Below are 72,089 nucleotides of genomic sequence, written 5' to 3' on the forward strand. Positions count from 1 at the left end.
AACAGTGTTCAGTCTGGGACCCAAGTATTTGATCAAGTTTTTCATTTTACAGTTAACATTCAGTTCTTAGGGTGTCTCCATTGTTTTTATCACTATTATCATAAAAAATTTCAAGCATGTATAAAAGTAGAGAGAAAAGTAAATTTCCATATTCTATCATACAAATTTTGCTACCCATGTTTCATCTATTTCTTTTTTTTTCCTTTCTGATATATTTTAAAGAAAATTTTAGCTATTGTGTCATTTTATCCCTACTTCAGTAGTTATCTCTTAAAAATGTGAACATTTTCTTGTCTAACCACAACACAGTCATCACACCTAACATAATTAGCAACAATTCTTTGCTGTCATCTGATCCTTTGTACGTACCCAGTTTTCTCAGAATGCCCCCCAAATGTCTTTTTACTGTCAGTTTGTTTAAATCATGATACAAAAACAACACCCACATTACATTTGGTTGTTATGTCTCATGTGTTTTTAAATTTAGAACAATATTCCCTCACATTTTTTTTTCTTTCTGCTATTAACCTGTTGAAGAATCCAGGCTTTTTTAAAGAGAGATGTGGAATAGTTCAAAGAAGAGCAATTGACAAGGGGTTAGTGGTGAGGAATCTCAAAAAATGACAGAAAGAACCCCCAGTTTTTCAGGGTGGTCAAGGAGTTGATGCTGTCATGGCTCAGAGAAAAGTTTCCACTCCTCTGGGAGCCAAGAGCAGGAGACTGGGTTGAAAGACAAAATGTTTAAAGTTCTAAAACAGATTTAATCTCTCAAAAACAAAAGGTCAAGCTATCAAAGAAATGCAAATCAAAGCCACAATGAAATAGCTCTTCACACCCAGAAAAAGACAATAAACAATGGCTGTTGAGGTTGTAGAGAAATTAAAACCCTCACAAATTGCTGGAAAGAATGCAAAATGGTACATTGAAATTGTGCCTTGGGAAACAGTCTGGCAGTTCCTCAAAAGACTAAACAGAGTTTGCCATGTGACCTAGCAATTCCACTCCTAAAGTATATACCCAAGAGAACAGGAAACACATGTCCACACAAAAACTTGTCCACGAATGTTCATAGCAGATTATTCTCAATAGCTCAAAGGTGGAAAGAACCCAAATGTCCATGATGAATGGCTAAATTAACGTGGTACATCCACACGATGGAATGTTTTTCACCATAAAAACCAGTGAAGCACTTCTACATGCTACAACATGGATGAACCTGAAAACTAGTATGCTAAGTGAAAGAAGCCAGCCTGAAAAAACACACACTGCATGATTTCCATGTATATGAAATGTTCAGAATCAACAAGTCTATAGAGATGGGAAGCAGATTAGTGGTTGCCTAGGTCTAGGGGGTTGGGGAAGATTAGAGGGGGTGATGGCTAAGGCGTGTGGGATTGCTTTGGGGGATGATGAAAATGTTCGGAATTAGAGAGTGGCGATAGCTGCACAGCCCTGTGAATATACTAAAAGCCACTGAATTGTACACTTTAAAGAGTGAATTGTATGGTAGATGAATTATATCTCAACAACGCCGTTAAGACACACACACAAAGGTTCAGGGGTTGGTTATCAGCCGGCTTTGAGCAAGTACAAGGACCCAGCCTGGGAGGGACCCCCCTCCACAGAAGGCAGGCGGCCACCTGCTTCACTGCTGCTGGAAAGTGCGACTCCGCCCACACGGCCATCAAGGCAGCGCTCACGCGGCCTCCCTGCCGGCCCATGCAGTCCTCTGGAGTGGATCTGTCCCGGGTTATGAACTAGGCAACCTCTTGACCCTGGTTTCAGTAATACCATGAACGGAAACCCAAGAGGAACGTAAAGGAGATTCATTTTCACTTTCGCCCACCTGATTTCCCTCCAGGCTGACCGTTTCCTCTCAGGCCTGTGCACGTCCTTGGAAAACAGCAAGACCAGATGCAGGTCCAGGTGCTAAACACTCAGCAGAGGAGAGAGCGGGGAGAGGCTGCAGGTCAGCCTGACGGCCACGGCAGCCTCCTTAACCCCCCGAGAAAGCGGGAAGAACCCAGCCCGGAGGCCGAAAGCAGGCTTCCCAGGCAGCGGGGTGAAGATAAGATTTCGTTTCCACATGGTTTTGGGATGGGGCTCCGTGTGACTGGTGGGACTGTTGAGCAATATCCAGCATGAAGTTATGGCCAAGGAACAGCGGGAGATTGATACAGAAGTCTCCTTGCCTGACTGAAATTTTCTCCAGGCTGTTTAAACTGCTGCTCTTGTCAGATGTGGACATCTGCCCGGCCCACACATCTCCGATTATCCCTCCGGCCACAGGATCCTTTGCCCATTCTGGCAAAGACACGGGCCTCAGGAGAAACATTTGGGCCCACGGAAATTGCAGAGGACGTGGGTCTGCTGACACGCCTCTGGGTCTGCTGTTAATAGGGAAGGCTCCACTGATGGAAGAGCGCCGTGGGTGGGCCAGATTCCCACGAGGCCCTGAGCATTCTCCTGGCCACCCGCAGGCCTTACAGGCCCCTCCCGTCTTGCTCCCATTGTTCCCAATTCCTGGTTCCACTCAGAGGAAAAGAGGCCACAGGCCACGGCCCTTCTTAGCAGCTCCAAGAAAACAGGTCAATTAAACAGACAGGTCAAGACAGACATCAAAAGAAAGAGTGCAACTTACAAAGCACCTGTTTCCAGGGAGAAGAGTCCAGAGAAAACATTAGATGGTTGTCTGGAGCCCTCACCCTAGATGCTAAAGAAGTGCCCTCTTTCACCCTGGGGGACCCGACACTCCATCCCCTCGTTGCTCTCGTTTCCAGCCCTGTGAACCCAGGAACCATCCTCCGTGCCGAGCAGCCAGGAGCTGGTCTCTCTGTACATCTTACTGCCAACATCTGTCCTCTGTCCCCTCCATCTCACCTTCTTCCTTCCCACGCAGCACCCAGACCCTGCAGCCAGGCAGGTGGGAGTTAGAATCCTTGCTGGGTGACCAGTGTACTTCCCATTTATGTCTGCATGTCCTGGGAGTGATAACAGCACTCTCCTCCTGCAGCTGTGGTGAGCGTTGATGAGAAAATGTGTGCACCCAGCCCAGAGCAAGTGCAGGAGATTTTTTTTTAATTTTCTTTTTTCTCTTCTCCTTCCCTCTTTTCATTCTTTCCACAATCTTTCCTTCCTTCTCCTGAAGTTAAGTCTTCCAGGCTCAAACCTCCATCTCAGCTTCAGTGGTAAGCTGGGTGTGTCCCATTCCCAGCTGGTTGGCAGGCTGCTGTGCAACACACTTCTGAACCCCGGTGAGGGATCTGATCCTCACTCAGTTCCCAGCTCTGCCCAGCTCTGGAGCACACTGCACTGCTCTCTCAGGCCAGCCGCCACACAGGAAAGGGGTCCTGGCAGGATTTAGCCCGTCATCACTGGCAGCCCCACAGTGTGACCCGCAGTAACTTCTGCATTAGATGACACTCACTGTGTCAGGTAACGAAACAAGGGTCTCCCTTAGCTGCTGCCTTTCCAGAGCTTGAGCACCATCTTCCAGAGCAGGCAGGTTCCTGTGAGGGATGCAGCTCTAGTTTGCTTCCTTTTCGACACATTTGGGCCTTCAGCTTATTCGGGAAACAGTACTGTGCACCTGTGAGGTGTCCTGTGACTGCTCTATGGACCCATTTTTGTCCCTGTGAAGCACCTGAGTAAGCAGGAAGGGGTTGGGGGAAGGGAGGGTCCTTTGGTCAATTCTAGAACTCCATAAAGGATCCAATCCCTCCCTTTGGAGCCCACACATCACAGTGTACCAGCCAGGCCTTGTAACTACCTCCTGAGTAAGAAGCAGCATCCTGGGGAGAAGGTGGTCATCCCTTCCCAGGTGCCTAGAGAAAGCCTTGGCTCTGGAAGGAAGTACTCACCAGGTAGGTTTCATGCATCAAGGCTGCTGCCGTCACCATGAGGGCTCCTGACTCCATGGCACTCTCTGGCCAGCTGGTGGGAGGCAGCGTGCCCTGCCTTCGCCCCACTCCTGCAGTGAGTGATGGAGGTCACCAGGATCAGTCAGGGTTCTCCAGAGTACCAGAACCAATAGGATGGATGGATGGATGGATGGATGGATGGAGGGATGGATGGAGAGAGAGACAGATAGATGATAGAGTAGGGGCGGAAAAAGAATTCTTTTCCTTCTATCCTTCAAAATTCTCAGCTGGGGTCCCTGTAACAAAACAGATTAACAAGAGAAAGACAGATGTTTATTAACATGTATATCTCATGTATACATGAGAGACACCCAGAAACTCTCAAAGAAGTATCTTAGAATTCAGGCTTAAATACCATCTTCAGCTAAATCAAAGAAACAAGGGTGTGGGGAGGCCAATTATGGGGGAGATCAAGAAAAGTGTGATAAAGAAAAGAAAAGTTTGTTATACAGATTTGAATCGATGTCTTCTCCATTGATGTCTCTGATAATTCAGTCATCCTTCTCTTTCAGGTACAGAGAAGGAAACACCCTCGTAAACTGAGATGTTTTCAAAATAAATGCAAATTTCCCTTACCGAAGAGTAACTTCTAGTCTGTTTTTTATAGCTTCTCCTGTGTTTACTATTCCTCAAAATAATCTCTATGCCAAGAGCATGTTTTGGGGTGGCCTAGTATGGTCTCCTATAGAAGGTAGATAGAAAGACATTTATTTATAAGGAATTAGCTCCTGAGATTATGGAGGCTGACAAGTCCCAAGATCTGCAGGATGAATCAGCAGTCTGGAGACTCAGGAGAGGAGATGGTGTAATTCCAGTCCAAAGACTGGCAGCCTCAAGACCCAGGAAGAGCCAATGTTTCAGTTCAAGTCTAAAGGCAGGAAAAAAAAATTAATATCCCAGTCTGAAGGCAGTCAGACAGGAAAGAATTTTCTCTTGCCTGGAGGAGGGTCAGCTATTCAGGCCTTCAACTGATTGGATAGGGTCCACCCACATTAGGGAGGGCAATCTGCTTTACTCATTTACTGATTTAAATGTTAAGCTCAGCCAAAATGCCTTCACAGAAACACCAAGAAGAATGTTTGGCCAGTATCTAGGTACCCTGTGGCCCAGTCAAGGTGACACATAAAATTAACCATCACACACCATTTTCCTGAGCTTCTAGAGCAGCTTTCCTCAAAATAAGTGCTGCATGGAGTCCAGTCTTAAGAAATACTCCGCCAAAAGAGAGAGAGAGGGAGAGGGAGAGAAAGAGAGAGAGAAACACCATATGGTCAAATACGTTTAGAAAATATAATACAATACATTTCTTCCTTCCCTTGCCCCACTTTCTCTTGGGGAGTCTTACAGTGTAGTAGCAGATAAAGAAAACTGAGAGGTCCTGTAATTAAGACAACTGTTTAAATGTGTTTGACCCAGTAGCTCCCAGAACAATGGAACACAGGTTTTTTGTTGTTGTTGTTTTTTAAGATTTTTTGATGTGGACCATTTTTAAAGTCTTTACTGAGTTGTTACAACATTGCTTCTATTTTATGTTTTGTTTTTTTGGCCCTGAGGCATGTGGGATCTTGGCTCCCTGACCAGGGATCAAACTCTCACCCCTTGCATTGGAAGGCGAAGTCTTAACCACTGGACCACCAGGGAAGTCCCTGGGACACAGTGTAAGAAATGTTGCTTCAAGAATGGTTTTGAGACCTGGCTGGACATCCACATCACATGGGGAGCTTTGAAAATGCCAGTTCCCATTCTCTGACTGGAGGGGGACCTGGCAGTCCTCATTCCTAAACACTCCCTGGACTCTTCTGGGTCCTGCCTGTGGATTGGGCCGGGGTGGGGGAGCAGGAGCTGCTCCATTTGGCAGTCATCCCATTCACTTAGATGTGTCCAGGGAAGGGGAGCCACTGCCAGTTAGACAGAACTCCCTCTCTTCGGCCTGACTCCCTACTTTGGGGAGGGCAGCCTGAGGACTAATCCTTCCTGGAATCACCCCTATTTTCCTCCTAAAGCAATGTGAGAAGGCTCTACCTGTTTTAAGCCCCAGGGAGGCAGCAGGATTAAGGAGAATAATAAATTAAGGGGCTGGGTGCACATCAAAGGTGTTGTACACAGCAGTGGGTCTAAGGCCTGGCCTGGCCCTCTGGGTCCTGCCCAGCCCCCAAAGCCTCTTTCTGTCTTGGGCACAAAGTTGCATTTAGCTGTCTCACATGCTAAATTGTTTCACTTCTCTGTGACTGCCATCACTGTTCCCTCTATTTTCTTACTTAAAGCCCACCCTTCTTTACTTGGATAACTCTTTCTCCAAAGTGTAGCCCAGGTACTGTCTTCTAGAAGTTTTCTCACATACCAGGTTGGGCCCAGTGCTCCTATATGCTGCACAAGATCCCATTTTAGCATTTAGCGCGTATGTGCTAAAATGATGTGTTTATTAGTCCACGCCTTCCCAGACCCTAACCCTACTCACTCTACTTTAAAATTGAGGGGGTGTGTGTGTGAAAAATCCGAGGTTCCATTTCATGAACATTTTGGTTAAAAACTGGTGTTCTTAATCTAAACTATCTCTAATTCCCTAATTCCTAAGTAGCACTTGCTGAGTACCTACAAATTCATGATTTCCAAACAAACAACTCACTCTTCTCTCCTCCTCTTTGTGAAGGGTTAGAACACTTCCACTAGGCCTTCAACTCTTTAAAGTCAGACGATATGCTTTAAACGTCTTTGAATCCCCAGAGCCTATATATTATAGGCTTTCAATAAATGGTGGAAGTTAACTGAACGGTTGATAACCTCTTAGGAAACAGATTTCATTTATGTGATTCATTATCTTCATGATTTCATACCCAGAAACCTAAGCCAATGATTTTTCTTCTTTGCCAGACTTCTATATTAAGGACTCAGAGATTTCTAACTCTTCACCCTGGGGAAGAGAGGACAGCCAGCTGTCAGGAAATCATGAATTTGTAAGAACTCAGCAAGTTCCTGGAAGGAATTAGGGACAGGTGGGGCATTTGGGAGTAAGAAATGACACTAGTTTGTAGCCAAAATCTTCGTGAAATGAGACCTCATATTTTGCCAAAATAAGTAAATGAATGAAAAAAATTTTAATTTAAAAAAGAAGATAAAAGATAAATAGACATCTGGAAACATTTGGTGTGCCCAAAATTATAATTCTTGAAGGCTTACCACCAATGTTTCAAATCTAGGGCTCAGAATCCTGATTTTGAGAATTCCGGTTATAGAGTTATGGCAACAATTCTCAGAACTAAATTTGGTATCAATCGGCTCCACCTCTTTCTACCTCCAACAGGACGTGGTGAAATTCTGCTTAATTTGTATTCATAGCCAAGATGCCTTTTAGAATATTTTTGCTGGGAGAGAGGGAGGTGGAGAGGAGATGCTGGATGCTTCTAATATCACCTAATGATGGTCAGAAACTCTTTGGGTATGAAAACATTGGGGGATTGTATTAGAATGTTTTTGGCTCTTACACAACAAGGAAAATTTCTTATTTTACATAACAAAAAGCCCTGCAACAGGATGGCCTCCAAGTTAGTGACATCATCAAGAACCCAGCTTCTCTCCACGTTTCTGCTTTACCATCCTTAGTGCAAATCCACTGGCTTATCCTTAGGTTATCAACTTGTGGTTATAAAATGGCAGCCACTGCTATAAGTATCACTTAAAAACACAAAAATGTCACATAAAAGAAATATCCCTGTCTCTCTTTTAAGGAGCTAATCTTCTCAAATCCCTTCAGCAGACTCCTCTCATTTCTTATTGGTTGGAATTGTATCACATGTTCAGGCTTAAACTATCCCTAGTAAGAGGAACAGGGTCATTTGAAGTGGCTTAACTTCATCAAGACCCAGCCTCTGGAAGCGGGGGGTGGTCCCAGCCCCTCTGGAAGCACAAGTGCCTCACTAAGGAGGGGACACCGAATGGAACTGGGGTTCATTTAGGAGGGAGGGTGGGTACCATGCCCATGGGGGTACCTAACAGTGCCCACTGCAGACATCTAGCCTGAGAAAGTGCAGCAGGTTTAAAGACCCTGGTAGGATGGAAGGTGATGGGCAAGTCAATAAACTCAGGGCAGGATGTTTTTTCAGGGATGCTGCCACCTGGTCCTCATTCTCCACACAGATATGGGGAGCTCTGTTCTAGGAGACTGGGGGGAAAACAGACAAAGGCAAACCTAGTGGATGCCCTTTCAGTACATGCTTGCATATGTAACATAATGTTATATTTTTATCTGTATAAATATCTTAAAGTATGGACCTAAAAGATGTATGTATTTTATCTGTGTAAGTATCTTAAAAGTATGGAGTTAAAAAGATGGAGGGGGTAGAATTCTCAAGTCAAGCAATCGGGTGTTCTCTAGCTGTGCTGTATACTTTCCTGTGTTCCCGGGGAATGGCCTTCTACAAACTCTGACTCATTAGATGACTATGTTTCAGATGACTGTACCAATTCTTAGTTGAGAACATATGGTCCCCGTACCGATGAGGAAGCCAAGAGTTTTCAGGTGAAGTTTCCACATCATCATAAACTATCTCCAGGTGAAAAGATATGTCTGCCTTTCTGGGTCCCACCTAGTCCTGCTGCCGCCGATGGCTGGAGGACTGTTATTTCATGAAGTCTAGACTTGTTATCCCAGCCCAGGCACACACCTGCTCACCTGTGACTCAACCACCAGAGAGCCGCCTGACAGCCACTTGGCCTCCCACTCCAGCCTGCTCTTTGAGAGTCACTTACGGCCCCCTTTTGCCCGTTCTTGTCCCTTCTATCACCCTGAAGTTGGACTTATCGACTTTATGTTACAATTTTTAGAGTGGGTTTCTATAATATTTAGGTACAGGTAATTTTCCAGAAACGCAAGTTATTAAGACAGATGAGTGATCTCGCCAGCCCAATTGCCAGCCCTTTCATGAGTAAAGGCAACATTTTCTCAACCAAGGGTCTATTGGCTGGGCTTAAGAGGGCAGCAAGCCAACTCTACCTTGAAAGGGTCAAAAATGAAACATCTTAGCTGCATGTTGCTAAGGGGGACATTATTGTTCATTGGAGCCCTCCTGACGTCATTTGTTAAATAAATGAATGGGTCCACCAGTAGCAGGTGGCCTGTCTGTCTACTGGTAGCATGTGGCCTGCTGGGTTAAAGCTCTGCTTATAGCCGGCTACCCTTCCTTCAAGGCACTAATAGGGCCTCTCCTTCTACAGAAAGGTCCTATTCTTCCAGGAAGGCAGTACCATTTAGAAGTTAAGGGCTCTATGCTAGAGTTCCTGCATTCAAATCCTGGTTCTGCCACTTACCTGCTGTGGAATCTTAGGGAAGTTATTTCACGTCTCTGTGAACGTGTCCTCATCTGCAGGATGGTACAATAAGGGTGTCTACTTCATATGCGTGTTGTGACTGTGACATGTAAAGTAACTGGTATATAGCAATTGTTCAATAAATGTCAGCTATTATTATTTTTAAAATATTTATGCCCTTTAACCCAGAAATTCTGCTTCTAGGAATTCATTCTAAGAAAGTAAATCATGGACTTATACCAAAAAACTACCTTTCAGCATTTTCTTATAGTAGCAAAATCTAGGTATGGCCTAAGTATCCAAGGACAGGGAATTGGTTGACTAAATTATAATATGCCTATAAAATGAAACATTATTCAATAATTAAATACCAATGTATCTCTGGATATGACATGGAATGATGTTCATGAAATACGATTAATATGTGATAAAAACAAAAATATAAAATAATATGCATAGTAGACACATAGTAGGTACAGTGTATTAAAGTGTTTATAAAAACAATGAGCATATTATGTATGCCAGGAAAAGGGTATACCAAGATGTTAATAGTAGGATTTAGTAGTTATGTTAATAGTAGATTTAGTAGTTTAGTAGGATTTAATAGTTAGGATTTTAATCTATTTTTTCTTACCTACACTTTCAGTTTTTCTATAATTACAAGTAATCCATATAAAATTCAAAGAATTCCAAACCGTCTTGTATTATTCCTGTCCTGAGCTTGGCTGACTGACCTGAACCCGGGTCCCTGCTCAGCAAAGTAGAGTGAGGCTGTAAGAGTAGGTCCCTGGTCAAGGGCAGCTCACCCTTGGGCAGGTCCAGTGACCCACGAGGTGTGAGGCCCTGCCCAACAGGGGCACAGTGAACATCAGGCAGAGCAGCCCTCGTGGGATCTGGACAAGAGAGTGGGGAATGGGATGGGCAGCCTGGCAGGTGAGGAGAACAAACCAGGGCCTCCGAGATGGGCCAGAGGCTCTGTAGGAGAGGGAAACCATGGGAGAAAAGGAAAGGAGGGGGTTCCCAGTGCTGCCCTTGGCTCCTGATGGCTTACTGGTTCTTGGACCTATTTTAGTCCACAGGTGTCCTTAAAATCAACCCCAATTTCTGAGAGTATGTTTTTTTAATTATTAATTTTATTTATTTATTTTTTGGCTGCGTTGGGTCTTCGTTGCTGCGCGCAGGCTTTCTCTAGTAGCGGTGAGCAGGGGCTACTCCTAGTTGCAGTGTGCGGGCTTCTCATAGCGGTGGCTTCTCTTGTTGTGGAGCGCGGGCTTCAGTAGTTGTGGCTCGTGGGCTCCAGAGCACAGGCTCAGTAGTTGTGGTGCACAGGCTTTGTTGCTCCACAGCATGTGGGATCCTCCCGGACCAGGGCTCGAACCCGTGTCCCCTGCATTGGCAGGCGGATTCTTAACCGCTGCGCCACCAGGGAAGTCCCCTGAGAGTATTTTTGAGTGAGTCTCTGTGTCTCACGGCAAAACTACCTGAACGGCCAGTGCTCCCAGCACTGTCTTCCCAAACGGATCATGCGTTTCTTTAGAGTAAGCAGCTTGTTCTCCACACCCTGCTCATGTAGCTCAAGACTGGGCAGAGTTTAGTTTTTCATTTAATGCTTCATTTTTTCATTTCTACACTCAACAAATATGTAATGTGTATTTAAGATGTGCTAGGTATGCTTCTGAGCACTGAGGATATAACAATAAACAAAATAGACCAAAAGGGGCTTCCCTGGTGGCACAGTGGTTAGGAATCCGCCTGCCAATGCAGGGGACACAGGTTCGTGACCCGGTCCGGGAGGATCCCACATGCCGCGGAGCGGCTAGGCCCGTGAGCCACAACTACTGAGCCTGCACATCTGGAGCCTGTGCTCCGCAAAGGGAGAGGCCGTGACAGTGAGAGGCCCGCGCACCGCGATGAAGAGTGGCCCCCGCTCGCCGCAACTGGAGAAAGCCCTTGCACAGAAATGAAGAACCAACACAGCCAAAAATAAATAAATAAATAAATAAATTTATTAAAAAAAAAAAAAATAGACCAAAAAATCCCTGCCCCATGGATTGGCAAAATATAATAAATAAAATATATAGTATGTTAGGTCATGACAAGTGCTAATAAGAAAGATAAAAGAAGAGAGGGAGCACCAGGGTGGAGGGATGGTAGGCAGAAGGAGTTGCAATTGTAAATAACACAGTCAGAGAAGAAAGAAACATGGGAACAGAGTCCTAAAGGAAATGAGGAGGCATGTCATGTAATTATTTGGGGGAAAAGCATTCCAGGCAGAGAGAACAGCAAGTGTAAATGCCCTGAGGCAGAGAGAGCCTGGTGTGTTTGAGAAAGAGCAATGACACCAATGTGGCTGGAGCAGAGCGAGCAATGGGGACAGCAAGGCTGTCCATGGGAAACGGGCCCATGCCTAAAACAGGATGAGATCAGAGGGCAAGGGAGGTGCAAGAAATGCAGAGGTTGTTTCTGGAAGGGACGTGTTGAGGTGAAGCCTTGACCTCCAACCTAAGACCTGAAAGTGAAGTCTGAGCCCTTGCTTTGGGTCCTGTCTTTAGGAAGGAGAGGAGGTCAGCGAGGGAAGGGAGAGGCCAGATCTCATGGCCGGATCACGGAGGGCATGGAAGGACTGTGGCTTCTACTCTTAGTAACGTGGGGAGACACGGGAAGCTTTTGAGCAGAGTAGATGCATATGTGACTGGGGTTGTAACAGATGATCCAGGCTGCTGCGTGGAAAATGGCCTGCAGGGAGGCCAGGAAGCGGGCTTTTGTGGCAACACCAGGGGAGAGATGATGGGAGTGCAGATGAGGGTGGTAGTAACAGCCATGGTGAGAAAAAGCAAGACCACATTCCAGATGTGATTTGAAGTTGGAACACTGCAGCAGACATGATATCCTAGAGAGATACGGCCCAAACCAAAGGCTCTGGCTCCAGTTCCAGGTTTAGGTTGGAGGTCAACATGTCCCTCCCAGGAACAACCACTAACTGTTCTTGCACAACATGACTCATTTCGGTTTTAGACAATAGGGCGTTTTCACGGGTCTCTGCCTGGATGAATCTTCTTTCTTAAACGACTCCCAACTTTCCTCCCTTCTGACTGTTCACCACCAAATGTCTGAAATAATTGAAAGAACCACATTGTCGTTTTTGAGATCTTATCAAGTCTTTGGCAAGTTCAGATGAAATAGCAAACTTCTCCTTTAAAATTAATCTACACTTTTTCTTTGAAGATGAAAAACAGATTTCCCGTAGCCTGGGAAGCGAGCAGGACAGGGAGACAGTAAGGAATGCTCAAGGCCAGTGTTCCTGGAGTAAAGTTGCTCTTGGGTTGAAAGTTGAGAAGAACCTCGGGGGAGTGATTAAGATACCTTCTGTGTCATGAATCACTGCGAAAAACATCAAACAGCGCCCTGTGGCCTCCAAGACTTAACATGCTTCCAAATATAGCTAATAAGTTACTGGGAAGAATCTTAGCCCCTTGATAAACATCTCACTGAGGCTGAACACCATAACTGCTGTGAAATTAATAACCAGCTCTCCTCCCTCACCTTCACCCCCCACCAACTGAACACTGTTCATCAAAGAGAGACCAGACAGTTTTGAAACATATATTGACCCAGTCTTTCTAGCTATGACCAAAGCATTCTAAGGATGAATTAATAACAGGGAGAAAATTATGCTCAAAATCATGCCAGCAATAGGGCTGTTGAGTTTCTGAGTCAACCAGAACTAGAGCTAATGTCTGCCCATGTGTGTGGTTTAATTGCTCAAGGTCATTTTCAAGGACCTGTACCAGAGGCTGACGAGCTTTGTTGGAATTACTGGAATTTTTTCAGGCTCTGTCGTGTCAGCCTACTTCATGTAGGAGTCAGATGAAATGCCAGTGGTCCGACAGCCTAAACTCCAAGTAACATATTTTCTACCCTGCCTGTGTTCACTAGTTTTCCCTAAAGTGCGTTGACTTTGGGGTCAAATGATCTGGTTTTGAAATTTAACTTTACCATTTCTAGCGGTATGGCCTTTAACAAGAGGGTTAATTAACATCATTCAACACATATTTATTGAACACCTACTGTGTTCCAGGTACTGTAAACACTGATGAGTATACAGTTCTTTGAGCCTTGGTTTTCTCATATGTGGATGCCACTAACATCCCCTCCTTTGAGAATAAGCTTAGTAGAGAGCAGGGTTAGTGAGAGGATTAAGTGAGATGTTTGCTAAGCAAACAGCACAGAGTAGGTACACAGTGAATCATATTCATTATTGTAATTTTAAGAAAGCATTCAGGTTTTACAAGGGAGTAAGGAACATTTTCTCAACTGGCAGATAAGAAAACCTGGTCCTCTTTGAGAAGGTAATCAGAAGTCTGCTCCAGAACTTCACACTCTTTTGAAATAGTCTTTCACTGGTCCGTGCCTATGTTTCCATGATGATTAATTTTATGTCAGCTTGATTGGGCCACGTGGTGCCCAGATATTTGGTCAGACATGGTTTTCGGTGTTTCTGTGAGGGTATAAACCAAGTAAAGCAGATTGCCCTCTTTCGTGCTTGTGGGCCCATCCTATCAGTTGAAGCTCTGAATAGAACAAGAAGGCCGATCCTCCTCTGAGTAGGAGAGAAACCTTTCCTGCCTGAATGCTTTCAGAATAGGACACCAGTTTTTCTCCTGCCTTCAGACTTGAACTGAAACATCGGCTCTTGCGGGGTCTTGAGCCTGCCAGCCTTTGGACACAAGCTACACCATCAACTCTCCTGGTTCTCAGGCTTTTGGACTTGGACTGAAGCTAAACCCCCAGCTCTCCCGGGGTTCCAGCTTGCAATCGAGGGACTTGCCAGCCTCATAGTTGCAAGGCTGTAAGAGCTTATTAATTCACGTATGGCGTGGTATAGAACACGGAAACAATAAGTAGTTACTACCCCCATTAACTAAATTTGCCTTTAAATTTTTTTCCAGTTTACCATTTTCAAGATAGCCTTAGATTTAAAAAAATTCATCTCTTGGGCTTCCCTGGTGGCGCAGTAGTTGAGAATCCACCTGCCAATGCAGGGGACACGGGTTCGAGCCCTGGTCCGGGAAGATCCCACATGCCACGGAGCAACTAAGCCCGTGCGTCTACAACTACTGAGCCTGCGCTCTAGAGCCCACGAGCCACAACTACTGAAGCCCGCGCGCCTAGAATCCATGCTCCCACAACAAGAGAAGCCACCACAATGAGAAGCCTGCACACTGCAACAAAGAGTAGCCTCTGCTCGCTGCAACTAGAGAAAGTCCGCGCGCAGCAGCAAAGACCCAACACAGCCAAAAATAAATAAAATAAATTTACTTTAAAAAAACTCTTTGTTTCCAGAAAGTGGATAAAAATATCTTACTATTCTAGATTAAATAAATCTCTCCACAGCTAAGCATGTATCAGGGAACTGCATTCCCTTTGTTTCAGCCTCTTTAAACATACCCACCTTTAACAAATGTGTGGATTAAGCATTGCACATGGTATAATGTTTCAGGATATTTTAGCTATGAATTGCCCAACACTTTATCAGGAAAGTAAATAGCACTGGGATTAAAAAACTTTAAGCAATCTGGGTAAGCAGAACTTTCATTGTACAGGATCGTTTTGCTCACACAGCATTGCTTACACATCATGTACGATTCTGGGGTCCGCACATCGAGCCCTGGCTTCAGTTTCCTGGTGTCAAGGACACAGTCCCCCTTGCATGGCCCAGGTTCATCACCAGTGGGAAGAACACTGTCTTGTTTTTCTTCTCTTCAATAACACCTAAACCCACATCCCATGGGACCTGTAGAAGCTGTGTCTCAGCTCAAAGCAAAGGACAGTGATGTCTCCCACACACCTGCTGAAAACCCATCTGGATCAAGGTGAGGGCAAGCCCTCCTCAACCTTCCCAAGGACTCCCTCCACCTCCCCTCCAACCCCGTCGTCAGTCCCTGATCCCAGTCTGACTTCAGGGGGTCCCAACCTGGGCCAGTCCTGGCAGAAGGGTTGCTTTTCCCTGGGAGAGCATCGAGAAGGCTAGCTGAGGCCCAGATGGCCCTGACCCAAGGGAACACACAGTACCCAGAGTCATCTTTCGATGACCTTTGCTCAGGGAGGAGGCGGGATGTGAAAAGTCCCCCAGTCCTTCCTCTTTGGCTCTATGATGTGTTATCTTATTATTTCCAGATATTTTTCCTAATAATAGTTGCTTGATCTAATGTAAGAGTGAGTCTGTGTTCCCTGAACACACGGTAGACAAGGGGAGATAATCTAGAAAAGAGTTAAGAAAACAGAATAGAGATTAACCAAGATGGCGGAGTAGAAGGATGTGCTCTCACTCCCTCTTGCGAGAGCACCAGAATCACAACTGGCTGCTAGACAATCACTGACAGGAAGACCCTGGACTTCACCTAGGAGGATACCCCACGTCCAAGGACAGAGGAGAAGCCACAGTGAGGCGGTAGGAGGGGCGCAATCAGAGTAAAATCAAATCCCATAACTGCTGGGTGGGTGACTCACAGACTGGCGAACACTTATATCACAGAAGTCCACCCACTGGAGTGAAGCTTCTGAGCCCCACGTCAGGCTTCCCAACCTGGGGGTCCGGCAACGGGAGGAGGAATTCCTAGAGAATCAGACTTTGAAGCCTAGTGGGAATTGATTGCAGGACTTTGACAGGACTGGGGGAAACAGAGACCCCACTCTTGGAGGGCACACACAAAGTAGTGTGCGCATCGGGACCCAGGGGAAGGAGCAGTGACCCTGGGGGAGACTGAACCAGACCTACCTGGTGTTGGGGGGTCTCCTGCAGAGGCGGGGGGTGGCTCTGTTTCACCGTGGGGATAAGGGCACTGGCAGCGGAGGTTCTGGGAAGTGCTTCTTGGCGCGAGCCCTCCCAGAGTCTGCCATTAACCCCATCAAAGAGCCCAGGTAGGCTCCAGTGTTGGGTTGCCTCAGGCAAAACAACCAACAGGGAGGGGACCCAGCCCCACCCATCAACAGTCAAGTGGATTAAAGTGTTACGGAGCTCTGTCCGCCACAGCAACAGTCAGCTCTACCCACCACCAGAGCCTCCCATCAAGCCTCTTAGATAGCCTCAACCACCAGAGGACAGACAGCAGAATCAAGAAAAACTACAATCCTGCAACCTGTGGACCAAAACCCACAGTTACAGAAAGACAGACAAGATGAAAAGGCAGAGGGCTATATATCAGATGAAGGAACAAGAAAAAACCCCAGAAAAACAACTAAATGAAGTGGAGATAGGCAACCTTCCAGAAAAAGAATTCAGAATAATGATAGTGAAGATGATCCAGGACCTCGGAATAAGAATGGAGGCAAAGATTGAGAAGATGCAAGAAATGATTAACAAAGACCTAGAAGAACTAAAGAACAAACAAACAGAGATGACCAATACAATAACTGAAATGAAAACTACACTAGAAGGAATCAATAGCAGAATAACTGAGGCAGAAGAACGGATAAGTGACCTGGAAGACAGAATGGTGGAATTCACTGCTGCGGAACATAATAAAGAAAAAAGAATGAAAAGAAATGAAGACAGCCTAAGAGACCTCTGGGACAACATTAAACGCAACAACATTCGCATTATAGGGGTCCCAGAAGGAGAAGAGAGAGAGAAAGGACCAGAGAAAATATTTGAAGAGATTATAATCGAAAACTTCCCTAACATGGGAAAGGAAATAGCCACCCAAGTCCAGGAAGCGCAGAGAGTCCCATACAGGATAAACCCAAGGAGAAACACGCCGAGACACATAGTAATCAAAGTGGCAAAAATTAAAGACAAAGAAAAATTATTGAAAGCAGCAAGGGAAAAACGACAAATAACATACAAGGGAACTCCCATAAGGTTAACAGCTGATTTCTCAGCAGAAACTCTGCAAGCCAGAAGGGAGTGGCATGATATACTTAAAGTGATGAAAGGGAAGAACCTACAACCAAGATTACTCTACCCGGCAAGGATCTCATTTAGATTTGATGGAGAAATCAAAAGCTTTACAGACAAGCAAAAGCTAAGAGAATTCAGCACCACCAAACCAGCTCTACAACAAATGCTAAAGGAACTTCTCTAAGTGGGAAACACAAGAGAAGAAAAGGACCTACAAAAACAAACCCAAAACAATTAAGAAAATGGTCATAGGAACATACATATCGATAATTACCTTAAATGTGAATGGATTAAATGCCCCAACCAAAAGACATAGACTGGCTGAATGGATACAAAAACAAGACCCATATATATGCTGTCTACAAGAGACCCACTTTAGACCTAGGGACACATACAGACTGAAAGTGAGGGGATGGAAAAAGATATTCCATGCAAATGGAAATCAAAAGAAAGCTGGAGTAGCTATACTCATATCAGATAAAATAGACTTTAAAATAAAGAATGTTACAAGAGACAAGGAAGGACACTACATAATGATCAGGGGATCAATCCAAGAAGAAGATATAACAATTATAAATATATATGCACCCAACATAGGAGCACCTCAATACATAAGGCAACTGCTAACAGCTATAAAAGAGGAAATTGACAGTAACACAATCATAGTGGGGGACTTTAACACCTCACTTACACCAATGGACAGATCATCCAAAATGAAAATAAATAAGGAAACAGAAGCTTTAAATGACACAATAGACCAGATAGATTTAATTGATATATATAGGACATTCCATCCAAAAACAGCAGATTACACGTTCTTCTCAAGTGCGCACGGAACATTCTCCAGGATAGATCACATCTTGGGTCACAAATCAAGCCTCAGTAAATTTAAGAAAATTGAAATCATATCAAGCATCTTTTCTGACCACAACGCTATGAGATTAGAAATGAATTACAGGGAAAAAAACGTAAAAAAGACAAACACATGGAGGCTAAACAATACGTTACTAAATAACCAAGAGATCACTGAAGAAATCAAAGAAGAAATAAAAAAATACCTAGAGACAAATGACAATGAAAACACGACAACCCAAAACCTATGGGATGCAGCGAAAGCAGTTCTAAGAGGGAAGTTTATAGCTATACAAGCCTACCTCAAGAAACAAGAAAAATCTCAAGTAAACAATCTAACCTTACACCTAAAGAAACTAGAGAAAGAAGAACAAACAAAACCCAAAGTTAGCAGAAGGAAAGAAATCATAAAGATGAGAGCAGAAATAAATGAAATAGAAACAAAGAAAACAATAGCAAAGATCAATAAAACTAAAAGTTGGTTCTTTGAGAAGATAAACAAAATTGATAAGCCATTAGCCAGACTCATCAAGAAAAAGAGGGAGAGGACTCAAATCAATAAAATCAGAAATGAAAAAGGAGAAGTTACAACAGACACCGCAGAAATACAAAGCATCCTAAGAGACTACTACAAGCAACTTTATGCCAATAAAATGGACAACCTGGAAGAAATGGACAAATTTTTAGAAAGGTATAAACTTCCAAGACTGAACCAGGAAGAAACAGAAAATATGAACAGACCAATCACAAGTAATGAAATTGAAACTGTGATTAAAAATCTTCCAACAAACAAAAGTCCAGGACCAGATGGCTTCACAGGTGAATTCTATCAAACATTTAGAGAAGAGCTAACACCTATCCTTCTCAAACTCTTCCAAAAAATTGCAGAGGAAGGAACACTCCCAAACTCATTCTCTGAGGCCACCATCACCCTGATACCAAAACCAGACAAAGACACTACAAAAAAAGAAAATTACAGACCAATATCACTGATGAATATAGATGCAAAAATCCTCAACAAAATACTGGCAAACAGAATCCAACAACACATTAAAAGGATCATACACCACGATCAAGTGGGATTTATCCCAGGGATGCAAGGATTCTTCAATATACGCAAATCAATCAATGTGATACACCATATTAACAAATTGAAGAATAAAAACCATATGATCATCTCAATAGATGCAGAAAAAGCTTTTCACAAAATTCAACACCCATTTATGATAAAAACTCTCCAGAAAGTGGGCATAGAGGGAACCTACCTCAACATAATAAAGGCCATATATGACAAACCCACAGCAAACATCATTCTCAATGGTGAAAAACTGAAAGCATTTCCTCTAAGATCAGGAACGAGACAAGGATGTCCACTCTCACCACTATTATTCAACATAGTTCTGGAAGTCCTAGCCATGGCAATCAGAGAAGAAAAAGAAATAAAAGGAATACAAATTGGAAAAGAAGAAGTAAAACGGTCACTGTTTGCGGATGACATGATACTATACATAGAGAATCCTAAAACTGCCACCAGAAAACTGCTAGAGCTAATTAATGAATATGGTAAAGTTGCAGGATACAAAATTAATGCACAGAAATCTCTTGCATTCCTATACACTAATGATGAAAAATCTGAAAGAGAAATTATGGAAACACTCCCATTTACCATTGCAACAAAAAGAATAAAATACCTAGGAATAAACCTACCTAGGGAGACAAAAGACCTGTATGCAGAAAACTATAAGACACTGATGAAAGAAATTAAAGATGATACCAACAGATGGAGAGATATACCATGTTCTTGGATTGGAAGAATCAACATTGTGAAAATGAGTATACTACCCAAAGCAATCTACAGATTCAATGCAATCCCTATCAAATTACCAATGGCATTTTTTACGGAGATAGAACAAATCATCTTAAAATTTGTATGGAGACACAAAAGACCCCGAATAGCCAAAGCAGTCTTGAGGCAAAAAAATGGAGCTGGAGGAATCAGACTCCCTGACTTCAGACTATACTACAAAGCTACAGTAATCAAGACAATATGGTACTGGCACAAAAACAGAAACATAGATCAATGGAACAAGATAGAAAGCCCAGAGATTAACCCACGCACCTATGGTCAACTAATCTATGACAAAGGAGGCAAAGATATACAATGGAGAAAAGACAGTCTCTTCAATAAGTGGTGCTGGGAAAACTGGACAGCTACATGTAAAAGAATGAAATTAGAATACTCCCTAACACCATACACAAAAATAAACTCAAAATGGATTAGGGACCTAAATATAAGACTGGACACTATAAAACTCTTAGAGGAAAACATAGGAAGAACACTCTTTGACATAAATCACAGCAAGATCTTTTTTGATCCACCTCCTAGAGTAATGGAAATAAAAACAAAAATAAACAAATGGGACCTAATGAAACTTCAAAGCTTTTGCACAGCAAAGGACACCATAAACAAGACGAAAAGACAACCCTCAGAATGGGAGAAAATATTTGCAAACGAATCAACGGACAAAGGATTAATCTCCAAAATATATAAACAGCTCATTCAGCTCAATATTAAAGAAACAAACACCCCAATCCAAAAATGGGCAGAAGACCTAAATAGACATTTCTCCAAAGAAGACATACAGACGGCCACGAAGCACATGAAAAGATGCTCAACATCACTAATTATTAGAGAAATGCGAATCAAAACTACAATGAGGTATCACCTCACTCCTGTTAGAATGGGCATCATCAGAAAATCTACAAACAACAAATGCTGGAGAGGGTGTAGAGAAAAGGGAACCCTTTTGCACTGTTGGTGGGAATGTAAATTGATACAGCCACTATGGAGAACAATATGGAGGTTCCTTAAAAAACTAAAAATACAATTACCATATGACCCAGCAATCCCACTACTGGGCATATATCCAGAGAAAACCGTAATTCAAAAAGACACATGCACCCGAATGTTCATTGCAGCACTATTTACAATAGCCAGGTCATGGAAGCAACCTAAATGCCCATCAACAGACGAATGGATAAAGAAGTTGTGGTACATATATACAATGGAATATTACTCAGCCATAAAAAGGAACGAAATTGAGTCATTTGTTGAGAAGTGGATGGATCTAGAGACTGTCATACAGAGTGAAGTAAGTCAGAAAGAGATAAACAAATATCGTATATTAATGCATGTATGTGGAACCTAGAAAAATGGTACAGATGAGCCGGTTTGCAGGGCAGAAGTTGAGACATAGATGTAGAGAATGGACATATGGACACCAAGGGGGGAAAACTGCGGTGGGGTGGGGATGGTGGTGTGCTGAATTGGGCGATTGGGATTGACATGTATACACTGATGTGTATAAAATTGATGCCTAATAAGAACCTGCAGTATAAACAAACAAACAAACAAAACAACTAATACTAAACTTTCATTGGGTTATTTGTATGGAAATATGTTAATATAAATGTTTCAGACATTACATGAAATTTCTAAAAATCTTATATTTGTATTTGTATGGAAATATGTATGGAAATATGTTAATATAAATGTTTCAGACATTATATGAAATTTCTAAAAATCTTATATTTGTATTTGTATGGAAATATGTATGGAAATATGTTAATATAAATGTTTCAGACATTATATGAAATTTCTAAAAATCTTATATTTGTATTTGTATGGAAATATGTATGGAAATATGTTAATATAAATGTTTCAGACATTACATGAAATTTCTAAAAATCTTATATGTTCTGGTATAATGTTATAAGTAATAATCCTAGTTATTACTTTAAAGTGTATATCTCAGAAATAACTAATGTTCTTGTCAACTGCATTATTATGAACTTTCATCAAATCTTTAACAGTGGTCATTTTTAAGTCTTTTGTCATTTACAGACAGTTCTGGGTGTACTCTGATGCTTTTGCAAAAATGTTCCCATAAAAGGGTTTCATCTTCAAGAAATTCATGGAAAAGACTCTGACAAGTACAGGTTTCTGGTAACTGACTACTGCTGAACTGAATGAATAAGCATTTTCAGAACTCTAATGAAAAACTGATGAACTCATAAAAGTGCTAACAAAAGATCAAGATGAAAAAAAAAATTAATTACATGGGACTGAGTGAACTGATGAGGATGAGTATAATTTTTGTGACTTTCTGTCTGAATTAAAAAAAAAAAATCCCACAAGGACTCAGAGGCAAAGAATATACAAATCAATTTTCACTGCAAAGTAAAGGAGCTGTTACAGTGGAGGATTACTGGACTGAATGTCAATATTATGACATAGTATGAGTGTGTTTCATGTTTGGTAATTGCAATCATTGTTGCTTTTGTTGTGGTCATCCATGTACAATGCTTGGTGTCAGTCTATTTATCTCTTGTAAAAATAAAATGCAGTGTGTGTGTGTGAAAAAAAAAAAAAAAAAGAAAACAGAATATTTGGAATTAAATACATTTTTTGCCTGGATGATTCTCACAGTTGATAATCCACCATGATGGCATACATATTGGAGAGGAACAAATAAAACTATCCTTATTTTCAGACGACATATGCCTATGCAGAAAATCCCAAAGAATCTTTTTTAAAAGCCCAAAACCAAAATGAAGCAAGCAAACAAACAAAACCCATCTAGCACTAATAGCTTAGCTAGGTTGCAGGATACAAGGTCAACATTCAAAAATCAATAGTATTTCTATATACTGTCAATGACCATGTGGAAGCCAAAATTAAAAACATAATACCGTTTATACTATCCCTCTAAATAAAATATATAGGCATAATTATAACAAAAGATGTACAGCACTTGTTTGCTGAAGACTACAAAACGCTGATGAAAGAAATTAAGGAAGATGTAAATAAATGGAAAAACATACCGTGTTCACAGCTTTGAAGACCCAACCCAGTAAAGATGTCAATTCTCTCCAAATTGATCTATAGGTTTAACACAATTTTTGTCAAAACCCCAGCAAAATTTGTGTAGGTTTTAACAAGATTATTATAAATATATGTGGAAAGGCAAAGGAATTAGAATAGCTGAAACAATTTTAGAAAAGAAGAATAAAGAGGAAGGAATCACTCTACCCAATTTTAAGATTTACTATATAACTACAGTAATCAAGACAATGTGTATTATGGAGGAATAAATACCCAGACCAATAAAACAAAATAGATAAGCCAGAGATAAATCCACACCAGTACAGCCAACTGATTTTTTTTTCCAATGGATATTTTTATTATTTATTTAATAGATCACCAACTTCATCTCCCTCCCTACCAACAACTGGCATTTCATTTTGTTTCCATGCTGAGTGGTGAAACAATGACAAAGCTAATCAGAATAAGCTACTTCATAAAGAGAACTAAGCTAACACAGCTCACTTTCTTTTAACAGGCATAATATAAATATATGCACTCTAGAATGTACAATGGTTTAGTCTCTAAGAAATTCAAATGGGAACTTGAAGAATGTAGGCAAATCCAGGGTGCAGTAAAGGTGAGCTGAGATGCCGTACAACTGTTTAAGGGTTCCTGGCACTATATCTCTTGGCCACTAGCCAAATCTTGACATGGGGGAAGATATTAGCTAATGCCAAGTGGAGATGCAGGAAGCGCTAAGTTGACTTAGGGGCTATGCACAGGAACCAAAAGGCAGGAAAGTATTAAACATTGCTGAGAGCATCCACCACCCCAGGAAGGACTTTACCTTCCAGGAGCTCTAAACTGGCACCACCCCCAGTGCTCACATGGCTGACTTTATCCTCCGTGTTCCATTTGGCACAGCAAGTAGCAGTGTCTCCCCCACCTATGATGGTGATGCAGACCCTGGAAGTGGCTTTCACCACCTCACCCATGAGGGCTTGGGTTCCTCGGGCAAAAGCTTCCCATTCAAATACGCCCACAGGTCCATTCCACATGATCTGCTTAGCCCGACCAACAGCCTCAGCATACTTTTTGCTGCTTTCAGGACCGCAGTCCAAGCCCATCCAGCCAGCAGGTATGCCAGAGGGCACAGTGGCTTGGCCAGTCTTGGCATTCTCATCAAACTTATCAGCAGTGACAAAGTCAACAGGCAAGGTAATCTTCACACCATTCTTCTCAGCTTTGGATATCAGGTCTTTGATGATCTTGGATCCCTCTTCGTCAAACAAAGAAGTGTCAATCTCCATGTTGTTGAGCACAGTAAGGAAGGTAAAGGCCATTCCACCACCAATAATCATCTCACTGACTTTGTCCAGCATATTATTGATCAGCTGGATCTTGTCTGCAACTTTAGCTCCACCCAACTTTAGATGGCCAGGAAGGGTCGCTCTGGGCTCTCCAAGGCCTTGGCAAAGTAGTTCAGCTCCTTCTTCATCAAAAACCCTCCAGCCTTCTCTGGCAGATTTACTCCCACCATGGAGCTGTGGGCTCGGTGAGCAGTGCCAAAAGCATCATTGACATAGACATCCCCTAGCTTGGAAAGCGAAGCTTGGAAGGCTTCTATTTTGGCTGGCTCAGCTTTAACCTTGTTCCCAGAAGCGTCTTTTCCCTTCCCTTCTTCCTCCACATGAAAGCGAAGGTTCTCCAGCAGGATGACAGACCCAGCAGCTGTGTCAGCACAAGCTTTCTCCACTTCTGGGCCCACGCAGTCCTTCAAGAACAAAACATCCTTGCCTAGCAGAGATTTGAGTTCTACAGCAACTGGTTGCCAGGAGTACTTGTCAGGCATGGGGACACCATCAGGCAGGCCCAGGTCAGCCAACTGATTTTTGACAAAGGAGCAAAAGATACTCAATGGAGAAAGGATAGTTTTTTTAAAACAGAAAATGCTGGAACAATTCAATATTTATAGGCAAAAAAAAAAAAGAACTTCGAACCAAACCTCACACCTTATACAAAATTAACTGGAAAATGATCATAGATTTAAATGTAAAATTATAAAACTTTTAGAAGAAAACATAGAAAACCTTCAAACCTAGGGAAAAATGAAGAGTTCTTAAATGTGACACTACAAGCACAGTCCATAAAAGAAAAAATTAAGTTGTACTTCATCAAAATTAAAATCTTTTTTTCTGCGAAAGACCCTGTAAAGAAGATGAAAAGACATGCTATAGACAAGTAGAAAATATTTGCAAACCGCACATGTGGCAAAGGGCTCATGTCTAGAACACCAAAAACTTTCAAAACTCAACACTAGCCAGGGGTTGGGGGGCGGGGGGTGGTGACTATAAAGGTGTAGCACCAGGGATATCTTTGTGGTGACAGAACTGTTCTGTGTCTTGACTGTGATGGTTGTTATGTGAATTTACACATGTGAAACGATTTTGTAGACTCATATGTAAAACAAAGGAAATCTGAACAAGATCTGTGCCTTTTACTAATGTCAGTTTCCTGGCTGTGATATTGTCCTGTAGTTATGTAAGTATTACCACTGGGGGAAATTGGGTGACGGTACACACAACCTCACTGTACTATTTTTTGCAGCTTTCTTCAAGTCTATAATTATTTTCAAATAAAAAGTCTTTAAAAATGGTTGACTGGATGGTCCTTACTGGTTGATAATCCTCAGGATAACTGTGACTTTCCTCTCCCACTGTAGACAGCAGATCTTCACAGGGACGGACTGAGGCTTCTATCTCTTTGTGACTTCCAGTATGCTGACCACAGATGCGTTCAATATGTTTCTAAGTGACGGCTGTCCTTGACCTCCTTTGGTTCCCTCCTCCTACTGGGATGTCTGCCCCCGTGCCTTTACTTACAACTGCCTGAGGTTTCCATCAGCCAGGCCCTGATGAGACCCACTTGTTCCAGATTCTTCATATCCCGCCAGTGACAACAGGCTAGTCTGAATGAATATTCCATTCTGTACTATTCTACACCTTCCAAGGGAGGGAAGTTCTTTGAGGTGGGACCTCCTTCTGTCATGTGCACCCCTATATCTCCATCCCCTAGAATAGTGCCCAGAATAGTAGGGACTCAGAAAATATTTATGGACTGAGGGACTGACTATCCATTAAACAAATACAAAAATGAAAAGAGCAGAAACAATCTTGCATGCCAAATTAAGGAGCAGGTCTACAGGTCTCTCCCCAGGAAGGAGGCAGCAACCTCCTTTACAGGCATGTGTCTTATTCAAGGCCACCTAACACACATTCAAGGGCCACCTTGTCTGCAGCAATTGCTCCCTCAGGATTCCTACAAATACTGCAAAGAAGGGGCACTGTGCAGTGCCCTCTGTTGAATTCTGTTCAAAAGCATTTACGGAGCCATACTGCCTGCAACGGGGATTCAGAGGTGAGCAAAGCCTGCTTCCTGCCCTGAAGAAGTTCCTGGTACAGTTGGGGGAGACAGACAGGCAAACAGATCATTCCAATAGGTGAGCCCAGGGTGCTAGGACACTGAGCAGAGTGGAATCCCAATCTAGCCCAGGGGTGACAGGGAAGGTTCCCCAAGGCAGAAGACAGATGGGGACATGGGCAGATAATCACTCCTGAGAGCATAGTCTCTGTCAGGCAGTGGGCTAAACACCTCGGTGAGCCCTCTACTACACCAAAAGGAAAGTTTATTCTTTCTACTCACCTGAATCTGGAGAACAAGTAGCATTAGGCAGCTAAGAGGAAGGGAAAGGGTGCTCCCAGGCCAAGACAGCATCATGAGGAAAGGCAGGGAGGTGTGCTCCACCGGATGTGCAGGGGCCCGCCAGCACAAATCACTTGTACCACTGGGTGACAACTTGACTGTGGTTAAGGAGGGAAAGGAACCAGAAGTAGTTGACAGGAGCCAGACCCTGGAAAGCTTCATTTGCTGCTCCCACGAATGCCAATGGCCTTCAGACTGGGCTCTGTGGAAGCCTGGCAATCGCGGGGCTAGGCCACGGTTGCTGCAAATGTTTGGTTCAAATTTCATTCAAAATGTTTTTAGGAGAATGTTGTAGCAGATGCTGTTGGTGCCCTGCCCATATCTCCTGCTCCTTAACATTTCAGGGCACACCTGCACACTCTAAAGGGCCAGCTCTTGCATTTCTTTGATTGAGAGTTTTCTCTGACCACCAGGGTCCACTGTGCCTGGCCGCATGGCTGGTTGCCCACACCCCACAGCCCTCAAACAATGCCGTTGGTTATAAATTACCAGCCTCATTTCCCCACAGGAGAAATAATACTGGGCCACGTGTCCAATGCTGGCTCTCAGAGTTCCCCGGCGGCATTACGCTCTGTTTGTTCATGGTGGAATTTACTCGATGATCTTCCCTTTATTGGCTGCCTTCCCTCCCCATTCTCATGCCCCCAGCCCCCTGCAGGAGTTTCCTGGGAGCTCATCCCAGATAAATAGCTTCATTTAAATCCTTGTGTCAAGGTCTGTCTCTAGGGTAGCACAAATTAAGACACACTCCCACACACACAGAGAATGTCTCTGGTAGGATTCAAAGAAACTGGTAACAGTGAAGAAAAATACTGGGGAGAACGATACTGGTTGAGGATGAGGTGGAGGGAGATGTATTTGTCACTAAATATCCTTCTTTTACCTTTTGGCTTTTGGATTCTGTCCATGGATTTTTCTATTTTTTTTTAAAAAGCTACCCAAAATATGTACTTTAAATCATTAAAAAATCAACTGTAATTTTATATCAACATAGTCACATGTGCTTTATATCAAATGCTAACATATTAGAGACCACAAATGCACTAATTCATGTTGCCAGGCAAATGCTCTTGATACAGTGAGAATTGATCTTTTCTTCTGATTTGGTTCATGATTTTGAATATTTAATAAAGGTGTCACGATTAGAAAGACTGTAGCTCTGTATGGGTGATTTCTTAAAATCCAGGTCTGTGTATGCCCTCTTGCATCAATTTGTACAGATACAGGACCATGGTAAACTGAATAGCCAAATGCCGGCTGACAAAACCTAGGTGATCACATTCACTCCCCACTGCATAATGGTTAGCTGTGCAGTCAGGATAATACTGCATGAGCACCTATCTTAAACTTGAGCTACTTCTGATGTGAATTTTACATTTAACATAAACAATGAAAGCAGTTAGATATTGTTAATGATTCAATATTAGACTCAACATTTTCTCCTACACTGCATTCAAGATCTTGGATTTGTTTAATTAAGAGCATCCCGAGATGGCAAGGCAAGATGTGTAAAAATAAAACGTAAAGATGTTTCTAGTTTTATTACTTATATCTTGAGCCAAACTTTCTCAACACTGGGCAACAGAAACAAATACAGGAATAAATTGGAGGCAGAGGCTGATCTAAAACTGCAAGTGTACCATAATCAAAAAGTCTACAAATAATAAATGTTGGAGAGGGTGTGGAGAGAAAGGAACCCTCCTACACTGTTGGTGGGAATGTAAAGTGGTGCAGCCACTATGGAGATCAGTATGGAGGTTCCTTAAAAAACTAGAAGTAGAGTTGCCATATGATCCAGCAATCCTACTCCTGGGCATATATCCAGAAAAGATGAAAACTCTAACTTGAAAAGATACATGCACCCCAATGTTCATTGCAGCACTATTTATAATAGCCAAGACATGGAAGCAACCTAAATGTCCATTGACAGATGAATGGATAAAGATGTGGTACATATATACAATGGAATATTAGTCAGCCATAAAAAAGAATGAAATAATGCCACTTGCAGCAACATGGATGGACCTGGAGATTATCATACTAAATGAAGTAAGTCAGACAGAGAAAGACAAAGTATATGATATCACTTACAGATGGAATCTAAAAGAATGATACAAATGAACTTATTTACAAAACAGAAATAGACTCACAGACACAGAAAACAAACTTATGGTTACCAAAGGGGAAAAGGGCGGGGGAGGGATAAATTAGGAGTTTGGGATTAACAGATACACACTACTACAGATAAAACAAGGACCTACTGTATAGCATAGGGAACTATATTCAATACCTTGTAATAACCTATAATGGAAAAGAATCTGAAAAAGACCATATATATATATATATATGAATCACTTTGCTGTACACCTGAAACTAAACTAACATTGTAAATCATCTATACTAAAATAATTAACGAATTAAAAAATAAAAACTGCAAGTGCATCCATGACCATAAGTGTCAAATGTTTATGCTTTTGAAAATAGCCTCATCATTCAGAGCGGCTGGCTTTAGAGCAAGCAAATGTTATAAACATATGCCTGTAAAGTACATGTCTACCAATAAAATAACTTCCCATCTTTCTTCTACTGGTGTTCAATGCAATATTTTACTTGAAAAACAAGTTACATTTCCAGATGCTTGGACCTCTGTTGTGGATAACAGCGACCAGTGGAGGCTCCTGGCTAGACCAGGGCTGTGGTCAGATGCGTGTGTTTCAGGCTGGCCGCCCCAAAGGCCGGATGGATTGGGGGTTTCAGGGAGTGAGCCTGCGGTCCTCTGCATCCTGGAAAACCACCTGGGAGGTAGCAGAAAGTCAGGCTGGAGACTGATTTGGCATTGAAAGCTTGACAGAGGGTGGTGATGTCTCGGGTGTGGGTGCGACAGTCCAGGGAAAACACATTGAATAAGAAGAGAAATAGTCAAGTGTAAGGCCTGAGAAGCAATGCCATGGCGCCATCGACCCGTCTCCCCACAGGCATAAGCACTGACTTCACAGCCAGACCAAAATCACCTCCAGGAGTAGGATTTTGGATTCAACCTCCTTGAATAAGGAGGCCCTAAAATAAAACTGCATATATAGCTGCTGTGCTATAAATGCTTCTTGGTTGATTTATTCCAAAAGACAAAGGATTGTATTACAACAAGAGTCCCATTCAAACAAATTAATCAAAATTTCCATATCATATCCAAACTTGCTTAAATGTCTCTACCTAGACAAAGATAGCAATTGACACTTTAAAGAAAAATTATTATGATTTTTTTTTAAATTGGGAAGGGTCTACATACACCAGCTACTTTTAAATGGGATCTTTTCTCATCAATGAATGAAAGAGAGAAAAAAGAGAGGGAGGGAGGGAGGGAGGGAGGAAGGAAGGAAGGAAGGGAGGGAGGGAGGGAGGGAGGGCATAGTTCGCATTTAACCAGGCCCCTCAGAAGCCACATCACGTAGAGGAACATAATGACTACTCCCCCGAACATCTTGGTTTCTTTCCCCACAGCTAATAATTCATAACTGGACTCTGAATAATTCCTTTCTTCTCTCTCCCCGCCTGCTCCACTCCTGTCCCCAACCCCTTCCTGGTTTCCAAAGCAAAGCCTGGGCCTCCCTGTGTGGCGCTCACCAGCCAGCTTAAGAGAGTCCCCCAGCTCATCTTCTGGGACCCAGCCCCGTGCAGCTACGCCCTGAAGGGTCACAGTGGTGGGCCTGGGGGAGGACCCCAGCCTCCTTTCATATTGAGTGTGCGCTTGCCTTCCTGGTTTCTTTTCCTGGATGTGGACAGAACCACAAAATCAGAGAAATGTCCTCTGCGGAGACATGATTCCTGTCCTTTCCCTCCTAGGGGGACATCCCTGCCACCCTCACTGTCACTGTCATCCCTGTTGGCTGGACTCTGACCCATGTGGCTAGGCTGGGGACACAGAGGTCCCTCAGGTCCTCTCTCTGTCCCCATTGCTATCTGTGCAAACACTGGTTGAGATGGATGTCACAGGAAGCTTGGACCAGGAAAGAAGTCACAGAAGGGCAACGCTGTAGGGGAGGGAGAGAGGGAGGAGGGTGCTGCCTTGGGGTGAGTGGGGCCCTCCGGAGCCATCCCAAGCGCAGGCCTCGGGTCCACAGCTCCACAATCGGGGAGTTAAGGAACCTAAGCTTCAGGGGCCCTCGCTTGCATTTCCAAAACCCTGTGCTTAATTTCATATTTGTAATCTCATATTTTTCCTTATAGAAGGCATTCCCACATTATGAAGACTTCAAGGACCCCCAAACCAGAGCCAGCCCTTGCCACCAGCTGATTTTGAACCACTTTTCTCCTGCTGCCACCTGCCAGGATTGCTCTCCACACCTGGCCACTGCTAGTTTCCCAGATCACTACTTCCCCCACTCACTGGGTTCTAGGCACTGGTCTCCTGATTCCTTGAACACACCAGGCGGTGGCCAAGGCATCAGGGCCTTTGCACTGGCTGTTCCCCCTTCGTGGAATGTTTCCCAGCTCCCCTCCCAGGTGCTCACCTCCTTGGTGTTGACTCAGGTGGTACATTCTCTGTGGACCTCCCTGTGGAACCTGCTGTTCCCTTCCCCCTGCACTCACCTTTACCCTCTTTACCCTGCCAATTTTCCACGTCATTTGTCATCTGTTTACACACTTCAGAATCTAGTTATTTACTTTTTCTGTCCCCCCTGCCCTCCCCACACTAGAATGGAAGCTCCACGAAGGAAGGGAAATTCAATATTGGTTTTGTTCATTGGTGAGTTCCTAGCACCTAGTACATAGTACATAGTAGTCACTTGGTTAATATTTGTCTTATAAATGCATTATGTTGCAGAGCCTGAGGCAAGGACCCTGCCTGCTGTAGTTGGGGGCTGGCTCTGGCCAAATGAGAGAAGGTTGCTTCTCAGAGGTGACTTGGCTTTATGGGCTGGGCCAGGGCCCGGGCCCACAAGCTGAGGCCACGGGCACCAGTACATCCTGAGCCTGCCTGTCTGCTGCAGGAGGCATCGTCTGGCCCTGGACAGTGCTGCCACCTAAGAATGAGTGTTCCCCAGAAACGGTGAGGCTAGGATGGGGAGGGGCTGGAGCGTGTGTGTCTCATCGGGGCTGGGAACCGGGGAACTTTCAGGAGCGTGTCCACTCCTACAAAAGTACAGCCAGTTACCAATAGAGCAAAGTGCAAAGATGTTTATTCAGAGCTGGCGCTAATTTCCTGCCTTCGCACATCTGGCAGACACCCACTGGCCTGACTGCGGGGGGTGCAGTGGTGAAGCACCCAGGAATGAAGGCCTTGTGTCATTTTCACCCCCCGCCCGGAGGACACATCACTGAGTGGTATTTGATCCTGGCGCCGGAAAAAGGGCGTGTGTCTATGAGGTACAGGGAGTGGGTGACACCAAGATGTCCACGGAGCCCGTGATCCCCAGTCAGCTAGTCAGGACCCCCTCCCCCTGCAGACAATGCTGATGACACGATCCGGGCTTTATATAGCAGCTTAGGGTTGCCAAAGCTTTTGTCATAGCCTCTTTCACTTCGTGGTCATCTAAACCTGGAAGACAGACAGACCAGGAAACCATCCTGTTTTCCACAGGAAGAACGTGAGGCTGAGTAGTTACGGGGTGCGGGGGTCACAGAGCCAGCACACGTCGAGACCGGACAGGCTGTGCCCTGTCCTGTGTGCTCAGCGACAGGGGCCTCTGACACTCCGGGTTTAACACTGGTGGCAACTATTTCCCAAAACCTCCAAGCCACCTGAGTGCAGAGACTTATCCCTGGGGCTGCATGAGGGGTGAGTCACTCCACAGGCAGAAGAGCGACACTGGCCTCTCAGCACCCACAGCACACCTGCCAGCTATTCTCTAATCCCTAATGGGCCACGGTGATTACCAAAAAAGAACAAAAACAAAACCACTGTTCCTTTTTGAAAAATGGTCATCAACTGAGAGTCAGTAAAAATTGAAGAGGCAATCATGGGGTGAGGGGGGGTGGTAATTTCATGATCAGGAGAAGCATGGCTGTGATGGCAGGAGCATTTGCAGCTGTCTTCTCTTCCGCACTTGCCAGGGGTCAGACCTGGTGCTACGTGCTTGACACATGTATCTCATTTACGCCTCCCAACTGCTCCGTGACTGGGTAATATTGTTATTACCATTTAACAGATAGGGAAACTGAGGCCTAGAGATGCATTCCGTGCTTAAAGCCTTACAAGTGTTAAGTGGTGGAGCCCAGACTCAAAGTCTGAGTCTGTGGCAAAGCCTGTGTTCTTAAAGTCTACATCGTATGCAGTGTATGGCCCCTCCGTGCAAATGTCTTCTAGCAGCTGCGTGGGCTCCCACACTTCTGAAGTCACCCACAGATGAGAGTAGTCTCAGACTGCATCCTGTCTCTTCTCTCAATTCATTCTGTCTGTCTGTCTCTGCCTCTCTGTCTCACTCTGTCTGTCTCTTTCTCCTCCCCTCCCCTCTCCCCACTCTTCCTCCTCTTATCTCAGGGCCTTCTTCTCCTACCTTCTCTTTCTTGGGCTGACTGGGAAAAATCAAAATTCTCTCTCCTGATCATGCAGAATAATCCATTCATTCAACAGATGGTCTGGGGTGACTGTTTTGTTCCAGGCCCTGTTCTAGACACTGGGCACATGGCAGTGAACAAAACTGATGTGAATCCCTGACTTAATGACGTGATCGTGCTTGTGGAGAGATGGACAGAAAACACATGTGAGGGCAAGTCAGGCAGGTGCTGCTGAGGGGGAAATAAGGCAAGGGGAGGTGGAAGGTCGGGATGGGGCCATGTTTTGAGATGTGGGGACGAGGGGAGGCCTCCCTGAAGACAAGGCATCTGGGCCAAGGCCAGAGTCCAGTGAGGGGGGAGTCATGTGACTGACAAACATCCCCAGTGACGGGAATGAGCTTGGCATTGTCACCAGATTTAGCAAAAAAAGAAAAGAGAAAGAAAGCAAAAGTTGGACACTCTGTTAAATTTAAATTTCAGATAAACAAGAAGTAATTTAACTTGGGACATACTTATACTAAAAAATCATTTGTTTTTTATCTGAGACTGAAATGTAACTGGGAAACCTGTATTTTATCTGGCAACCCTAGCCTTGGATGTTTAAGGAGCAGCAAGAGACCAGTGTGGCCAGAGAGAAGGCAGCAAGGCGAGGACAGAGGAAGGTGACGGAGGGGGAAACTGGCAGAGGGGAGGGGGGTTGATATTTCATGCCCAGAGAAGCCATCTAGATATGCTTCCAGATTTTCAGTGCAATTTTCTCCCGGCTGTTCAAGAGAAAAACGTGTGCTAAGAGCTGTGAAAGAGGATATGGGAGAGAACGCATCGCAGGGGCAATTAATCTAGCCTGGGTCATAAAGACGTTTATGTCTGCAGCACCTGTTCTCCAAAGAAGGTGAAACCCCGGGAAACCCCCAGCATCAACGTGATGTTGGTCTTTTACCCAGCACAGAAGCTGGATCCCGAGCAGACTAACTGAAGGGGACGGCATGGGGTGTGAACCGGGAGCCCAGAGACGAAGTCGTAGAAGGCCTGGGGCCTCCCCACCTCCCCTCATGATGGGCTACGGTGGGGAGGTGGAGTTGCAGGTCGGCCAGGCCTCCTGGGCCCCTGGTGGCTTGGGCAGCCGGGAGTCGAGCACTTGCCATTGGCAGGAGCAGCTGATTTGGGTATCTGAGCTGGGAGGAAACCTTTGGGACTGATCTGAGCCGTAAGTATTAAGGCTGAAAAGCAGAAAACACCCTTTGAGGTTAAAATGTAGATAACCCAAGGGGCCTCATCCTGGCTGACTCTAGGATGTACAGAGCAGCCAGATGGATCAGAGTAGACATTTCAGGGAAATTCCACTATAAACCCAAATACCTACTTCACAGATCACCTTGAGAATTGAATGAGGTGATGGATGTAAAACACTGGGCTTGGTACCTATCACATTAAATATTCGATGTCCCTTCTCCTGTCTAACAAAAGGAGTTACCTCCCTTCCCAAGTCCTGGGACCTGCGTGGACCTGGAGGGCCTCACAAAAATAAAAAACAATGAAACTAATGTTGGATCCCGGGCAGCCTTGAAGCTCAGCACCACATCTGGATCACTTCCCTTTCCTGTAAATAATCCTCATGTGACCCCATGAGATTAGAGCATGGCATATAGCAGCTGCCTAATACATTTTGCTCAGTGAATAGCATGGAAATAAATGGCCTCCTTCTTAAGGTTCTCCTGTAGTTGGATTTCTCACATTCAAACCATCAGAAGAGGAAGTAGAGCCGCCTGAGTGGGGCTATTAGAGAATTAAGAGCAAGCTGTCCCTGCCCTTCCCAGTTCAGGGACATTGCTTCATCGCCCTAGTGAAATGCAGGCCAGGGAAGCCACGGCGGCGGCACCGCAGTTGCCTTATAAGGACATTCACCAAGCCTGCCAGGTGTGTCATCCCGAAGTCCAAGAGGAGGCCGATGACAGCCCCAGTGAGCCAAGGCCTGGGTGAGTGAAGCAGCCTCAGAAAGCCACATGGGTGGCAAGTGAGAGTTTTCTCACTTCCCTCCCCCCTTACATGTTTCCATATGTTTTAAATTATTATCTCATTTACCTTGGCAATTGAGAAAAGGATTTCTGAGTTAAAAAAAAAAAAAAAAAAAAAAAGGTTCGGACTTCCCTGGTGGCACAGTAGTTAAGAATCCGCCTGCCAATGCAGGGGACATGAGTTCAAGCCCTGGTCTGGGAAGACCCCACATGCCACGGAGCAACTAAGCCCGTGCGCCACAGCTACAGAGCCTGCGCTCTAGAGGCCGCGAGCCACAACTACTGAGCCAGCAAACCACAACTACTAAGGCCTGCGTGCCTAGAGCCCGTGCTCCGCAACAAGAGAAGCCACGGCAATGAGAAGGCCACGCACCGCAACGAAGAGTAGCCCCCGCTCGCCGCAACTAGAGAAAACCCGCGCGCAGCAACGAAGACCCAACACAGCCATAAATAAATAAAATAAAATAAATTAATTAAAAAAAAAAAAAAAGGTTCTCATAAGCTATCACTTCAGTAGTGAAGGAAAGTCTCTCTCTACTTTTTTGGGAGGCGTGGGGAACAGGGGTGTGGCAACGAAATAAAGAAAATGAAGGTCTGTGGAGAGATTCCCCTTGAGAATTAACACACAGCAGCGCCTCCAAGACAAGACAATATCCACAGTGATAGAGAGCCTCACCACAAGGGCGGCCACAGGCAGACCCAGGCTCCTCCTGTTGTCTCCCAGCAAAGACCAGCCAGCGATGGGTGGCCTCAGAGAAAAGTGGGCCTTTTGAAATATACTAAGGGGAACGAAGGAGCAGTAGTCCTGACCAGAGGTGGCATACAGTCGTAGTTAAGAGACTGGATTTTGAAATCATACAGATCTTGACTTTGCCACTTTAGCTGGGTGAACTTGAGCAAGTTAATTAATCTTTCTAAGTCTTACTTGCCCCTTGTGAAGTATCTGTTCATTTAACAAACATCTACAAAGCATTCCAATGCTTTACATTAACTCACCGAATTTTCATAAACAGCCTGTGAAGTAGACCCTATTATTATCCCCATTTTCCAGATGAGGAAAGTAACCTGCCCAAGGTCACACAGCCAGTCATTGGCAGAACAAGAATTTGACCCCAGATAGTTGGGCTCCTGGGCCTGTGCCTTAAAGCCCTAAGCTCTGCTGCTGAGAGTTTACTCAGCACCTGGGGTCGGGGAGCGGGGAGTTCTGGAGGATTCAGTGGACCTGGTAATGTAAGAGCTCTCACCACAGTGCCCTGCGCATGGTAAATGCCCAGTGAATGTGACCTATTATTACCCCCGCTGTTAATCTCCCTGTTAAGTAGTGGGAGATTACCCAGAGCAGACTCTGAGAGGAAGATTCTAAGGGCAGGTGGTTTAGTAAGACCGGCCCTGGAAGAAACCGATAGGAGAGTGAGGGAAGCAGGCCATGGAAAGGGAAGGACCCAAGGTTGTGAGATTTCAGGCGGAGTCTCACAAGGGAAAGACTTGTGAGTTTGTCCCCATCGAGGCAAGGAGCTGGACTTCATGCTCACAAACTCTGTCAGCCCCTGGCTAAGGGGGTCCCTGAGGAAATGGAAACTCCCAGGCACCTCTGGGCTCTGCACCTCTGGGCAAAGCAGTGTAGTTAGCAGGTGGCAGTCTTCCAAAGAGAGTGGCTTGCGTGGGACCATTAGAAGAAAAGCAGCCCCCCACTCACCACTGCAGTTGGTCCCTAGGTTGGAACTGATATTCATCATCTCCTTCCTCCACCATTCTTTCTAAATTCCCCCCACTCTCCACCAGCACTTCTACTGGTCTAGGTGGCTTGTTTGCTGAAATAGACAGACTTTTATCCCTGAAGAGTCTGAACCCTTGCTCTTATCAGTTTGTAGTTGCAATAATTGCCCATCTACAGCTAAAACTGGGCACCAAGATATGGTCCCAAAAAAATCCTCTAATTTCCAGACCTATTCCTTCCTGTCCCCATGATGCAGCAGCAACCCTACCTCCTCATGAAGATCAGTGTCATCTGCTCTGCCATGATGGGTATATACGTTGTTCTCATTTCTGTAACCATGGTGATTCCATTTCACGGGCCCATTGTGCTGGCACTGGGAAGGCTGAGAGCAGGTCACGTCATCCTGTCCAGCTGATTGTTGAGTCCCTGATTCTGTAGTAGATTCTCTCTGGTGGGCATTCATAGATGATGTAACAATCCCTACACTTTGGGCCCCCTCTGTATGCTCTTCTCCCATATCATCACCTCATCCCCAATCTTCCAATCTTGCTCCATCCAAACCCCTGACCCACCAGCCGAACCACCTGCCACAGCTCAGGACTCACAGCATAGTCTTAGCTAAAGCCATTTCTCTCTCTTCACAAACTGGAAGACTAGTACAGTGCCTGCAGCTCTGCCCATGGGGAGGATTTTCTCCTGCCCTCCTATTCTTTTCAGAGTTCCCTGAGTGGAGCTGTAATGCAGAACAGTCTGTTTTCAGCTCACACCAACAGACCCAGTCAACCCCTCCATGAGTTAGGCCTGGATTTTCTTTTCTTCCTTTGCCAACTGGTCATAGGAAACCCCTGGCCATCGGCATGAGCTTAGAGAGAGGCATCAATGCGACATAAGCAGGTGATATGTGAGACTGTTCAACTTGGTCAGTTAGTGTGCTCATGCCCTCTGGACCTGCCCAGGCCCACTCCTAGCTGCACCATGATCACTTTAAGATGAATTATGCTGGGCTTCTCCAGCCTTATGACTCGGTGGGAATGACAGCCTTCAGTCCATGATAGGTAGCTCTGGATGCACATGTATTTGACGACTTCTGGCAAGATGCTCAGTCTCTTCCCAGGTTCAGTAGCCTGCCAAGAGCTTCCATTCAAAAAGTGCATAATTTCTTGCAACAGATAGCATGTCCTTGCTCCAGAGCCTAGAGATCTGCACTGCAACTCCCCCAATGCAACTCGTCAGAGACACCACGTGGTGCTCTCATTTATCACAAGATTCCTCCAGCACTATGGGATTTTCCAGTTCACATGGCCCAAGTGGCAGGACAGCTTATACTACAGCCTGGACCTGCTGCAGAGCCCCCTCTTGTTCTGAGACCCAATCAAAATTGCCAGCAACATGAGTCCTCTGATAAATGGGATGGAGCAGTTGTCCCAAGTGCAATACATATTGCCTTCAGCACCTGAAAGACTTCCGAAGAGCTGTGCTTCTTTCATGGTTGTAAGGGGTGCAGATGCATTCACTGGTCCTTTACCTTGGAGAGAATGTTCAGCATAGTCCAGAACACTGGAGCCTAAAAACTTTACCAGTATGGCTGGCCCCTGGAATCTCTGTAGGGTTTATTTCCAACATTCTAGAACACATGTATCCTCCCAGGGCATCCAGAGATGCCACTTTCAGTTTACCAGGTCCAATCAACATAAAGACATCAACATGGTGGACCAAAGGGCAAAGCACTTACAGTTTCCTAAGAAGGAAAAAGGATGACGTTCCAGGAGCCATTGTTACATGAGCATGTCATCAATGCCAAGGGAAAGTGTAAACTTGTATTAGTTAACCTTTTGTGATTAGGTAGAAAAGAAATTAGTGATCAATAGGAACCGGCAAGGGTTCTCTAAGACAAAGTCAGGCCAAGAGCACATGGGGAAGAGCAAAATAAAAACCAGAAATCAGTTCACTTTGTCTTGGTAATGAGTAAATAAAATAAAATGATGATTGAGAGTATAGGTAGAAGAGAGAAAACGAATGGATAAAATGTTTATTATTTGCTGATTTCATATACCCACACAATTCTTAACCACTGATAGTTGGAAATTAAATGTAATTTGTTCCCCTTTACTGGTGCAGGAATGGACTGTGAAAATGTTATCCTGTGTTTCTTAGGAGTTAGTGAAAGCTGGGGTCAAAAACACAGGACAAATTCCACATGATGCAAGGCTCTGCCACCAGGGGCTAATCCACCAAGCCAAGATGCCTCATGATGAAAAATTATCCCATATGGCAACGTGTTCCCCAAATGCCAGCAGAGATAAATCTCTCATATTGCTCTTTCAATCAACAAGAAGAAAAACTTTCCCCCTAACTGGCATTACCTATGGTTTTTGCTGTTTCAAGAATAATATACCACACTGCTCACTGTAAAATCTTCAAAATATGAAATAGAGAGTGGAAGTCACTAAAAAGTCTAACTTGATCCAGTGATAATTACTGTTAATGGCTTAATACTACTCTTTTACTATTTTCTTGCTGAATGAAAGAATGAAAGGATGGGTGGATGGGTAGATGGATAAAATGCTTTATAACCTGCCTCTTTCACTTGATATATTGCGCGCATTTTTCCTTGTAGAAACACATATCTAGGGATTTGCTTCTCTTCTAACAAGTGCATAATATTCCATTATATGGCTGTACCATGATTTATTTAACCATATCATTATGATAAAAGCTTGACTTATTTGCATTTTTAACTATTCTATTATTAATGTTGCAATTACTATTCTTTCACATAAACTTGGTACCCTTATCTGATTATTCCTAGAGGACAGAGTCCTGGGATTGTTGGGTCAAAGATCATGTAAATTCTAAATTTTGAATTATTATTGCTTAATTGCCCTTAGGAAGGGTTCTACAAATTTACACTCCTGCCAACAGTGCAAGTCGCTGTTTTCCCCACCTCCTGCAAACAGTAGCTTTCATTTTGTACATGGAGATTACGCCTCTGCCACATGTTTCATGGCCATTGGTATTGTTTCTTTTGTAAATTCTTTTGTAAATTGTCTATCATCTTTGGTCAACTTTTCTCTTAGGGAATTTGTCTTTTTATTATTGATTCATAAGTGCAAAATACTCATTAGGAACATAATCCTTTGTAATATGGGGAGATATTTTTAGAAAGCTATTTTAATGAAATAAATATTCCTGGCTAATGGGGAAAGACATAATATTGTGATTTAATAATTGGCCATTCATATACCGAGATCCTCCTCTGCCCTATGCATAGAAGATATGCACTGCACAGAAGGTACATAGAAGATGCAGACAGATGCATCTTCCCCGAACTCGGGTTGTTGATTTTTTAAAGTAAGAGATAAACCAAGTGATAAATAAATAAATAGATGCCACATAGTATGAAATGTCATAAGAGAGTTACAGGCAAGGTTCACTGAGGGCCCAACAGGCTCTGGTCTGGAAGAGCAGTAAAGGCTCCAGCTTTCTTCCCTGGTTATCCTGGTTATCTTCTGTCATTGTCTTAGGCTATTTGTATTTTTCTTTCCTTTTTTTTTTTTTTTTCTTGGTTTCAGCAAAGCATTTTTTTAATTGAAGTATATTTGATTTACAATGTTGTGTTAGTTTCAGGTATACAGCAAAGTGATTCAGTTATACATATATATATGTGTGTGTGTGTGTGTGTGTGTGTGTGTGTGTGTGTATTCTTTTTCATATTCTTTTCCCCTATAGGTTATTTTCTTATTGATTTGTAAGCAGGTTACTCTGATGTACTATCTTTAGAAACAGCATCTTGGACTCTGCTGGGATGTTCTGAATTCAGAAACATTGTAGAGTGCGGGTGTTGGGAGAGATGGTAATTTCCATTTAACAACTTCACCTCGTCCATCTCCTATTCCTGTCAGAGAACGCACGGGCCTGGAGGGAGGTTCCCGTGAGAGCCAAGCCTCAGATCACTGGAGTGATACACCAAGCCCAACTCGGGAATGGCGCTTTACACTGAATGAGTTTAGGCTGAATCCCCAAAGCAACTGGCAGGCTTCGAGGAGCTTTAAGGAGGGGAGTTACACCTCCTATTTGTGCTGTGGAAGCACCTTAGCTGCTGTGTGTAGGGTGGGTTCAAGGGGAGCAAACTGGAAGGCAGGGGGACCCCTGAGAGAGCTGCTATAGGACGGAGATGCAGGGCCTGAACTGAGGTTCACGCATGGAGTGGAAAGACATGGAGGGAACTGGCGACTCTTTGCACATGGAGGATGGTGAGGGTGAGCGATGGTGCCATTCACTGAGTTAGAAGGCGGATGGGGAGAAGCAAGTTTGGGAGGAGTTTAGTTGAGAAGAGGCACCTGCGGGACTCTGAATGACGACACCCAGGAGGCAGCTGCGTTTGCGAGTCCAGAGTCTACGGCCAGCTCCCAGCTGGAACTCTAAGGCTGGGATTAACAGATACACACTACCGTATACAAAATAGATAACTAACAAGGACCTACTGTATAGCACAGGGAGCTCTACTCAATATTTTATAATAACCTATAAGGGAAAAGAATCTGAAAAAGAATATATAATACATATATACATACTGTGCTATACACCTGAAACACAACATTATAAATCAACTATACGTCAATCAAAATATAAAATTTTAAAATTAAAAAGTAAAGTTGTGAGCCATCAGCCCGCTGCTAAACACTGAAATCTTGGAAAGGTATTATCCCTTGCAGTAGTAGAATGAGCAGCAGAGCTTGAACAGAACCGTAGGGAAGAAAACCAACAGAGGAAGAGACACAGTGGGAGACAAGAATCCTGGGATAGGTGCCGCCTCTCCACAGGCTCTGAGATGCCAGAGTATGAGTCAACACAAACCTAAGATTCGTTCTTCAGCCCAAGCTCAACATTTTAAAATATGTTCTCCAGGGCTTCCATTCCCCGGTGTCATGGCCCCAACCCAGTCAAACTGTGTTTCTCACAACTAGTTCTTTACGGTTGAAGTAACCAGCCTCAGGGTGTGTGGTGTCTCTGTCACCAGGTTCATTCACTGACTTTTGCACAATCCCAACTAGCCCTCTATTTCTGGGGCTCTGCCTGCTCACCATACATCCTCTTCAGCCCATGCATAGCCCTGTGGAGAAATATTTCAACATAAGGAAGCATGTTATGTGGAGGAAGAAAAAACACACCCTCTAAGTGTTGATGCTTTTGTGAAATGAGGCACGTCCACCAGCTGCACAGGGCTCCCGGCCGGGGGCGGGGGGGCGGTGGCAGGCAGGGCTGACTGGGAGCCAGATGGTAATGACTTGTCCGCCAGGCAAGTGTTTCTGGCCCTTGCCTAACAGAGAAGTAATTTTTAGCAGTGGCTAAGGAGGATTTGCTCTTCCTTTAAGATGATCCATTTTTCCACTAGGCAAGACTTGTTCAGCTGCCTCCCAGAGCCCTTACTTATACCCTGGTCTGAATCACACTTTGGAAAGTTAATTATTCACCATCTTGTATCATCAGTTGTGTCCCCAAACGTAAGTTCCCTGAGGAGGCCAGAGGCCATGATATTACTTCTCGTGGAGTCCCCAGGTGCCCAGGGCTGGCCGGCATCTGCGGGAGGCCTCCATGAAGGGCAGTGAATCAGGGAATGGGAACACTGGGGCCCATAGGCCTGCTCCTCATAAGCAGGGAAACTGAAACCCACAGAGGTTCAGCAGTGTGCCCACATAGCCAGCGGAGCAGAACCAGGACTACTGAGCAAGGAAGTGAGGTGAAGCAGGGCAGTGACTGCTCAAGAGCACGGCCCTGGCCAGGCCTCCTGCACTTATTAGCCATGTGAGCGGGAGCGAGTTACCCGCCTCTGTCTCCTCTTCTATAAAACAGAGACAGCAGGAGAGCTCAGGGCTGGTATGAAGACTGAGTGGGCAGATCCAGGGAAAGCAAAGAAAACCATCTCAGTTCAGTGAAGTATTTGGGACTTCTAAGTATTTAGTACAAGTTTGCTGAATAACGACATTTTCAATCTAACTCTACCCACAGTGCAGTTGGGAGCTGGGCTTCTTTTTCCCCAAGCACAGGGCTGTTCCCTCTGGAGACAGAGGCCCACGAGGCTCTGGACACTGTACAGGCTGCACTGAAACTAAAGCATCTATTGTCAGGGCAGTGACCTACAGCCAGGTCCCACAGCTGGGAGTGGAAGTGTGAAGTCACGCAACCAGAGGCAGAATGGAGACGGCGTCTGCACTGCACCGTGAAGGAAGCAGCATGAGGTCCACAAGAACCACGCTGGGCGCCGGGTGGTGGGAGAGGAGAGACAGATTGCCTCACTCCCCAGAGCCCCTCCTACTCCTTGGACCCATGCTGTGTTCTCTTGTAATAGGGAAGAACAGATCTGACTCCATATTGATCTGTTTCTTTTACTTTAACCTCTGTATTCTATTGCTTTTGCTACAAGTAGAGCATGTTGCCTGTAGCCTGAAATATACAGGATGGCCCATTCTCAAGGCTCTGACCTTTAAAGGTGTAACACTTTTCCATTCATATAGAGATGAAAAGTTGCAGAACAGAGAATAACATTTGTCTTGCTGGAGGTTTACAGGAATATTGTGACATGACCTACATGGGCAGCTGCAAGAACAAAGGATTTCCACACCAAGAAGTCTGCAGCAACCAACCACACCCCCTCCCCTTTTAGTATAAAAGAAGCCTGAATTCTAACTTGGGTAAGATGGTTCTTTGGGACATGAGTCCACCATCTTCTCGGTCTGCTGGCTTTCCGAATAAAGTCACTACTCCTTGTCCCAACAACTTGATTTACTGGCCTGTCTTGCAACAAACAGTATAAGCTTAGACTCAGTAACACTCCCAGTTACACCTCTCTGCTGAGTGTTAACCGCCATGATCTGTTTATGCCAACCCTGTGTGCTCTTGTCCTCACGTCCCAGCCCATCATGACGGGCTCCTCCTATGTCCAGATCTTCAGCCACTGGCACATCCTTTTCCCCTTCAATCATCATTGCTGCCGTCATCATATAGGCTTTGTACCTATCTGTTTGGTTGTTTATTTGTTGGTTGGTTTTAGAGTATGATTCGTTAGCACAGAGTTCAAAAACTAGCAAACTAGACCATATATCTGCTAAGGCATGTATATTTAGGTGACAGTACTACAAAGAGCACCCATACTACCCAAGGCACTGTTCCAAGCACTACACATATATTAACTCATATTTAATCTTTTAAACAACCTCATCAGCTTGCATTCTCTCATGATCCTTACGTCACAGACGAAGACAGTGGGCACAGAGAGATAAAGTATTCTGCCCAAGGATACGCAGCGAGTGAGTAGAGGAACCAAGAAGTGAATGAACACCTTCTGCCTCCAGAATCCATGTTCTTACCACTGCACTATGCTGCCTTGTAAAACAAACAAACAAACAAACAAACACACAAAAAACATGGGAATGATTGTTCCAGAAGTCAGCATAGTAATTACCTTCAGGGGGAGGCAAGGGATAGAAATCAGAAAGGGATGAAGGGGAGATGGCAGTGGTCCCCTCATGTCCTAGGTGGTGGTTACATAGGATTCACTTTGTAATTGCTTGTTGAGCTTCAGGTGTCTCTCACACAACATATACTACTGAGGGCTGGAGGGAGGAGCGCACTAAGCCTTGAAGTTGTGGTTTCTGCTTAACGTGGGTGGAAAGCGAGAGGTTACACCTCAGGGTTTGACTTCTCAGCCTGTTCCGCCCCACAGTGCAGTGGGGTCCCCGGCTTCATGTTGTCGGCTCTGTGGCACCACAGTGCCTCCTGGGCACCGAAGAAGCCGGAGTGCCTGAGGGGCTCACATCATTGGAATAACCGCTATCCTGGGCTCCCTCATCCCTGGGGCCTGGACCTGAGGGACCTCCAAACTTCCTGGGAAGTCTTCCAGAATAATCCACCAGGAAGGCCAGAGCAAGGCACAGCCCAAGGCAGAAAGGGCCAGAGCCATGGTGGGTCCGGAGGGAAAGGGCAGGGCCCTCAGTTCTCCACGCGCTCATCCTGCCTGACTGTGACCTCCCAGGCCTTGACCCTCTTCTCCACACCATCTGAGACCCCCCATGGGCACAGCACCCCTCAGACCTCTGCTTCCATCACTCTTCTCACTTACTCTTCACTGGCTGGTGACAAAGAGCCATTGTCCACTGCTGCCCAGAACGAGGCTCCAGCTCTTTCATGGGATTTTCAAGTAGTGAGGCACAGGATTCAGGAGTCCCACCCTAATCCGGTCTGAAGTACGTGGGACCCTGCCAAGTTACAGTGTTCTTCTCATGGCCCCTCGATCCTCGCAGGGGGGCGCCCACGGTGTCATTCCTCCTGGGAGTAATGACCTGTGGCTTTGGAGAGAGTCTGTGTCTGCAATTCTTCTGCATTCTGGCACTGGTATGCTGATGATGACACCAGAATTCCCCTTCTACTCCCTAATCATCCTTCAAAGTCCACCTTGCTTCCTGGCTCCCCCTCATGGGGTTCATCCCTGAGAAATCGGCAAGGTCAGCAGAGCCCCCTCCCCTCACCCCGCACTCTGCTCACTCCCCCTGGGTCAGTACACTCACTCCCAGCTCAGCGGCTCTCACACAGCCCTGTCTCCTGACTGCTTAACACTCTTTCCTCTGCTAATACTCAGTAAAGGCTTTATGGCTGGTTTGCAATATGGCAGACACAATGTCAATCTCTTCTATGAATTCTCTCACCTAATCCCCATTTAAACACAGCTCCTGGCACATGGGAGGGGGTCCATAAATATTTCTTGACTGGATGCATCCTCACAAAAATCTTTTGTGGGAGGTACTATTAATCTCTCCATTTCATAGATGAGAAAATTAAGGCTTAGAGATGGTAAATAACCAGTCCAAGGTCACAATGACTAGTGTCAGAGCTGGGATTCCAAGGGCTTGTTTATTCCTAGGCCTTATATACTCAGCCCGTTGATCTTCTGCAGTTTATTCTTTCATTTAACAAATATTTCAGTTTTTACTATGCACCAGCAACCATTCCAGGTTCAGGGATGCAGCAGATAAAACAGAGAAAATTTCTGCCTTACAGAGTTTACATTCAAATGAGGGATACAGACATTAAATATGATAAATAAGTAACATTTACAGTATGATTAATAGTGGTAAGAGCTGGTGAAATAAATAAAGAAGGGAAGGAAAGAGTGGGGTGTCATTTTAGATGGAGTGAGCAGGAAGTCTTCACAGAGAAGGGGTAGTTGAGTAAAGACCTGAAGGAGGTGAGGGAGATAGCTCCTCAGAAATCCAAGGGAAGAGTACCAGGTGCAAAGGCCCTGAGGCAAGGAGGATTCCTGGTGAGTCCCAGAAACAGCAAGGAGCTCAGTGTGGTTAAAGCAGAGTCACTGAGGGAGAGGGCAGTGGAGCTCAGAGTAGCAGGGCCAGGTCGCATAGGACCTTAGGCCATTGTACAGAGTGGAGTGAGTGCCATGGAATTCACTGGAAGACTGTGAGGGGAGGCATGCCATGTTCTGATGTGCTTTTAACGAGGTTATTCTGCCTGTTGATTGAGACTTGAGAAAAAGCAAGGCAAATGTATCAGCAAAAAAACTAGCTAGAAGGCTGCAGTGATAATCCAGACAGGATATTATAGTGGTTGGATTAGGAGGTGGCAGTAGCGGTGGTAGGAGACGGTTGATTCGGGATACATTTTGTAGATGGTGCCAACAGGATTCCAGACCCCTGTACCCACTTGCCTGCTGGACACCTGAAAGTTCCCTAGCACCTCAGACTCATCAGGTCTGAAATTGAACACATTATCTTCCCCCAAGATATCTTCATTCCTCCTACACTTCCATCTCTGATAATATCACTCCAACTGGACAGTGGTCCAGCCAGAAACCTGGGCATCACCTTTGATTCCTCCCTCTGCCCACCTCTCACATGCAATCGGTCACCCTGTCCCATCCAGTCTGCTCTCTCCTCCTTCATCCCCACGTCCTCTGCCTCATTCAGTGCCGCGTCCCTCTGGCCTGGACTCTCTCAAGTTTCCCTCCTCCGGCCTGGGTTCAGCAAACTCTACACGGCACCAGATGGACCATTATGGAAGCAGACCATATCTGTTTAAAACTTTTCTAAGACTCTCTGTTGCCTGTTGAATAAAGTCCAAATTCTCTGGCTCAAAGCTGTCTAAAAGAAATGTATTGCGAGCTACACGTGTAGTTTGGCTTTCTCTAATAGCTGCATTTTTAAAAGTAAAAAAGAAAACAGATGAAATTAATTGTAAATATGTGATTAACCCAATATATCCAAATATTATCATTTTAATATGTAATCAACACAAATATATTAATTATATATATTCATATACCTATTAATTATATATAATATATATATGTACTAAGTCTTTGAAATCCAGTGTATAATTTACACTTACAGCTGTATAATTTACACTTACAGCACATCCCAATTTGGACCAGACACATTTCAAGCACTCTGTAGCAACCTGTGAGTACCAAACTGGACAGTGCAGCTCCAGCCAAAGCCCTCTCTCATGGTCTTTTCTACCACTTCTCCTGTCTCATCCCTGTTCTCATTCCACCTTCCCCTGCCACTTGTTCCTTGTGGTCTAGCAGATCTTACCAACCTAGAGTACCCCAAACACACGTGCTGTTTCCTGACTCCTTGCCCTTGCACATAAATACAGTGGTGCACAGCAGCAGGCCTGTACCTGTTCTCAAGAGCCAATTTTGCACACTCTTCCCCACGTGCCATTCAGTGATGCCATATTGGTAGCGTGACATTGGCCATCGTGGGAGTATTTATGCCACAGAGACTGGCAAACACTGTAAATCGGGCTTTGGGGGAGGATGGAGTCCACCTGCTAAACATATCACTGCCTGTCACTGCACATAATACTCACCCCTCCATGATCTTCTTCTCCCACCCCTAGTTCATCTGATAAACATTTCATCCAGTTAGCTGTCTGTGTAGGTTTGCCCTCCTACTTGTCTTCAAGTTTGAAAAAAGAGCCTAGTTTTCTGTATGCAATTAGTACATGAGGTCCTCCTCTGTTTTTTCCCTGAATACCCTATCATAATTATCACTGTATATAAGAGACCATAAAAAGAAGAAGTTTAAAGTATAAGTTTAAAAATGAAACCCATCTGGGTATGAATCCTGCCTCCTCCTCTTACTGGTGATGTAGCCTCAGTCAAGGTACTTATTTATAACGAACACTGGTTTCCATACCTGAAAAGAGGTTTAAAAACACATCATCACCAGATTATCGTGATGATTAAATTATACAAATTGCTTAGTCCATTAGCTGGCACATACCAGACACTCAAAAATAGTTAGATATTATTAAGTCTTTCAGTATTTATCATTCGTATAAAGTAGTTGCTCAAAACACTTTTGTTAAAATAAATGTTGAATGAAATTTCAGAAATTCCTCAAGTCCAATTCAGAGAGTGTATGAGTCAGAATTCCAGCTGGAGACAGACGGCACATACACTCAAAGGGCTGACTAAGGGAGGGTTTGTTAAAGGACTCTTTACAAAGGTCTGAGCAGGGTTGAGGGAAGTCCAGTGTTGGCAACAGTCTGTTACCACCTATAGGCATGAAGGTGTGATGGGGGAGCATGTCCCTGAACCCGGTGAGAACTGTAGCTGGAGGAAAGGCCACCCAACGGGAGCTATAGCCTCAATGAAGGAACCTAGCAGGTGTCAAACCATCAGGACAGGGGTTGAAGAGATACTCCACCTCGATTTTCTCCAGCTTATTTGGAGGACGCCCTGCCAGTGCTTCCCACTGGCTGAACCCAAGTCAAGCCCAGGGCAAGCAGTACTCACAGCTCCTGAAGGTCAGCCTCTTGGGCAATGAGCTGATGGGGAAGATGGAAGATGGGCTGGAGGCCCAAAGGGAAACTCGAGAGCAGAGTCTTCAAGTGGGACTGAACCTCCTCCAGCCTGCGGGTGTCAAGTCTTGCTTACATACGAGAGACAATAATCATTGAGACCGGGCCTTGAAGGATAGAATCAGATAACAAGCATTCATAGGGGCCAATTTTGGTTACTTTATCTACAAGTTTGTTCTCTTAAATGTAAGAAAGCTGATTTCATTCTGTAATCCTCTACTTGGTTGGCACCTAAAAATTCTTAGAGTCAGGAAGTCCATTCCTATGTCTTACTTAAAATATTCCCACCACGACAGAAATATATTGTATTTTAAACAGTTCTCTGTAGAGAGGGGAAAGAACTGGTATGTAGATGGATAAATAGATAGCCTTAATTAAATCACCACTATAGTGTTTTTACCTTTACAATTGATCATCATAGTTCTTTTCATTTTTCTCCTATGGTCCTCCTTTCTGACTTTCTAGTGGGTCTGTAGAAATGACCTGTTGAGTATCCTGCTGATGTCAGAAGAACTGTTAAAATGCCAGTTGTGATTATCTTTGCTGTTGTTGTAGGCCTGGATGATTTTCCTGGAAAGGCCTGGAGGGAGGCTGCAATCATCTCCTGGCTTTATTGTGGGGCCTCTTCAGCTTCTCCACAAGTCCCTTATTCTGGAGAAAATGGTTATGGCCAGACCAATTCTACTTCCCTATCTGTCCTAAAATTTGGTGTTCTGAGTCTTCCCTTCCCAGCTAATACTTTCTAAAAGTACTGGCTGACATGATAAGAAATGACATTGAGTTATTTGTAGTGAGGTGGATGGACCTAGAGTCTGTCATACAGAGTGAACTAAGTCAGAAAGAGAAAAACAAATACCGTATGCTAACACATATATGGAATCAAAAAAAAAAAAAAAAAGGTTCTGAAGAACCTAGGGGCAGGACAGGAATAAAGATGCAGATGTAGAGAATGGACTTGAGGACACAGGGAGGGGGAAGGGTAAGCTGGGACGAAGTGAGAGAGTGGCATGGACATATATACACTACCAAATGTAAAATAGCTAGCTAGTGGGAAGCAGCTGCATAGCACAGGGCAATCAGCTGGGTGCTTTGTGACCACCTAGAGGGGTGGGATAGGGAGGGTGGGAGGGAGACACAAGAGGGAGGGGATATGGGGATATATGTGTATGTATAGCTGATTCACTTTGTTATACAGCAGCAACTAACACACCATTGTAAAGCAATTATACTCCAATAAAGATGTTAAAAAATAAAATAAAAGTACTGGCTGAAGCCCATTCCACAGGAAAGAGGTCCCAGGAAGGGGTAAGCAGTGAGGGATCGACTCAACCAACATTCTGATTCCTCCAGTAGAACGTAAGCCCCGTGAAGACAGGGGCCACGTCTACCTGCTCACCGGTGTCCCCAGTGCCTAGCCTGCTGCCTGGCACATAGCAAGTGCCTAATGTTTTTATAGAATGAATAAATGAATGAATGCACACTATGTGCCAAACACTCTCATGTACAAAATGCTGGAGATACTATTTTTCACATGTGAAAACTGAGAGGCCAATGTTATTTATGTCAGCAGTGGGCAAGGCCTCAACCCCAGACCTTCTGGCTTTTGTAGTCAAACGCACCCCACTGCTTCCCATCCAAGATGCCTCCCTTCAAACAAGCCACTTTGCTTTACCTTTGCTATTCCCTAGCCCAAGCTCAGCTTTTCAGTAATAAGCCTGGACCACAGGGGCTGCTATGATCAAGAGCTCCTCTCCCCACAGCTAAGTAACCCATATGTGTTACTGTCTCTTTAATGTTTGCCTTGACCCAGGATCTTCCCCTTCTGATCTTAGGATCTGCAGCCACTTTGGGGGAGATTCTGAGTATATCCCAGAGGTTTCCCTCTTTTTTTCTTTTTTTTTTTTTCTTTTAAAGAGACAGCCTTTATTTTAAGGATTTTTACACTGAAGACTTCAAAAAGTGGTAGGTTTTTGGAAATTATTGACCTGTATTTAAAAGGAACTGTTGACAAAGATTCGCCAGAAATAATCTGAACAAGCAGGAAAATAGTTAATACTGCTGAAACCTACTAAAATAATTCCAGGATATATGGTTTATCTGACATAACGTTACCTCTAAATACTGTCACTGATATGAAACTGACTGCTTCTTACTTTTCTAAACACACAGTGGTATAATTAACAATATTCAATCATTTCTGTTCTTTCCCGAATATATAAAAATTAAAATACCAATTAAAAAACTAATATATTCTTTTCTTTAAATGTTTCTTATAGATACAATTTCAATATTTTCATTCGATAGTGGTGTGGTTTAAGAGATTTTTCATTCACAAGTCAAACAACAATCCACCCAAAGGGAACTGATAGTCTGTAGGCTCATAGTACAAATAAAGAGTTCGGGAATGCAGCAACTGACATTTCTAAAATATAAAACAGATAAAATTCTTAGAAGATACGTGCAATAAGCTCTACTAAGCAGCTGGCCACAGAACTAGAACATTTGATAATTTTCCCGGTGATTTCAATGGGACTCCAGATGTTTCCAAATTCAACTTGAACTCTTATCTTAGGCTTTGTATTTTGCTTTTCCAGTTTCGCTAATGACACAAACATGATTCAAATCCCGGAAGTATTTATTATAGTCAAGGGCATATCCTACAACAAACTTGTCTGGAATTTCAAATCCAACAAAGTCTGGTCTATATCCAACACTTTGAGGGGTCATTTTCACCAGCAAGCTTGCAACCTTGACCATCTTTGGATTATGCTGCTTGACCAAGGAAAGCAAGGTTTGCATTGTTTTGTCAGTGTCAATTGTATCTTCAACAATCAAGACATTCTTTCCAGTTAAAGTTGAGAGATCATCTCCACCAATTATTTTTTTTTTTTTTTTTTTTTTTATTCACACACACACACACTGTATTTTATTTTTACAAGACATAAATAGACTGACACCAAGCATTGTACATGGATGACCACAACAAAAGCAACAATGGTTGCAATTACCAAACATGAAACACACTCATACTATGTCATAATATTGACATTCAGTCCAGTAATCCTCCACTGTAACAGCTCCTTTACTTTGCAGTGAAAATTGATTTGTATATTCTTTGCCTCTGAGTCCTTGTGGGATTTTTTTTTTTTTAAATTCAGACAGAAAGTCACAAAAATTATACTCATCCTCATCAGTTCACTCAGTCCCATGTAATTAATTTTTTTTTTCATCTTGATCTTTTGTTAGCACTTTTATGAGTTCATCAGTTTTTCATTAGAGTTCTGAAAATGCTTATTCATTCAGTTCAGCAGTACAGTCAGTTACCAGAAACCTGTACTTGTCAGAGTCTTTTCCATGAATTTCTTGAAGATGAAACCCTTTTATAGGAACATATTTGCAAAATCATCAGAGTACACCCAGAACTGTCTGTAAATGACAAAAGACTTAAAAATGACCACGGTTAAAGATTTGATGAAAGTTCATAATAATGCAGTTGACAAGAAAATTAGTTATTTCTGAGATATACATTTTAAAGTAATAACTAGGATTATTACTTAAAACATTATACCAGAACATATAAGATTTTTAGAAATTTCATGTAATGTCTGAAACATTTATATTAACATATTTCCATACATATTTCCATACAAATACAAATATAAGATTTTTAGAAATTTCATGTAATGTCTGAAACATTTATATTAACATATTTCCATACATATTTCCATACAAATACAAATATAAGATTTTTAGAAATTTCATGTAACGTCTGAAACATTTATATTAACATATTTCCATACAAATAACCCAATGAAAGTTTAGTATTAGTTGTTTTGTTTGTTTTTTTATACTGCAGGTTCTTATTAGGCATCAGTTTTATACACATCAGTGTATACATGTCAATCCCAATTGCCCAATTCAGCACACCACCATCCCCACCTCACCGCAGTTTTCCCCCCTTGGTGTCCATATGACCATTCTCTACATTTGTGTCTCAACTTCTGCCCTGCAAACTGGCTCATCTGTACCATTTTTCTAGGTTCCGCATACATGCATTAATATACGATATTTGTTTTTCTCTTTCTGACTTACTTCACTCTGTATGACAGTCTCTAGATCCATCCATGTCTCAACAAATGACTCAATTTCGTTCCTTTTTATGGCTGAGTAATATTCCATTGTATATATGTACCACATCTTCTTTATCCATTCGTCTGTTGATGGGCATTTAGGTTGCTTCCATGACCTGGCTATTGTAAATAGTGCTGCAATGAACATTCAGGGTGCATGTGTCTTTTTGAATTACGGTTTTCTCTGGGTATATGCCCAGTAGTGGGATTGCTGGGTCATATGGTAATTCTATTTTTAGTTTTTTAAGGAACCTCCATATTGTTCTCCATAGTGGCTGTATCAATTTACATTCCCACCAACAGTGCAAGAGGGTTCCCTTTTCTCCACACCCTCTCCAGCATTTGTTGTTTGTAGATTTTCTGATGATGCCCATTCTAACAGGAGTGAGGTGATACCTCATTGTAGTTTTGATTTGCATTTCTCTAATAATTAGTGATGTTGAGCATCTTTTCATGTGCTTCGTGGCCGTCTGTATGTCTTCTTTGGAGAAATGTCTATTTAGGTCTTCTGCCCATTTTTGGATTGGGGTGTTTGTTTCTTTGATATTGAGCTGAATGAGCTGTTTATATATTTTGGAGATTAATCCTTTGTCCGTTGATTCATTTGCAAATATTTTCTCCCATTCTGAGGGTTGTCTTTTCGTCTTGTTTATGGTTTCCTTTGCTGTGCAAAAGCTTTGAAGTTTCATTAGGTCCCATTTGTTTATTTTTGTTTTTATTTCCATTACTCTAGGAGGTGGATCAAAAAAGATCTTGCTGTGATTTATGTCAAAGAGTGTTCTTCCTATGTTTTCCTCTAAGAGTTTTATAGTGTCCAGTCTTATATTTAGGTCTCTAATCCATTTTGAGTTTATTTTTGTGTATGGTGTTAGGGAGTATTCTAATTTCATTCTTTTACATGTAGCTGTCCAGTTTTCCCAGCACCACTTATTGAAGAGACTGTCTTTTCTCCATTGTATATCTTTGCCTCCTTTGTCATAGATTAGTTGACCATAGGTGCGTGGGTTAATCTCTGGGCTTTCTATCTTGTTCCATTGATCTATGTTTCTGTTTTTGTGCCAGTACCATACTGTCTTGATTACTGTAGCTTTGTAGTATAGTCTGAAGTCAGGGAGTCTGATTCCTCCAGCTCCATTTTTTTCCCTCAAGACTGCTTTGGCTATTCGGGGTCTTTTGTGTCTCCATACAAATTTTAAGATGATTTGTTCTAGCTCCGTAAAAAATGCCATTGGTAATTTGATAGGGATTGCATTGAATCTGTAGATTGCTTTGGGTAGTATACTCATTTTCACAATGTTGATTCTTCCAATCCAAGAACATGGTATATCTCTCCATCTGTTGGTATCATCTTTAATTTCTTTCATCAGTGTCTTATAGTTTTCTGCATACAGGTCTTTCGTCTCCCTAGGTAGGTTTATTCCTAGGTATTTTATTCTTTTTGTTGCAATGGTAAATGGGAGTGTTTCCATAATTTCTCTTTCAGATTTTTCATCATTAGTGTATAGGAATGCAAGAGATTTCTGTGCATTCATTTTGTATCCTGCAACTTTACCATATTCATTAATTAGCTCTAGCAGTTTTCTGGTGGCAGTTTTAGGATTCTCTATGTATAGTATCATGTCATCCGCAAACAGTGACCGTTTTACTTCTTCTTTTCCAATTTGTATTCCTTTTATTTCTTTTTCTTCTCTGATTGCCGTGGCTAGGACTTCCAGAACTATGTTGAATAATAGTGGTGAGAGTGGACATCCTTGTCTCATTCCTGATCTTAGAGGAAATGCTTTCAGTTTTTCACCATTGAGAATGATGTTTGCTGTGGGTTTGTCATATATGGCCTTTATTATGTTGAGGTAGGTTCCCTCTATGCCCACTTTCTGGAGAGTTTTTATCATAAATGGGTGTTGAATTTTGTCAAAAGCTTTTTCTGCATCTATTGAGATGATCATATGGTTTTTATTCTTCAATTTGTTAATATGGTGTATCACATTGATTGATTTGCATATATTGAAGAATCCTTGCATCCCTGGGATAAATCCCACTTGATCGTGGTGTATGATCCTTTTAATGTGTTGCTGGATTCTGTTTGCTAGTATTTTGTTGAGGATTTTTGCATCTATATTCATCAGTGATATTGGTCTGTAATTTTCTTTTTTTGTAGTGTCTTTGTCTGGTTTTGGTATCAGGGTGATGGTGGCCTCATAGAATGAGTTTGGGAGTGTTCCTTCCTCTGCAATTTTTTGGAAGAGTTTGAGAAGGATGGGTGTTAGCTCTTCTCTAAATGTTTGATAGAATTCACCTGTGAAGCCATCTGGTCCTGGACTTTTGTTTGTTGGAAGATTTTTAATCACAGTTTCAATTTCATTACTTGTGATTGGTCTGTTCATATTTTCTGTTTCTTCCTGATTCAGTCTGGGAAGGTTATACCTTTCTAAGAATTTGTCCATTGCTTCCAGGTTGTCCATTTTATTGGCATAAAGTTGCTTGTAGTAGTCTCTTAGGATGCTTTGTATTTCTGCGGTGTCTGTTGTAACTTCTCCTTTTTCATTTCTGATTTTATTGATTTGAGTCCTCTCCCTCTTTTTCTTGATGAGTCTGGCTAATGGCTTATCAATTTTGTTTATCTTCTCAAAGAACCAACTTTTAGTTTTATTGATCTTTGCTATTGTTTTCTTTGTTTCTATTTCATTTATTTCTGCTCTGATCTTTATGATTTCTTTCCTTCTGCTAACTTTGGGTTTTGTTTGTTCTTCTTTCTCTAGTTTCTTTAGGTGTAAGGTTAGATTGTTTACTTGAGATTTTTCTTGTTTCTTTAGGTAGGCTTGTATAGCTATAAACTTCCCTCTTAGAACCGCTTTTGCTGCATCCCATAGGTTTTGGGTCGTCGTGTTTTCATTGTCATTTGTCTCTAGGTATTTTTTGATTTCCTCTTTGATTTCTTCAGTGATCTCTTGGTTATTTAGTAACGTATTGTTTAGCCTCCATGTGTTTGTCCTTTTTACGTTTTTTTCCCTGTAATTCATTTCTAATCTCATAGCGTTGTGGTCAGAAAAGATGCTTGATATGATTTCAATTTTCTTAAATTTACTGAGGCTTGATTTGTGACCCAAGATGTGATCTATCCTGGAGAATGTTCCGTGCGCACTTGAGAAGAACGTGTAATCTGCTGTTTTTGGATGGAATGTCCTATATATATCAATTAAATCTATCTGGTCTATTGTGTCATTTAAAGCTTCTGTTTCCTTATTTATTTTCATTTTGGATGATCTGTCCATTGGTGTAAGTGAGGTGTTAAAGTCCCCCACTATTATTGTGTTACTGTCGATTTCCTCTTTTATAGCTGTTAGCAGTTGCCTTATGTATTGAGGTGCTCCTATGTTGGGTGCATATATATTTATAATTGTTATATCTTCTTCTTGGATTGATCCCTGGATCATTATGTAGTGTCCTTCCTTGTCTCTTGTAACATTCTTTATTTTAAAGTCTATTTTATCTGATATGAGTATAGCTACTCCAGCTTTCTTTTGATTTCCATTTGCATGGAATATCTTTTTCCATCCCCTCACTTTCAGTCTGTATGTGTCCCTAGGTCTAAAGTGGGTCTCTTGTAGACAGCATATATATGGGTCTTGTTTTTGTATCCATTCAGCCAGTCTATGTCTTTTGGTTGGGGCATTTAATCCATTCACGTTTAAGGTAATTATCGATATGTATGTTCCTATGACCATTTTCTTAATTGTTTTGGGTTTGTTTTTGTAGGTCCTTTTCTTCTCTTGTGTTTCCCACTTAGAGAAGTTCCTTTAGCATTTGTTGTAGAGCTGGTTTGGTGGTGCTGAATTCTCTTAGCTTTTGCTTGTCTGCAAAGCTTTTGATTTCTCCATCAAATCTAAATGAGATCCTTGCCGGGTAGAGTAATCTTGGTTGTAGGTTCTTCCCTTTCATCACTTTAAGTATATCATGCCACTCCCTTCTGGCTTGCAGAGTTTCTGCTGAGAAATCAGCTGTTAACCTTATGGGAGTTCCCTTGTATGTTATTTGTCGTTTTTCCCTTGCTGCTTTCAATAATTTTTCTTTGTCTTTAATTTTTGCCACTTTGATTACTATGTGTCTCGGCGTGTTTCTCCTTGGGTTTATTCTGTATGGGACTCTCTGCGCTTCCTGGACTTGGGTGGCTATTTCCTTTCCCATGTTAGGGAAGTTTTCGATTATAATCTCTTCAAATATTTTCTCTGGTCCTTTCTCTCTCTCTTCTCCTTCTGGGACCCCTATAATGCGAATGTTGTTGCGTTTAATGTTGTCCCAGAGGTCTCTTAGGCTGTCTTCATTTCTTTTCATTCTTTTTTCTTTAGTCTGTTCTGCAGCAGTGAATTCCACCATTCTGTCTTCCAGGTCACTTATCCGTTCTTCTGCCTCAGTTATTCTGCTATTGATTCCTTCTAGTGTAGTTTTCATTTCAGTTATTGTATTGGTGATCTCTGTTTGTTTGTTCTTTAATTCTTCTAGGTCTTTGTTAATCATTTCTTGCATCTTCTCAGTCTTTGCCTCCATTCTTATTCCGAGGTCCTGGATCATCTTCACTATCATTATTCTGAATTCTTTTTCTGGAAGGTTGCCTATCTCCACTTCATTTAGTTGTTTTTCTGGGGTTTTTTCTTGTTCCTTCATCTGGTACATAGCCCTCTGCCTTTTCATCTTCTCTATCTTTCTGTAACTGTGGTTTTTGGTCCACAGGCTGCAGGATCGTAGTTTTTCTTGCTTCTGTCTCCACCAATTATTTTTATGTCACCTGTTGACTGGTCATTACAGTAGCTTTTCAGTCTGATAAAATCTACAGTCATAAATATAGATCTATCACTATTTCTGTTCAGTGCTTTGATGTAATCCAGCAGGTCAGCAAAGAATTTATAGCCCTCCTTGAGCACACAGAGGGCCACGATGTGACGGCCTCCCATCTCCTTCATCACATCTTGAGCTAGCCCTTCGGTCCTGTCTATAATTAGTCCATGAGGAATAAATACCTTTTCCAAATCCTCAGCATAATGATTAGGTATACAAAATAAATCTAGGTCATAACCTGGTTCATCACCACTAATCACGATGCTGGGGCTGTGGTCGCCATAATGGAGCCGGCTGGTGTGTGGGCTGAGGGCAGTCTCCAGTGGTTTCTCTTTGACTAAACTATTGTTCAGATACAGTAAGTCCCCCACATGCGAACATTCAAGTTGCGAACTTTCAAAGATGCGAACATGCGTTTGCATGTCGAATCAGGTAAGCTAGTTCACGTGTCTGGCGTACATTGTCACGTGCATGCATCCTCCACAAGGGGTTGTGCTTTTGTGCACTTTACTGTCATCTATGACAAGAAAAAAAGAGCTACTACCCAGACATCACTGGATCATTTTTTCAAGAGGGTAGATAGAATTGATCCAGCAAGGAACCAGAACCTGTGCCATCAATGTCAGGCGTGTGTGAAATACAGCTTGCCCTCGGTCTCCTATTGCTGATGATCCTTCAGCTCTACCATCTCCCACCTCCTCTCCCTCCTCCAGTCAGTAACTCTTCTTGCCTGTTCACTCAATGCCAGCCCCTGTATGCCAGCTGTTGTACCGTACTACTGTACTTTTCAAGGTACTGTACTGTAAGATTAAAAATGTTTTCTTTATTTTTTATGTGTGTTTGTTTTTTATGTATTATTTGTGTGAAAAGTATTATAAACCTATTGTAGTACAGTACCACGTAGCCGATTGTGTTAGCTGGGTACCTAGGCTAACTTTGCTGGACTTACGAACAAATTGGACTTAGGAATACGTTCTAGGCATGGAACTCGTTCGTATGTGGGGTACTTACTGTATTAGAAACCCTGGCTGCCCCAGAGCCACCACCTGCCAGTAGTGAGCTCCACGACCCAGTGGTGGTCTGGCAGCTCCTGGGGCATCCTTGGTTGGGGTGGAAGCCTGTCTAGTTTCAGGCTGCCCCAGGGTACCCACATCAAGCTGTAACCTGGCTCCAGACTGAGTTTCCCTTCAGATTTTCCCTCCAGTCATCCCCACGGACTCCTGAACATCCCTGGATTAAGGGCCCCAGGGAATGGTGAGGACAGTGTCTTGTTTGGGTCGCCCTCCCCTCTTTCCCCATGATGCAGTGCCTCACTATCCAGGACGTCTCCTCCTGGAGACCAACACAGCCAAAACTACCAGCTCTGGGACTTCTGTTGCCTCTGCTTGCCCTGGCTGTGTTCTCTCTGGCAGAGCTAGCTGTGGAGCTAGCAAAGCCCTGAGTGAAAGACACGCTTGATCTTTTTGCAGTCCCTTCTCCTCCACTTATAGGTATACCTTTTACAAAACTTGAACTCTTGTGTGTGGGCCTTGGGACAGTGTCACATTTCAGAAGCACAGGACAATAGCCAAAATAGATTAAAAGGAATTTCTTTGCTCATCCCTCATGCAAGTCATTATGGAAGCTAGACAAAGATAGGAACTCATAAACATTTACTACATTTTCGTTTCCGTCTCCTTTGCTCAGAGTTGCTCTGAGAGGCTCTCCTCCTATCCCTGAAGAAAACTCCTCTACTCTCTGCCTCCACCTCCATTCTCCTCCTCCCCCAGGACTAGGTTATATAGCTTGACTTAGCTTCTCTCCCAGCAACAAGGATCCTTCCTCTTTGGAAGTGGGGGAGAAGTCAGGAGTGTACAATTAAAGAATTCTTTTTACATGTTGGGAGAGAGGGAGTAGTGAGTACTTACACAGAAATCAGCTCTGGTCCATCACTTAGTTTTCAGAATAGTCATAGCCTCATGATTTTATTCTTAGTCACTAACCACTAGAAACACGTTTCCTACTGATCTTATGATGTTTAAAGTGTCATGTTAACGATTACCATCCCAGCTTGGTAACTGAGCCGGCTGGCTGGTGAAAAGCAACAGCTCTGTGCTTGAGACTGGCTCATGAACAGGACTCTGATGAGTTCTAGTTGGTCAGTTTTATCTGGTAGAGGTAGGGAAGGCTGCAACTGCATCATGGCTCTACCTTGTGTGGCAGAGCCTGTTCACCCATTCATTCATTCACTCATTCATTTAGTCAAGCAACCAAGATTTTTCTGTGCAGCCATTACTAGTCAAGCTCTGTGCTACATGCAGAAGAGAGAGACGAATAAGTCTCAACCTTCACCTTCAAGGAGCACACCTCAAACTGGGGAGACAATCATGCGACCTCATCAATCATAACACAGTTTGGTGGTGTTATAGCAGACAGAGAAGCAGGGACCAAAGGGTCATCGGGACAGAACAACTAACTCTGACGTGGGATAGAGATGGATCAGTCTAAGAAGCCTTCTCAGAGGAGGTGATATTTGAGCTGGGTCAAAAGAAAAAGTAGAAGCACTTCAGATGAAGAATGAAGTACAAGCATTTCAGGAAGAAGGCACAGAACAGGCAATGCCACAGTTACATGAAAGGGGATCCTAAGTTTGGGCAAGAATGAAAAGCTTAGAATAGCTGGACACAGAGTAGTGGGAGGGATACTGGGAAGTAGGTGGGGGCAGAATGTGAAGGACCTTGGAAAGTTTTAAATAAATATTGGAGGAAAAGAGAAAAAATTAAAAATTAAAATTAAAAATTAAAATTAAAAATTACCTATACTCCTGATCCTTTATTATGTTATGGAAAGTACGACACAATGGAAATGTTCTCTTTGCCCATCCAAAATCACCATACCAAGGAAACCTCTGCTAATAGTTTAATAAATGTCCTCCCTTTTTCCTAAATTTATGCAGGTATTTTTATGTATACAAATTTAAATCACATTTTAAAAGATCCTATACGTATTGACCTGCATTTTTCCCCCAGTTAGTAACATAGGAGGTATGTTTACAGATCAATTTATACAGAACTATTTTGTTATTTTTAATAGGCAATGAGGAACCAGTGAAGGACTCTAAGTTTGGGGGTGAGTGGGTCAGATCTGTTTTATGTGGAGGCTGGATGAGAGAGAAGAGGCCAGGAAGCCCACTCAGGAAGGGTAAGGATGAGAACCCCACTGAAAAGGCCACAAGGATGAGATGTAAGAGAGGTTTCTGAGGTAAAATAAGCAGGTTGCAGTGACCAGTGTTGGCTGGGTTGTGAGAAAGTCTTGGTGAAGTTTCATTTTGTTGTACGTAATAGAAGCTACTCGAAGTAGCTTCAGAAGAAACATTTTAAAAGGGGGATTCAAGGGCAAGAGCTACAACCAGGCCTGAGGGGGCTTGGAATCCAGAAATAGAAAACTATCATGGGTCAAGATCACTGTCTACTCTTTCTTAGAGTGAGGGTTTCTCACTCCAGTTTCTCTCTGAAGGTCCACCTCATCCTCTGTGTGTCTGCTTCTCTGTGCACTTGTGCCTAGCTGCACTAGGAGGGTCTGCAGAGCAGGCTGTACTACAGACAGACCAGGGGTGTGTGTGTGTGTGTGTGTGTGTGTGTGTGTGTGTGTGTGTGCACGCTTTCAGAATTACCTGGGCAATTTCAACACAGAGCAAAGGTGAATAACCTATAGTAGTGGGACTTGTTCCGTGTCTCCGAGGCCCATTTCCAAATTCCCAGGAAAGGTTGTGATTGGCCCAGCCAGGTCAGGTGTTCGCTCTGGTCCAATCAACTGTGTTCATGGTGGAGCGCCAGGCAGAATAACCAGGCGGTAACTCAGCCTCAGGGACAAGGAAGTGGAGGGGGAGGCAGGAGAGCCCATGGCTTCAAGATTTTGTGGTTCCACATGACACAGGCAAATCAGATTTCACGTTTACCTCTTGCTCCTTCCCCTGGGGACAAAGCCTTTACCTGAGTGGACAGAGTACTTTGTGTCACTGGCACGGGTGCCATTACACCGTCTCCGCCTGAAAGGACAAAGGGAATGACTTAGTCCCTCGGCTTCCGCCTCTGGAGCTGCCGGGCCGCCCTCCTCCACGGGAGCAGTGCAGCCTGACTGCGCAGGGCTCAGCGCCGGCTAAGCAAGACCCAGTGGCACAAAGTACGTCTCCCCGTAAGTAGAAGCGGAAGCAAACAGCTGTGAAATGATGCTTCATTGCAACCAGCTTCTTGTTTGTCATTGGGATGAATAACTGGGTAAACTGTGGCTTCATATTTCCCTCCGGGTTTGGGGGAGGAAGCGAGTCGGGACAGAGCTGACCAGTGGGAGGCAAGCTTGTAGAGCCGGCAGCTTACTGTGCCTTCCCCGCTATTTACCGCTATTTACCGGCGTCGCCAGGCCGCTCCTCCCACTCACCTAAGCCTTCTCCCTAGATGGAGAACTCCTCACCCCAGCTTCCCGGGGAGGAAGGGGTACTTGGCGACGTGTGAGGGGACTTCCTAGCCCAACCGCAAGTGATTTCTGTTTCCTGCTCCTCCAACTCAAAGTCAGACTCCTCCCCGGGGGCGTGGGTCCTAAAATAATTACAAACCTCAAGAACAGCCCACGCACGGGTGGGTTTGAAGCCAGTAGCCTCTTTGTTTTTCTGTCCTGCAAGGTCTTATCTTGCCTTTTAATATCCTACTCTTGACTTTTCAACCGTGTTTCTATACTTCTGCCAACTCCGTAATTTATGGATGTGTTTGAGTGATTTTCTTCAGGTTTGATTTTACATCTCTGGAAAAGCTAAGGAGGTTATATTTTTATGCCAAGGCAGAGGACTTGCTTGAGACTCAGGAGGCCTTAAGACAAGCCCCAGATCTGCCAATTACTAGTTTTGTAACCTCTGGCAGATGACTTCAGTTCCCTCCCGCATTCTCCCATGGCTATGTTTATACTTCTGTTATTATATGTATCACTTCTGTGTGCTCCCTAGGAGATTCTGAACTTCTCCAGACTAAGCTTTTATCTGTCTGGGTAACAACCACAATACCTAGTACAGTGCCTGACACATAGCAGATGTCCAAAAAAACTAAAATGTAACCTCTGGAAGTCTATAAAATTGGGATAATTATACCAAATTATAAACATTAAATAAGGCAATTCATATGATTTATAAACTATAAAGAATAATAATACATATGTCTAAAAGTTATAACAGTGCCATTATAAAATTTGTACAGCTTTTAAAAATATGGTTCTATTAAATTAGTCTTACTTCATATTTGAAAAGCTTAGGGTAAGGGATTGGTGAGGAAAAGCTAAGATTTCTCATTTACAGTGACTTTATTAATCACATGACTTATTCTGTCTCTAGCATAAGCCTCTGTTCTCACATGTGGTGTTTTTTGTTTCGTTTTGTTTTGTTTTTATTCAGTGAGCTACGTTGTTTAATGGTTGATACATTTGGTATAAAGGATGATAACGCTAACCCAGGGTTTCTCAACCTCTGCACTATTGACATTTCGGGCCAAATAATTCTTTGTTGGGGGTTGGGAGCTGTCCTGTGCATTGTAGGGTATTTAGCAGCACTGCAGCTCCCCTCAACCCACCAGATGCCAGTATCACCCTCCGCCCCACCAAGGTAACACCCAAAAAAGTCAAGTGTCCCCTGGAAAGGAGATAGGGGGCAACATTGCCCCCATCCCTTCTACTGCTCTGAAGTTTTGACTCATGCTTTTTTTCTCTTGCATCTTTAACTTTCTCAATATTTGAAATGTATGAACTCAGGTCTCCTAAGTGCTGCAAAATAAGACCAGTCTGAGTCCTACTCAAAACATTTTTCACTGACTTCGATTTGAAGGTACTCATGTCCTTCAACACGTTCGATTAGTCAGAGAGAATTTCCAAGCTTGCCAGAGAAATTCCCTCTTTCTCCCTTATTCTTCTTCCATACTCGGGGTTGGTACAGCCTTAATATCTATCCCTTACACCAAGACTTTGAAGACCAATCCTACAATTCCATCACCATTTCTTCTAAGAAGCTAGTAGGCTTCTTACCCCTAGGGCCTGTGATGGCCTGACTTGTCAGAGTTCCCCCAAACAGACACATAATCAAGGCCCCTCTGTGAGCTTCACTGCACTCGAGGGACCCTAGGTCTATAGCATGTATACATTTGGGTGTGGACACTTTATATTACCACAAAGAACAAGTCTCTCCTAAGTGATCTACACCTATCTTCCTTTTTACACATGTACCTTTGCTCCTCACCTCCCTCCCTTCCTCTGCATTTGGTGTCTTTGTGGACTTACCCCAATTCACAGGCAATGACGTAACTTTTCCATCCCCTTGATGGCTGGGGCCAGTGTCACAGTCCTCTCATTGCAGACAAGATGCTTGCTTTCCTCCCCATCTCCTGTCTACCCTCCTTTGAAGAGCACAGCCTATGGTTTTATCTGACATTCATTTTCTCCAAAGTGTAAAAGCTGTTATTAATAGTCTCCACGTGTTTGCCTATGAACCTGATAAGCATGAATTTACCAAGTACAAATGCTCTGATCACCTGTGATGCTGGCACTCACTTAACAAATGCCTCTCTCCCACACAGAAAGGATGCTGTCTCATGAATTGAAAATGACCCTGCGTACCATGCACACAGTTTTCATTCCTCCTTGAGAAACCACATTCTTGTGGACAAAAAAGAATGAGACTCTGTCATCTGATTGCATTATGCCTGTGTTGGATGCTCAGTATCTGGGACATAACAACACTTTTACAGTTGTTTTTGGCAAGAGAGTTTGCTAACTCAAAATTATCTTTACAAAGTAGTATAACCAGCTAGTTTTAAAGTTAATTTGTGAAGATGAGTTACATCTTAGAAGACAGGAGAGTAGCTAATTAGGAACTCATCTGAAGAGGAAATTTTGAAACGCTGTTTATTGCATCCAGTATGTCTCAAAATAATTCTCTACACATTAACCACCATCAACACCACTGCTTTGAGCTCCTACTTAGTGCCTGATGTACATTATGTCATTTAAACCTCACAACAACCTGGTGAGGTTTTCTTGGAGACAACTATCCCCATCTCACAGATTAGGAAACTAAAACTCAGAGATGTCGTGTGAACATGACCAAAGGCACACAGTCATTAAGTAGAGAACTTAGGATCCAATCCAAAGCCCAACAAAGTGAGATGTTGGATATCACTATTCAGTATAGGGATTTCTACAAAACTCTGAAGCAGAGTAAAGAGCTTCTTGTCTAATCCCAACAAGTATCACACTAAGAAGTCCTAAACACATCTCACAGAGTAGTATGAAAAAATAAAGATTAGGAATCAGATCTGGATCTTAATCTATACTCTTTACTACTTTCTAGTGGAATCATCATGGACAATTGCCTTATCATTGCTGAGCATCAGTTTCCTCATCAAAAACAGAGATTAAGGGTTTCTGTGAGTAATTATGTGTTAACTCTTATGCTCTACAAAAATGTAGTTTGACCATAGGTATTTCCCAGGAGCCTCATCACCAAATCACGGGAAGAACCTGGCTTCCCTACTCAAGTTGGACGGCCATTGCCAAGGCTGTCCAAAGGCAACGGTGTTCTCTTTCCCATAACATCCGTGATGACACAGGGAGAGTGAGCATGTCAGGCCACAGGGACTGCCTCTCTAATAGGCTGACCACATCTGGAACACAAACAGAGCCTCTTCTGAGCAACCACAAGGAGAGGCCAGGCAGACTCAAGGGCATGCCTCCAAGTGGCTGGCCAGTGTCCACGGGCTTTAGAACACTGTGGTTAGCCTCAGACTCTGCCAGAAGGGACAAGTCCCAGCTCCCAAGTTAGTCGCTTCCACAACAGTAAACCAAGATGAGTCATGTGAGGATGGAGAAACCTCGAGAGACAGCCTTCCATGTGAGGATCACTGTAAAGAATTAAAGCTGGAGACGGGAGAACTCTAAGAACCTGGGCGGCTGATGTTTCCATCTTAGTGAGTCAATATGTGAGACGTGGCAGGACGTGAGCATGTGTGTGTACCTGTTCACACTCGTGTTCAATGAAGGAGAACCTCTGTGTATCCTTCTGCCTCCTCTTGGTTTGCCAGCTGCCACTCAACAGCATCCTTGTGGATTGGAGACTTATTACACAATATTATTACTTGAGGGAGAGTCTGGTTCTTTTTAATATTACAAAATTGCTCTTTCAAAAGTTTGGACCAATTCGTTCTCACTCTTGCAGAGTATAAGAGGGTCTATTTTCTTCACCAATTTCAACACTTGGTAATAGTATTATTATTTCCAATTTTAAAGTAATACTGACACATGATGAAAATTACATTTAAATAGTATATAGCACTGTGAAAAATCTCCTTCTCCCCCTCCTTACACTGTTCCACTCCCTATGCTAACCAACTTTAGCCAGTTCTGATTTTAGTTATTCTGGTAGTCGCCACAAAATACTAAATAATATGCTTATGCCTCAGTTTCTTGATGTATCAACTCTCTACAGTATTTACTGACTCCTGAACAGAGATTTGTGCTAACTTATCCTCTCACTGTCTCTTCTCACCTTCATAATTTTAGACAGTGTTCCCCTTGATTTGTCACTATGCAACTGAAGAAACAGTCCCTCTACTCTTTCCCCCACCCTTTCTCCCCACATCCTTCACCTCCTGTCTTCTGCCATCACTGCTCCATTCCTTTTTACCTTTATTGGGTTTGCAATAGTTATATTCTATTCTGAAACCAAAATTAAGCCTTTCATACTTTGTCTAAAAATTTATTCTAAAAATTGAAGATCAATAGGCAGCTTTTATAATTCTGTAAATATATAAAAATTATTTACTGAAGAATCAAGTAAGGAAGAAAATAATCCTAAACCACTCAAGAGAATGTTCAAAAGTCAAAATCAAATGAATACTCTTTCCTTAACCTAATCAGTTTCTCACAACTATGCCTTAATTTAGGTTGCTTCTTATTTGGATTAAGAGTTTCTCTCTGATTTTTGTTTTTCCTGGGGTTTCTATTTGCTTTTCTTTTTTAACTAATTGACAGTAGAAATATATATGCTCATTACCATATGATGATCATCCAATTTCTTAAACATATCATTTTTGAATGGTTTAACGTTGCCTCATTGTCTTCCAGGTATGCCCCACCGTTGCTGCCATGTTTTTTCATTTTAATTACACACTTATTTATTTCTAATATGTTTTAATCCCATGACTTCCTCTTTGTTGTATTCCTCTTTCATCTTATTGGAGTGTACACACAAGTAATCTTTCAATGCTGTGGTCTGAATGTTTGTGTCTGCTCAAACGCATATGCTGAAATCCTAATTCCCAATGTGATGGTATTAGGAGGTGGGGCCTTTAGGAGGTGGAGCCCTCATGAAGAGAATAGTGCCCTTATAAAAGAGGCTCCTGCGAGCTTGCTTGCCCCTTCTACCATGTGAGGAAGTCGGCAGTCTGCAACCCAGAAAAGGGCCTTCAAGAGCACCCAACCATGCTGGCACCATGATCTTGGACTTCCAGCCTCCAGAACTGTGAAAAATAAATTTCTGTTGTTTATAAGGTACCCAGCCTCTGGTATTTTGTTATAGCATCCTGAATGGACTAAGAGAGCAGATAAACATTTGTCTTTGTTTTGTCTATAAACAAAATTAATTCTGAAAATTGAAAATCAATTATCAGTTTTTGTATTATTATAATTGTATAAATATTATTAACTGAAGATTTGAGTAGTGTGGTTCTAAAAAAGCTCTTTATTTGTCCCAATGCTTGGTGAAGAGTTTGGTTAGGTTGATAACTGTAGACAGAAAATCACATTCCCTTGACACTATGAAGGCATTGCTCTACTAGGTTACTCTTCTGGCACCCAAAATTACTGACAAGAAGGCCAAGGCCATGTTAGTTCTTATTCTTTTATGTTACCCCATCTTTACTCCCTGGAATCACTAAGAATCTGCTCTTTATATTGCATGTCCTAAGTTTTAACACAATGTATATGGGTCCTTAAATTTTTTTTTTTTTTTTTTGGCTCAATCTCCAGTGGCTCCTTCCAATTTGAAAACTCTTGCCTTTCCTTTGATAATTTTTCTCCCTTGTGTTCTCTGTTCTTTCTGGAATTCCTGCCAGAAAGATGTTGGACTTCCTGAATTGATCCTCCATGTCTTTTAATTTTCCCCTCATATTTTCCATCTCTCTCCTTCTAGTCTATATTCTAGAATATTTCCTCAACTTTCCTTCCAGCCCTTCTGTTGAAATGATTAATTTTCAAGGACCCTGGCTGTCCTTGCTTATCCATTCACATTCACGAGTATATGTCAATAAGTGGAGCACATGGACTTTCACTGCTCACTTTAGGTAACGGGGTAGAAATCAGGCTGATGGGATGCTCCCCACACCCTGTATGCCCCCTTCTTGGGGCCAAAACAAGGAAAACCTCACCCTGGAGGGCCAACCCTCACTCAAGGAGCCCTAGACCTCCCCAGACAAACTGTTGAATTTCCCTGAAGAGCAGACTCATCTCTGAAGGCAACCAATACATGTTGCAGCTGCTCTGCATCTGTGGTGGGGAGGTGGTGGGAGTGAGGGTGGGCAACTGGCTCAGCTGCTCCACAGATCATCGTGCAAATAGTCAACCTGAGTGCCAGCCTGCTTTCCACCTCTACTTTCCCTTTCTGTCAGCTCAGAGCTTTGCACATCTTCCAGAGCCCCCAGGAAGATGGCTCCCCTTCCCAGAAATCGGCTCTCTCTCCATTGCAGCATTCTCCCACACCTCAGATACTGCTTCCCCCGTTTCTGGGTTATTTGACAATTCAATCTCATTTGCTTTCTATCTTCCAGAAAATTATCAAAAACTCTGCTGATGTTCCCACCTACTGTACTCTGTACCACTATGGATGTATTCCCTTTTACACATCTCTACTGCCATTTCAATAGGCCTCTGTGCAGGAGGGAAGGAAACATGTGGGTCCACTTCACCCTCTGAACTGGGAACCCAAAGCAGTACTGTTAAACGTTTAAAATTTTGTCTTGGAGGCAAAAAAGCATGTATCATCTTTAACCTGTCCTTCTGTAACTTTTAGTGAGGTTAAGTATCTCTCATATTTGATTGGCCATTTAAACTTCTCTTGTGGACAGCCTGTTTTTACGATGAATGGTTCTAGACATCATTCAAGTCCAGCAGAAGTTTTACTTCAGCTCCTTGCACAGACCATTTTAGGTTGCAAAGACATGCCACTTGTGAACTCTCAATCCTGTGAGTACTAACTCATAATTCTTAAAAAAAAAATTTTTTTTTTTGATGCGGACCATTTTTAAAGTCTTCATTGAATTTGTTACAATATTGCTTCTTTTTATTTTATGTTTTGGTTTTTTGGCCCCGAGGCATATGGGATCTTAGCTCCCCATCCAGGGACTGAACCCACACCCCGTGCCTTGGAAGGCAAAGTCTTAACCACTGGACTGCCAGGGAAGTCCCACTCATAACTCTTTATGAATTATTAATCCACAACAATAGAACTGTCAGTTTAAAACTCTTGATAGTCTTCTTTCTCCAACTTTCCCTCCTGCTCCTCCTTCCTCACTTCATTGAGAAATTGAGGGCGAAGAGGAAAGGCTGCACCACACTGTGTATTCTCTCCTTGAGTCAGGTTCCACCCTGCCACCTACTTGAATTGTGACCCTCACAATTTCTCTGCTCTCAGAGTTGACCCACATGAGACCTGTGGTTGGAGCCACCTCTGTTTGCCCAGAACAATCCTCTGGAACATGGCGGGCTGGCAGCCACTTCCCAGCAGGACATAAATGTGAGATGGAAGGTTCTGTGAGTGGCAGCTGGTGGACACACTGGCAGGTACCAGTGCCCACTCTGTCAGCAGTCCAGGGGCTCTCACCTAGGCTTCTATAAGCTGAACTCTCTCCATCCCCTGCAGCTCAGAACCATACTCATGGCAGCTTATTTCAATAACTTGAGCACTCATTGAACAAAGTATTTTACTTGGGGGCATGCATCAAACCCTTCCTGAAAATTAATCCTTGAAAAGTCACAGTGATGCTGAGAAAAACTTGAAGTCATATATGTGCCTCTTAGGAGTTTTATTTTAAGTAAGACAAGGAGTTTTAGTACCTTCATGCAGCAAACTGGGAAGATCTGGGGAATTCAGAGCTCATGTTCCCCCACCCCCAGCCTGGCAGGGGCCACTGGGGATGTGAGTCTATTTATGGCAGAAAGCCTGTGCAGCAAGAGTTTGAGAATGACTCTTCTCCCATTTACTGCAGAGGTACACGAACTTCTGAATTTAGGAGGGAGAAAGAGGAAGAGGAGGGAGTGGCTTTTAATGAAGGATGAAGGGTGCCTTCTCTCAAAAATTCTAGAGAGCCACAATTGTATCTTAAACCATAGTGTCACAGAAAGAAATGCTACCTAACGAGACTCAAAGAATGGGACTCAAACAGGAAAATCCCTATGAAACCATTGCTCCCTGCAAGGGATCCTCTTTTGCAAGCCCCAAAGGCAAAGGACTCTGCACACAATGGATATTTGTTTGTCTGCTGGGGCTGGCATAACAGAACACACAGGCTGGGCGGCTTAACAGCAGACATTTATTTGTCCCAGTTCTGGAGGTTCGAAATCTAAAATGAAGGTGCTAGCACGATTTGTTTTTGGTGAGGGCTCTCTTCCTGGCTTGCAGAACTTCTTCGTGTGTCTTCATACGACCTTTTCTCTGTGTGTATATGTGGAGAAAAAGAAATCTCTCGTGTCTCTTCCTTTTCTTATAAGAATACCAGTCCTGGGCTTCCCTGGTGGCGCAGTGGCTAAGAATCCGCCTGCGAATGCAGGAGACACAGGTTCGAGCTCTGGTCCGGGAAGATCCCACATGCCGTGGAGCAACAAAGCCCACGAGCCACAACTACTGAAGCCTGTGCGCCTAGAGCCCGTGCTCCGCAACAAGAGAAGCCACCACAATGAGAAGCCCGCGCACTGCAATGAAGAGTAGCCCCCCGCTCGCCACAACCAGAAAAAGCCCGCACGCAGCAACGAAGACCCAACGCAACCAAAAATAAATAAACAAATAAATAAATTTATTTTAAAAAAAAAAGAATACCAGTCCTATCTGATTAAGGTCCCACCTTTATGACCTCTTTTAACCTTAATTATTTCCTTATAAGCTCCTATCTCCAAATACAGTCACATTGGGGGTTATTTAACATACAAATTTGGGCGAGGACCACAATTTAATCCACAACCGTATTGAATAAACACCTATGGTTAATTAATTAACTATTGATCTATCCGTCTGCCTTCTCAGATACGTGGAGCCCCTCCTTTTACCCACATCCTTCTTAGTCTTCCTCAAGGCAAATGCCATTGCCAATATGCTGGCACTACCCAGGTCATCAAGGGTGTAGTTTTTACAATGTCCCTATGAGGTGACAGGGCCTCGTTCATCCATTAATCAACAAACACCCACATGTCCACGACCAGACACCTCCATCCCCACCCTGACTGCACACTGGGTTCTCCTGGCCCCTTCTCTCTATTTCTGTCCCTCTGACACTCTCTCTCTAGCCCACGGAGTGTGAGAGCCTGAGATCTGTATTCACTATTATGGGGAAATAGGAGACCCCACTTCAGTCTAGCTTTAGACCTCTGCTCTGAGGGGAGGGGAGTGCGGGTGGGAGAGAGTAGAGTGAGTCTTGTGCAGCACCCACAAAAAATAGCAGTACTTTCTTTCCCATTTGCTATCATCCCCCCCACCCCTCTATCACACACACACACACACACACACCAAGAAAGGCATCACTGACAAGGAGAATATGGACATTCCCAGGACCTCTGCCAAAATGTCATCAAAATCTAATCTACATCTTTAATGAGGACCATGAGTTTGTTGTTCTAAAAGTCTGCGTGTTCCATCATATAAACACAAGGAAACTCTGGTTTCAAGCTATAAATATATTTGCTCACCGCCCGAGCATGTAACGGAATGACTGTGCTACATGAACAGACCAGAGCTGTACAAGAATGATCCCCCCGAGCATACGTGACCTAGAGTGATTCCTCAAGATGTCATTTCCCTTCTCGAGTAGTCCCAGGTCATGTGTTGTATTCAGGGCTGTCCTCGCATTCTCCTGACTCCCTGGGACACCGCAGCTCAACATCTTTCTTTGTTCACTGTCCAGGGGACCTATCTAGCTTGTTCATTTCCTCCCTAAATCTTTTGACTCTCCAGAATATCCCTAACAAACACATTTACAGTTTGCAAAGTCTTTTCACATGTCATCATTTAATTCTCACAGATACTCTGTGAGGTGACGGAGATTCAGTCACTCATTCATTCAACAAGCACTGACGGAGGGTTCGGCACCATGCCAGGCACTGGGGAGACTGGGGTGGCTGAGGCATACTGCCCACACAAGAGGAGC

General features: G+C 43.4%; 1 protein-coding gene and 1 pseudogene across 1 annotated transcript; both read right to left on the reverse strand.

The window, feature by feature from the left end:
• Positions 1-23,220: 23,220 nt before the first annotated feature.
• Positions 23,221-26,557, reverse strand: LOC118884825 (annotated as a pseudogene).
• Positions 26,558-51,277: 24,720 nt separating this feature from the next.
• On the reverse strand, positions 51,278-58,094 carry LOC118899808 (hypoxanthine-guanine phosphoribosyltransferase-like). The gene is made up of 2 exons (XM_036861822.1): positions 57,593-58,094; positions 51,278-51,576 (listed from the first exon to the last, which is right to left on the reverse strand). Exons 1-2 carry the CDS (start codon positions 58,092-58,094, stop codon positions 51,278-51,280), a joined length of 801 nt encoding a protein of 266 aa, XP_036717717.1.
• Between the last annotated feature and the right edge of the window lie 13,995 nt (positions 58,095-72,089).

The sequence above is a fragment of the Balaenoptera musculus genome, chromosome 1 (assembly GCF_009873245.2).
Source record: "Balaenoptera musculus isolate JJ_BM4_2016_0621 chromosome 1, mBalMus1.pri.v3, whole genome shotgun sequence".
Lineage (NCBI taxonomy): Eukaryota > Metazoa > Chordata > Mammalia > Artiodactyla > Balaenopteridae > Balaenoptera > Balaenoptera musculus.

Bases quoted from the DNA above. Each gene is read 5' to 3' on its own strand.
- LOC118899808 (XM_036861822.1), bottom strand. From the start codon at position 58,094: ATGCAAACGCATGTTCGCATCTTTGAAAGTTCGCAACTTGAATGTTCG. The intron at 51,577-57,592 runs GCAAGAAAAACT...TAATTGGTGGAG, and splicing joins AATAATTGGTGGAGACAGAA to ATGATCTCTCAACTTTAACT.